We start from the raw sequence: 72,089 nt of genomic DNA, 5'->3' as shown, positions 1-72,089 counted from the left end.
CACCTCTAGTTTCTCTGTATGATAGTTTTTCCAAGTTTTGATTCATTTAGTTAAGACAGATTCATAACATTGGACTCACTGCCTTAATAAAAAAATAATATATTGCCAAACTATCACTTTTGGCAACAGATGAGAATATTGGTTTATTATTATTATTTTAGTATTTGTTTGAGAGAGACAAAAACAGACAGATGAAGATCTTCTATCTGCGATTCACTCCCCAAATGTCTGTAACAGCCCCCGCTGGGCCAGACTTCAGCTAGGAGGTGAGAGCTTAATCTGCATCTCCCTCATGGATGTCAGGGACCCAGTCACATGATGTCCCCTGTGGTCTATGTTTTTGGGAAATTGGAATCAAGAGTTGATGCCAGGAATTGAATCTAAACACTCCAACATGTGACATGGGTGTCTTGATTATTAGGCCATATGTCCATCCTTATATCATGTGGCATTTAATTAAACTACTTCCTAAATGTTTAGAAATATCTTCTAATATATCTATATATCTATATCTAAATATATAAATATATTTACATTTATTTTGTATTTTTAAATTATACAGCTTAATGATGTTTTAGTTTTTTTCTAAAGAATTATTTTATTTATTTGAAAGACAGAGTTACAGAGAGAGGTAGAGCCAGTGAGAGAGGGGTCTTCCATTCCACTGGTTCACTCCCCAGATGACCGCAAGGGCCAGAGCTGAGCAGATCTGAAGCCAGGAGCCAGGAGCTTCTTAGTGGTCTCCCACATGGGTGCAGGGGCCCAAAGAGTTGGGCCATCTTCCATTGTTTTCCCAGGCCATAGTAGAGAGCTGGACTGGAAAAAGAGCAGCCAGGACTCGAACCGGTGCATATATGATATGCCAGCACTGCAGGCTAGGGCTTTATCCCACTGTGCCACAGCTCCGGCCCCTAATTTTTTAGTTTATCATAGTATGATGATGTGAATTATCTCTATGACATTTGTCAGTTTATCTAATATTTTGTTACTCTTTACATGAAGTTTTTACATTAAAGATATTGGACATATTGTCTTATTAACATATTTCATTATCATCAGGCGAAGAAATAAGCTGTCTGTTATGCTCTTCTTTTTTTTTTTTTTTTTTTTTTTTTTTTTTTTTTGACAGGCAGAGTGGACAGTGAGAGAGAGAGACAGAGAGAAAGGTCTTCCTTTGCCGTTGGTTCCATAAACTGACCATAAACTGACACCATTCAGCAATTCAAAAGAAAAAAAATCATGTGTCCATGAATGGTACTGGGAGAATGGATGAATGTCACAAGCATTATACTAGGTGAAGCAGCCAGACTCAAAAGTCTAGTGTACAATTCCGTTTACATGTAGAATTATAGGAATAGGAAACTGTTCAGAGGTACTGGAGTGGGAAGAAGATTGGCTCCAAAAACACAAATTTTGGGAGAGATGAAAATACTCTGTCTTAATTTCAATGATATTTTCATGACTGTATAAACAGAATAAAGGTGCAACTGTGTATTAAAAAAGGGTGAACTTTACTGCATGTGAATTATACCTCAATAAATCTGACGAAGGTTTTACAGATTAAAATTATAATCTCTAATATTTTCTTCAAGAAAATCTGTTGGTTTTGAGAGAAGAAAATAGTTACATCAAATCAGAGTTGTAATTGTTGAGACTATTATTATACTGTATACTGAACTATTCTGTGTAGTTGACATTTCTTATAATGTTTTAAATGTACATAGTCACATATAATTGAAAATTAGTCAACAGAATTAAAATTTGATTTTACATATCCTTAAGGCAAAGAAGCAAATCTTGGTACATTTTGCAGGCAGCTGTTATGTTACCATCACTGGAAAAGGCTACTTTGGAAGGCTTGAGTTTGCAAGTTAATTCGAGATTTTATAAAATAGGTCTGTTCTATAGGAATTCCATATTAAAACAAAATTAAACAGTAATTACTTTGAGTAGTGATTTTCCCAAATTTGTTTCCAATGAGAAGCCTCTGTTCTCAAAGAATGTGCTGAAATAGTATTGCACAGAGCCTACGTAGAATTCCATACAATTTGTGAGACTGATAGTACACTTAGGGTAGCTTAGGTTGTCCCCCAAAGTCCCCATATTAGGGGTTTGGTGCCTTTTTTAAAAAAAAAGATTTTATTTGTTTATTTGAGAGGGAGAGAGAGAGGGGGAAAAAAAGAAAAGAAGAAATAGAGAGAAAGGTCTTCCATCCGTTGGTTGACCCCCTAAATGGGTGCAACAGCCGGAGCCAGGCTGATCTGAATATAGGAGCCAGAAGACAGAATATGGGTAAGGGGCTCAAGGACCTGGGGCATCTTCAATTGCTTTTGTGGGGAACCGCAGGCTGGCCACCTGTGAGAACCTCCTCATCTGCATAGCTTGCAGCAATCGGTCGACCACGAGACCCACGAAAACAGCCAGGTGAAACAGATGAAACAATGGACTCTGCATAAACAACTAGGAGGAACCAGGTGAAACAGATGAACTTTCAACCTGAGACTATACGCGTCCTTTCATCTGATTGGACGATACCAGCGTGATCTGTACGTGAAGAGAGCCGCTATTGGCTATGGAGCGGATGCTCCACGGGACTTGGGGTATAAAGGGACATTGAGAATTGGGCTTGGAGCTCCTCCTTCTCTTTTCTTCTCTCCCCCTCACTCTTTCCTTCTGCCCCCACAAGTAAAAGTTCCTTGAGAACCGAGAAACAGTGACCGTGTCGTGATTGCGTTGGACCCTTGCTGGTGAGGGTCCGACAGCTTTCCCAGGTCATAGGCAGAGAGCTGGATAGGAAGAGGAGCAGCCGAGAGACACCAATCAGCACCCCTGTGGGATGCTGGTGCTACAGGCGGAGGCATAGCCTGCTGTACCACAGCCCTGGGTTTGGTGCCTAAAAGTTTTGTTAATGGCTAATGGGTTAAAGGTGGATATCTGATTTAATCATGACATCTGTAAGGAGGGCACAGTGGGAGGTCTTTTGGTCATGAAGTATACCCTCAGAATGTAATTCCTTTGAGAGGATTGGTTATAAGAGCTAATTGGTTTATCATGCAATCCTCTCTCCACAGGTGTTCCACATCCATTCCCCTCATCAGATGGCAAACTAATGTACCATCAGATGTTGGACTGTGAACCTCCAAGAACGTGAGTGAAAATAAAACTTTTCCTTTATAAGTTACTTTCTTTCAGGTATTTTAGTTAAGGTAACAAAAAGCTGAACTAATCTTAAGTGGTAAGAGGCAATTTAACCCTAGGGTGGAGAACTTAGGCTTCCTATACTAGAGTAAACCTAACTGTTAGAACACATAATTCCCAGGAGTAAAATGGTTTAACACAATATGATTGATTTTTCTCTCACATACATGTCCAATGAAAGTATTTTAGGTGGGAGATGGCTTTCACTTATGCTAGTGTTTTAGGAATTGGAGCTTGCTATGGTTTGAATTTATTCATTCCAAAATTCAAGTGTGTCTAACGTGACAGTATTGAAAGGGGGTCCTTGAAGAAATGACTAGTTCCTGCAGACTTCTCTGCCTTGAATGTATTATGTCATTAGAAAATGTCTTGATCGAGGAACCTCATTGCTCTTGCCCTTTCGACATCTGCAGTGCAAGGACACAGTTTGACCCCTCTGGAGGATGGAGCAAGACATCTTTCAGCAGTTACTAAATGCCAATGCTTTGATCTTGGACTTCCCCTCCTCTAAGACTGCTTTTTATTAAATACACAGGCTGTTACAATAGCACAAATGAACTAAGAGAGAACTCTCAGCATCTTGTCCCTTGTCCTGAAAGGTTTAGATGTTCCTCATCTAGGCATCCTGGAGGAGGAGTGTGGGGAGAAGGAGCACTCTCGTCATCTTTGCATAAAGTGGCACGCATCATTCCTGCTCCCATTCCATTGATGATGATTAGTCACATGCGACAGGCTCTGATGAAAAGAGTTCTTATCTGGGCAGCTGTTTTGAATGAAATGTTTTGAATGAAAGAGAAGTGAGAATTTCTATGGGCAGTTAGTTTGCTCTGCTGTAGGCCACTGGAGTTTTGAATACTGCATAAACATATGTAGGGAATTGAATGAACTCATTGTTTCTGTCAGAGGTTATGATTACATGATGTGAAATAGGGCCCTGGAAGCAATATCTTAAAAGCTCACAGATAATTATATTGTTCAGTTTGAGAACCACTGATATAATGTAGAAGTTCTGTATTGCCTGTCATGAGCTATTTTTCTGTAGATTTGTTTTTCAGAGAGATTAAGCATCTTGCCTTATAGAAGATAGAGTTTCTTCAGGAAGCAGAATGTTAGATGGTTCTTAGTGTGCAGCATTTACTAAGGAGAATCAGCCTTGATGAAAGGAAATGGGGCAGTAGAAGCAGGATTGATTGAGCAGAGGGAGAGGCTGAGCCGCAGTGCAGGCCCTTCATCAGCCTTTAGAGCAAAAAGAGTTACTCAGAGCTTTCCTGCTTGAGAAAGAAATGGCTGGGCCTTTGCAGTGCTGCATATTCGGTCATCCAAGTGGATTTACCTGAGCAGGGCAAACCTTTGAGTGGAGTAGTTATTTTAGCCAGTGCAATTCCTGAAAGGCTGATATTGAGGGCTATTTGCCAATAGCATTCCCAGAAACAGAGTATCAGTTCTAGGACATTTTTCAAGGTGGAAATGAGTTGCACATTCCCATGCCTATCAAAAGTTTATTCACCAGTGGGTAAGAGAACTGACTGTAAATTAAAACAGGTGATCTGTTGACTCTATTCATTAGGTTGTGATTTTCAGAAAATTATTTAACTCCCACACACCTCATCTTCCCATCTAAAAAATGGAATATTATCTTTTAGGCAACATCACAATAACTAAAGGTAAGACATATGCAGTGTATACATTGATTATTCTTATTCCTTGGTCCAGGTTATTTTTTTGTTCATGGCATGAAGAGGAAGAACATGTTAGCAACCTCTGAAACAAGCACACTTTCCAATCACATTTGTTCTCTCCTGAGAATTTAAATCATATAAGATAGGTTTGAATAACTTTTCAGCATGCTAATAGTAACTTGCTCAGAGCTCCAAAATATTCTGCTCATTGGACTATTGTCCTGAAATTTTCACTATTTGAGACATTAATGGATCAGATGAAAAAATAAATACTGTTTCCAGGAAATCTGGATGAAATATTCATGTGAAAGCCTGGGACAGCTCTCCAATTCCCTCCCTCTGAACACGCAGTGTAGATCACTTTGTTACATTAATTAGCTAACATTGTAGGCTTAGAGCAGCTAAACTGCATGGTAGGAGATTTGCAATGATTGGTGGCAACATAGTAATTTAAAATTCTAAATGGATATGTGGCTGCCAGAGGTACTGAGAATAGGCTTATGTACTACAAGTGGAGAAGATCAGAAGCCAAAAGAGAAAGAGGACCACATGTAAGTGGAAACACTAAAGGCACAATAGATCTAATCATCATCTTTTAGTAAATGCTAAAACTTGTTGGTTGTATACATTTATGTAATGGAATGTGACTTTTTTTTTTTACTTTTATTTAGTAGATACAAATTTCCAAAGTACAGTTTATGGATTACAATGACTTTCCCCCCCCCAATAACTTCCCTCCCACCCACAACCCTCCCATCTCCCGCTCCCTCTCCCATTCCATTCACATCAAGATTCATTTTCGATTATCTTTATATACATAAGATCAATTTAGTATATATTAAGTAAAGATTTCATCAGTTTGCCCCCACACAGAACACAAAGTGCCAAATACTGTTTGAGCACTAGTCATATCATTAATTCATTCAACTACACCCTAAGGACGGAGATCCTACATGAGGAGTAAGTGCACAGTGACTCCTGCTGTTGACTTAACAAATTGACACTCATGTTTAAGGCGTCAGCAATCTCCCCAGGCTCTAGTCATGAGTTGCCAAGGCTATGGAAGCCTCTTGAGTTCGCCAACTCCAATCTTATTCAGACAAGGTCATAATCAAAGTGGAAGTTCTCTCCTCCCTTCAGAGAAAGGTACCTCCTCCTTTGATGGCCTGTTCTTTCCACTGGGATCTCACTCGCGGAGATCTTTCATTTAGGTCCTCTTTTTATTTTGCCAGAGTGTCTTGGCTTTCCATGCCTAAAATGCTCTCATGGGCTCTTCAGCCAGATCCAAATTCCTTAAGGGCTGATTCCGAGGCCAGAGTGCTGTTTAGGACAACTGCCATTCTATGAGTTTGCTGTGTACCCAGCTTCCCATGTTGGATCGTTCTCTCCCCCCCCCCTTTTTTTTTTTATTCTATCGGATAGTGTTTTCAGACACTAGTCTTGTTTATGTGATCCTTTGACTCTTAGACCTATCATTATAGTCTATTGTGACCTGAAATTGATCACTTGCACTAGTGAGGTGGCATTGGTACATGCAACTTGATGGGATTGTATTGGAATCCCCTGACACATTTCTAACTCCACCACTTGGGGCAAGTCAGCTTGAGCATGTCCCAAATTTATGGAAAGGCAGAATTACACACACACACACACACACTCAGAGAGAGAGAGAGAGAGAGAGAGAGAGAGAGAGACATAGAGAGAGAGACAGAAAGAACTCTACTGTCTACTAGTTTCCTCCCAAAATACCTACAACAGCTGAGGCTGGGCCACACAGAAACTGAGAGCTGGAATTCAGTCCAAGTTTCCAACACTGATATCAGAAACCCAACTACTTGAGTCTGCAGATCTGTAAGAAGATGGATTGGGAGCTAGTTCTAGGACTCAAACCGAGTACTCTGATATGAGACATAGGCTTGTTCACTGGTCTTAACCTCTAGACCAAATATTTGTGCCTGTAATACACTTTTGACAGTTTGACACTAAATGTAATGGTGAGAATCTTTTCTTGTTATGCCTGTTTGGGGTCTTCTATACCTGAATGTCCATATTTTTCCCAGACTAGGGAATTTTTAGCCTATTATTACATTGGACAGATTTTCTGTACTTTTCCCCTTTTCTGTGCCCTAGGGACCTACATTTTTCAAATATTTGTTCATTTAATGATGTACCAAAAATCTCAGAGTTTATCTTCAGTCTTTTGTCTTTTTTTCTGACTGAAATATTTCATAAGGTCTATCTTAAAGTTCAGCTATTCTTTGTTTTTTCTTAATCTAATCTGTCATTGAAGCTTTCAACATATTTTTTAATTTGACTTACTGAGTTCTTCATTTCCAAGCTTCTGTTGGGTTTTCTCTTAAGATTTGTATTTCTTTGATGAATTTGTCATCTGTATCATGAATTGTTTTCCTGATTTCCTTTAACTTTGTGTGTTCCCTTTTATCTTGTTGAGTTTCTCTGTAGTTATTCCTTTGAGTGCATTATCAGATATTTGATCAATCTATTTAAAGTCTGTTGCCATAGAGTTATTCAGTTCCATAGGAAACTTGTATCCCTACATTGAGATTTGCACATCTGGTGGATCAATTTCCTATAACACTTTTGTAAGGAAGCTCTCATAATGAATTGCTTTCCCTTGAAAATGTGTCTTAGGATATTGGTTTGGTGGCCAACACTGGCTTTAATTCCTGCTGAGTGCCTCAGTGTAGTTTCCTTACACCTTATTTTGATTTAATTAATGGTTTTGACACAATATGCATGATACCTGGGTCAAGAGTCCTTCTGATTCTTGAAGCCATGCTGAAAAGGGATACTCTAGCAGCCTAGGCAGGTGTGGTATGCACAGAAGTGGTGGTAGGAGGCTCCTATGTGACCACTCTGGAAATGGGAATGATGGCACCAGAAATGTGCAGTAAGGGTGTCAAATGTGGTCTGTGTATGCTCTCTCCGAGCAGTGGCATGAGCTGTGGGTGAACTGGAAGTTGTGAGGAGGAAGGTAGCATAGAATGCCTGTTCTTTGGCCCAGAAACACCTCAGAGTGACCATGGGTTGGCTGCAGTGGTGGTGTTTGTGTTGGGTGTGGAATGTGGAATGCTTGTCCCTGGTCCTGGCAGTGGGGCAGGCTGACTGCTGCTGTGACTCAGGGGCAGCTCATGACAACCATGAATTGTGAGTCAGTCACAGTAGTGGTAGCAGTGCCTGTGCAGTATAGAATGCTGCCTGTTGGCTTATCAGCAGCTGAAGTCAACTCTAGGCTGGTTGTGACTGTGCCTGTGGGAGTATGGAGTACAAACCCACAGTTTCCAACAGTGGCTTGGCTTGCCTCCAAGTTAGCACAATGGCCATTGTAAAGATGGAAAGCAGCTCAGAATGAATGCCCTCAGGTTCCACATACCTTAGGCCCTGTGACTCTGTCAACAGTGGTTGTAGTTTAATGTGGCCTGTAGCTTGAGACTTTTGCTCTCCGGCTCAGTAGCAGCATAGGTAGTTATTGGCAGGCTGACAACACGGATCTGAACCCAACATGTCAGCATGCTGCAGCAGTCTAAGCTCTGGAGCCTGACTGTAGACAATGCATAAAACTTCTGTGAACCAAAACTACTTTGCAGACTCCAATTAATATCCCTAGTTGGGTTCCAGATCTGTATCACCTGTGGAACTCTCCTGTCAATAGTGTTGCTGGCATCCATGCATCCCACTGGGACTTTCCCATTTATTCTTTTCCCTTCAATGGGAAGTCTTCCCACCCAGAAAACAAGGGTTATGATCATTGGTTGTGCTTTATTACACTCTCTACATCTTACAGGGCTCCTGTCTCTCCTATGCTGTGTTCCAGTGCCACTCATGTCAAAATGAAATTACATATGTGTTCTTTTTTTTTTTTTTTAATTTATTTGACAGGTAGAGTTAGACAGTGAGAGAGAGACAGACAGAGAGAAAGATCTTCCTTCCATTGGTTCACTCCCCAAATGGCCGCCACGGCCGGCGCTGCACCAATCTGAAGCCAGGAGCCAGGTGTTTCTTCCTGGTCTCCCATGCGGGTGCAGGGACCCAGACACTTGGGCCATCCTCCACTGCCCTCCCGGTCCATAGCAGAGAGGTGGACTGAAAGAGGAGCAACTGGGACTAGAACCCAGTGCCCATATGGGATGCCGGCACCACAGGTGGAGGGTTAACCAAATGAGCCAAGGCGCCAGCCCCCTTATGTGTTCTTTTGATTCTTTATTGTGGAGGAGGTGGTGAGCGCTGGGCACTTCTACGCAGCCATCTTGTCAAATTCATTTAACCTAATTTAAAATGGAAAGCCTCACCCCCAAATCTGTGAGCATTTTCATTGGATATTTGCAACATATGACAAACTACAATGCTCTCTATATAAAGATGATAGAATGAGCTAGTTAAAACTTGAGAAATTGCCTGACCAAGGTCTGTCCCCCTCACTCCCCACATGCCTTACTTGGATTTTGAAAAGAAAGAAGATAATGACATGATGGAATATTTTTCTTCATAGTTTTTTCCACCTTAACTATTTTTTTGTAAAGGATGACTACATTATTTCAATAATGTATACTTACATTCTTTAAAGATAAAATAATTATGAGTTGGCTCTAAAAGGATTAATTGCGAAAAAATATACTTGACTGGATTGTTTCTGACTCCGTAGACAGTCACAGAAGTGTTCGGAGTCAGGAGGAACAGGGGATTTATCCTTTCCTGATCTGGAAAGGAGGCCCAGGCACACCTGACGAACTTCAGCCAATGACACCTGGATGACCTTGGGCAGCTATCCCAGAATAATAGGTTTTCTTTTCTTCCCGCCAAAAAATAGAAAATGCATTTTCATCCTGAATACTCCTGTAATATAAATCATCCAGATATCTGTAACTCACTTTTTGATGACATGACAAATCACTGGGTATTAGATCCTTGAAGAGGTGCTATTTTTCAGAAGTTGCCTTAAAACATCACTCTCTCTGTCATAACAGATCCACATTTTATAGCCCTACAGCTAGTTTTCTAAACTGACGAAGTCAACATTGAGTAAGATGTACACCAAAAATGATTGAAATACTTTCTTTTTCTAAAAGTAGATTTGAAGTCATTTATTTCATGTATTTTAATGAATTGTATTAGACAGATTTTAATATGTCACACAAATGTTTACAATTAGTATTTTTCTGCCATGTATCCATGAATTTTCTTTTCTGTTCTTTATGAAGGGATTCATTTTGTTTTAGCCAGACAGGTCAAGAGCATCCTTCTCCATTTGTATTTGTGAGTCAGTGTGTTTATGTTGCTTTCAATATAGAACATTTTGTTCCCCCAGAACTGAGTCAAGCATAGAAAAGAAATGGATTTTATCTTATAATTTTATTCTTGCTTCTCAACATAATCAACTGATTTCTATGCTTGTCAATTTGGTTTTGTTAGTCACCATATTGGTCAATTACTAAATAAAAATTGATCACCAAGTGGCCTAATACTGTTACCGAAGTAACCCTGCATATTGTCTAGTTATTTTAATCAATTAAATGACTATATTAGATTAGCCAGTTGCCATTTGGTCAGTAACACAGTCACCAGTATGACTACCTAATCTTATTATGCACTGAGGTAAATTCTCAGGGAGAAATATTATTTAACTATCTATCTAGCAAAAATCTAAATATTTACAAATCTAAAGTTTTATATTATAGCTTTTTAAATTTTTCTCATAAGGTGAGAAAAATTCTGGTGTTAAAGTCACTGAAAGTGATACCATATGATTTTTTTCATTCAACACACTTTCGAGAATAAAATAAGTTCTATGTATTGGATGCTGGAGATATAATGATATATAATTTATAGTCCCTGCCCACAAATAAATCATTAGCTCCTGACAGAGGTATATTGGTAAGGAGAATGAAAGGAAAAGTGAATTATTTCTTTGTTATGGTTTGGATATCAGTTTGGGTATCTTCCAGTTACCTATATGTTGGAGGCTCCCAAAGTCTTGTATCAATGATTAATAGATTAATATTAATGACTTAAGGGGAAAGGCTTGACTCAGTTATGCTATTTAAGGAGTGGGCCCAGTGAGAAGTCATTGATGCATACCCTGGGAAGGTCATTCTCATTAGAGGGTTGGTTATATAAGTCAAGTTCAGCCTCGTTTCTCTCTCGTCTTCTGGGCTTGCTATATGATCCTTCTTCTGCATATTTACTATAATATATAATTATATAATATATAATGTTTTATCTGTTCCATTATAGAAATGCCATAGAAAAATTCTGATTTGTCCATTTGTGGGCAAATGTCCAATCTCTGAACTAAGCTGATGAGCTAGAAATGATAGTTTGCCCAGCCTGTGTCATGTGTGAATCTGACAAAGAGTGTGAGATTTGTCTCCAAAAGAAAAGCGATAAGGATGTAAGCCGGATTGGAACAGTAGCTAGCAGTCTGCTTCGGCATGGTGAGTGAACTCTGAGAGCTTTACTGTAGTGGGAACACAAATGAGCTCAACGCAAGCTTGTATGAATAATTAGGGCAAACTATTAGGTTATTACTCTGTGTACTTTGATTTACTACCCGAGTTCCAACTTTCCAAAATATATATTTATGAGATTTCTGTCAAAAGACGGATGTCATGACAGATGAGTTCTGTTTGCATTGATTTCACTATCTTGTTCTCAGTTTAGGAAATTCAGGAACTGGTCAGTTGTGAGGAAAATGAGTGTAGGGAGGCCACAGCCATGAAACTGAATACCACCAAGAAGTGGCTGTGCTTGATTGAGACTCAACTGCAGGTAACAGCCAAGTCTACTCAGGAATCCTCAGCCTATCAAAGTGGTGTGAATTTTGGCCATAAAATATGGATACAAGCCTAAGCTACACTATTTTTAAAGTTTAGTTATTTTATCCTGTTCACTTATCACTGTAGGTTGATTTTTCATCATTTGAAATCTATATATTAATTATACAACCCATTCCAGGTAAAAACTGCCATTTTTTAGAGTTTATATGTAAGAAATATCTCATTAGGCCAGCGCTGTGGCTCAACAGGCTAACCCTCCACCTAGCGGCACTGGCACACCGGGTTCTAGTCCCGGTCGGGGCGCCGGATTCTGTCCCAGTTGCCCCTCTTCCAGGCCAGCTCTCTGCTATGGTCCGGGAAGGCAGTGGAGGATGGCCCAAGTCCTTGGGCCCTGCACCCCATGGGAGACCAGGAGAAGCACCTGGCTCCTGCCTTCGGATCAGCACGGTGCGCCGGCCACGGCGGCCATTGGAGGGTGAACCAACGGCAAAGGAAGACATTTCTCTCTGTCTCTCTCTCTCACTGTCCACTCTGCCTGTCAAAAATAAAAAAAAAAAAATAAAGTAAAATAAAAAAAAATAAAAGAAATACCTCATTAGCTTCCAGGAAACCAGTTATGGAGTGGAAGTCACTGCCTTTGGGATACAAAGTGAAAGTATAAAATAAGGGAAGTATTAGCAGTTCTGGTGATGTAACACAGACACAAGATCAAGATGAAACGTGCAGCAAGGTGAACTCAATGAAGCAGCATTTAAGTTAGTTAAGGCTCTGGATGTTTTCTTCTGCCAGCAGATGTGATAGGTTGCTGAACCTGTGGGAGCTAGGGAGTCTGGGTATATAGATAGTCTTCAGGTGGAGGAAGTCAGTGAGAGAGAGAGAGAGAGAGAGAGAGAGGGAGGGAGGAAGAAAGGGAGGGAGAAGGGAGAGAGGAAGGAGAAGGGAAGGGAAGGGAGGGGAGGGGAGGGGACAAAGACTGAAATGTCCTTACAAGTATATTCCCAGTTCTGTAATTCACTATCTCAAATTTCCAATAAATGAGCCAGTGGTAATCTTATTTATTCAGCAGTTCCTTAAAGAAATGGGTTCAAACGAGCTTAGGAATGAAATGCCCAATTAAGATTATCCTTATAATAGCCTCAATTGGCATCTGTTTCCAAAATCTTAGGCTTAGGTCATTGCTGAGCCATAGACCTACACCCATTCCGCAGTGTCTCATCCAATGATGTACCATGTTATTGCCAAGAGTCTTTCCAGCCAATCAGTGCTGATTTCCCAGGGCTGCTATAACCACATGTCTTAGACTGGATGTCTTTGAAAAACAAATTTATTGCCTCATATTTCTGGAGACTACAAGTTTGAGATAAGATGTTGGCAGGACTGCTCACTCTGAAATCTGAAAGGGAATTCTTTCTTGTCAATTTCTATCCTTGGATGTTGCCAGATGGCTTGCATTTGTGTGACTCTAGTCTCTGCTCTCATCCTCAAATGGCATTCTGCCTTAGTGTCTATGTCTTCAGATGCCTACTTTTTTTTTTTTTTTTTTTAATTTGAGAGGTAGATTTACAGAGAGGGAGAGACAGAGAGAAAGGTTTTCTATCTGCTGGTACACTCCAAGATGGCTGAAACAGCCAGAGCTGGGCCAATCAAAGCCAGAGGCCAGGAGCTTTTTCTGGGTCTCCCATGTGGGTACACCGGCCCAAGCACTTGGGCCGTCTTCAACTGCTTTCCTAGACCATAGCAGAGAGCTGGATTGGAAGAGGAGAAGCCAGGATATGAACCAGTGCCCATATGGTCTGGACAGCAGTAGAAAATTTAACATCTAGAGAGTCCCTTCTGGCAGGCAAAGAACCTGTGTTGCCATATGAATTTCAGCATCATTTTTTTCTACATCTGAGAAGAATGTCCTTGGTATTTTTATTGGTATCACATTGAATCAGTAAGTTGGTTTTGGTAGTATGGACATTCTGATGATATTAATTCTTTCAATCCATGAACATGAAAGATCTTTCCATGTTTTTGTATCATCTTTTATTTCTTTATTTAATGTTTTATAACATTTTGTTGACCTCCTTGGTTAAATTTATTCCAAGATATTTGAGTTGGTCATTTGCAAAACACAATATATGAATCTGGAAAATATCATACTTAGTGAAATAATCCAATCCCAAGGGATAAATATTATATGTTCTTCTTGACCTATGATGACTAATGGAGCAACTAAAAGTCAATCTGTATAAGTGAAATTGATACTTTGATAAGCAATGACTTGAACAGCCCTTGTCTTGACTGTTGAGGAACAATTATTTTTAATATACTATTTGTTGAATAGTCTTTACTTAACATAGAGTTAAGCATATGTATATAAAGTTAACTGAAAATAGATCTCAGGAAAAAAATAGAGTGGGAATAAGAGAGGGAGGAGGAAGAGGTGTGGGAGTGTGGGTAGGAGGGTGAGCACAGTGAGAAGAATCACCATGTTCCTAAAGTTGTAATTATGAAGTGTGTGAAATTTGTAACTGTAAAGCTATATAGTTCTGCATGTATTCCTATGGACTTACTTCTATGGGTTCAGTCTAAAAACTTGCCATGGGACTCCAAATTCCCTTAAGGTGGGTGGTAAAAATACCATCTTAAGTGTTAAAATGATCATATGGATAGGGTTAAGTGTCTGGTAATAAGAATAGATAAAATTAATAAGGAGTGAATTCTTCAACACTGGAAGCAGTCCACACAATAGACTCATAGAATGACAATTGCTTTAAGTAACATTTTGACCTAAGAAGCAGCCCTTAAGGCATTCTGGTCTGGCTGAAAGGCCCAAGAGAGCGTTTCAGGCATGGAAAGCCAAGACACTGTGGCAAAAAGTGTCCTACATGAAGGATCTCGGTGAGTGAGACGCCGGTGGAAAAAAGTGGTCATGAAAGAAGGAGGTAGTTTTCTGTGAAGAGAAAAGAGAACTTCCACTCTGCATATGGCTTTGTCTAAATACTGACAGAGTTTGTGGATTCAAAAGGCTTCTCTAGCCTAGGCAGCTCATGGCAAGAAACTTGGGTGATCACTGACATCATACATAAGAGTGTTAATTGTTAAATTTACAACAGGAGTCACTCTGCACTAACTTCTCATGCAGGACCTCTGTCCTCAAAGAGCTGTATTATAATTAGGGCTAAGTGCTTGCAAACGATGTATCATTCTTGGGTGCATCTTTACAATTAATTAAGCATCTAAGAAAAATAATTGAAATTAACTTCAAGACCAATGACTTTGAACAGCCCTCATCTTGATTGTTGAGGAACTTATCTTTTTTTGTGCAAATTTTTGAGCTCTTTACTTAGTATAGAGTTGGTCTTCTGTGTATAAAATTAATTGAAAATGGATCTTAGTGGAGAATGAAACTGGGACTGGGAGAGGGATGTGGAGGAGGAGTGGGAGTGTGGGTGGGAAGGTAGGTATGGAATCACTATATTCCTAAAGTTCTACTGAAATGCATGCAGTTTGTATTTCTTAAATAAAAGATTTCTTTAGGGGAAAAATATTCATTCTACCCTGTCAGAGCAGGTGGTCAGAAATCTTGATGGTCCTACACCACCAAGAGCATAACTTATTTTGGTTTTCCAGGTCACAGCTCTTAGTGCTTGAGTCCTTCCGTCCCAGCAAAACTGTTCCACTGAGGTGCTAGCCACACAATGAGTGCTGTATTGGAAGTGGCTCAGGCACCTGTCCCTGGTGGCCTGAAAGCCCACTTCAGTTTTCCTCTTCAGGGAACCAGCTGACAAGGATGGGGCATCTCATCTTGTTTAGACCCTCAAATACCAACAATTCTTAGCACATGATCTGGACAACAGGAGAACCTTTCCTGTTTAGAGAGTTCTAAAATTCCAGTCCATTTTGGCAGGCAAAGAATCCTTGTGTCCCAATGAGAAAAATCATTCCCCAGGATGATAATGCAGAGATATTCTAAGCCCTCTCTCAATAAAGCAGAGAAGAAAGAAAATATATTAAAATTATGTTAAGTGCCCAGTAAGGTCATGCTGCAACATGCATCTGACATAGTGACATAAAGTTGCTTTGTTTTCGAGAAAGCTGCTCACTTGGAATTGTTTAATTTACATCAGAATTTCAGTTCTGCCATGTGTTTTTTTTTTTTAAAGACTTATTTATGTATTTTACAGGTAGAATCACAGTCAGTGAGAGAGAAAGGTCTTCCTTCCATTGGTTCACTCCCCAAATGGCTGCCACGGCCAGCACTGCGCCGATCCAAAGCCAGGAGCCAGGTGCTTCTTCCTGGTCTCCCATGTGGGTGCAGGGCCCAAGCACTTGGGTCATCCTCCAGCGCCCTCCTGGGCCACAGCAGAGAGCTGGATTGGAAGAGGAGCAACCAGAAGTAGAACCCAGTGCCCATATGGGAATCCTCCACCACAAGTCAGCCACGGTGCTGGCCTCATCCATGTATTTTATTTTGATAACTCAGAAAATCAATACAGTTTTCCAATCTTATATACTACTCCATGTTTTTTAATGTTAGCTACTTTTGTCGAAGTCTAATTTCATCAACACATCATTATCTTTAGATGGAAATAACAATCTATCCTTATGTTCTCAAACCTATCATTTAAAAAAAAAAAACAAAACTCCCCAGAGAAAATCATATTATTGTTGTAAGGTAATATCTCTTTAGCTCCTAGTGTTGTTTCCTTCAACAAAATAATTATTCTTATAATGTAATTTTAATAAGCATTATACTATCTAGGTAACATCAATCAACAATAATGACTTAAAGCAAAACAGGTAGTATTGATACATATTTCAAATTCCAATCAGAACTTTATTCTACTACCTCCTTTTCCTCTTTATCTCTTACTACCCTGCTCAAGTACACTTTTCAGTATCAAATCATTGCCTTCTGCACAGATGCTTTGAGAGCATTTTGGGTAGTTCTCTCTTTTTTTTACCTGCTACTTTAGTCCATTACACAGTGACTGAGGTCTCTTCTACAAGGGATTGTGCTGGTACTGTGAAAAGAATATTCTAGCATTCAAGTGAGACTTTCTCACTTAAATGAGCTTTTTAATGTGTTACTAGAGAGTGAGTCTGAGACTAGGTTGTTTTTTTTTTCTTTGAGTACATAAAGAAGTTGTGATTCCCTGGGGCATCAGTTTGTAGGGGTGGCTTGGTGAAGGACCAAGGAGGAATGATGCGTAAATGGGTAAAAGATAAAGAGGTGAAAACTCACTTCTTTTGTAGTTTTGTTTCGGCTCTCCTAGACTTCGTCTGCTTACAACGTCACTTAGAATCTTTTATGTAGAAAAAGTCAATTATCTAGGTTTCTTTGAAATTAACTTAAGCTAAATAATGTCTACTCTATTTCTAACTCCTGACCTATATTCTCCTGTTGTTATTATTATTAAAGACTATTCTTTTAAGACCTTTTATTTATTTGAAAGTCTAAAGTATATAAATATATATAAAGTGTGTATATATATATATATATATATATATATATATATATCTGCCATGCTCTGCCTTTATCCCTTGTTATCCCATTCTGGCTGCTTCAAAGCACTTTGAGCTAATTTAGATGTGTGGTACATATATATACTGTCTCTGCTGACACTGATCTCATCACTTGGAATGTTTATATATATATATATAAGAGGTCTTCCCACCACTGTTTCACTTCCTAGATGGCTGCAGTGGTGGGGATGGGACAGGCAGAAGCCAGAAGCCAGGAGTTTCTTCAGGGTCTCCCACATAGGTGGCAGGGGCCCAAGCACTTGGGCCACCTTCTGCTGCTTTTTCAGGCTGTTAGCAGGGAGCTGGATTGGAAGTGGAACAGTTGGGGCAAGACCTGGCTTTACCCACTATGCTACAACACCATCCCCAAGACTTTGTTCTTCGAAGTGTCTTAGTCTCATATAAAAATAGAGAGAAAGGGACAGAAATGTCCCATATACTTCTTGCCCAAACCCACACATAGCCTCTTCTATGATGACCACCCCAGCAGGATGGCATGTTTGTTACTACTGATGAACCTAAAGGGACGTCACGCTGGAGTCACCTTGCTCCAGACTACATTTGGGTTCTCTCTGAGTGATGTGCACTCTGTGGGTGTGGACAAACATACATCCATCATTATAGTACACATTAGGTTCATGGCCCTAAAGATCCTGCATGCTCTGCCTTTATCCCTTGTTATCCTGTTCTGACTGCTTCAAGGCACTTTGAGCTAGTTTAGATGTGTGGTACATATACATACTGTCTCTGCTGACACTGATCTCATCATGTGGAATGTTATTTTTCAGCCCTGGTAAAATCCAATTGTGGTGCTAGGAAAACACCTTGTTCTGATGCTTTCAATTCTGTTTCTGTTCATGGATAGCATTTATTTGCTGCTTCCCTTTTCAATCAGACACATTACAAAGAAAAGCTAATTGGATAAGCACAACACTACTTTGGTGCTCTTCACTGAGTCCAGCGATAATTGAATGCCTATTCTCGGACAAAGACTGTTTGACAGAAATCATGACCATGAATCCCAAGTACTAGATGTTTCTTAAACTAAGCTACATGCATGCATATTTTTCCAAGTAGCAGAACGTTCAGCCATTCCCTTTTGCTGCTATAGCATGTTCTGATAATTAAAAATTTCTGTACCTGGAGAATCCTTCCTATAAAACAATCCTTATTTAACTTGTATTATTAAAGAATCGAAATTAAACTATCTCTTCATTAAACACCAGCACTAATGAATTTTCATCTCAAGGCAAGATATTCAAAGAACAGAATAATAGAAATATTTCCTTTCTTTTTTGACATTTTATGTTACTTGCAGTTTTATGACTTCATTGGCATTTCAGTGCTTGACAAGTACAATATTCTAATATATCTTTGGAATAATGCATTCAGGGACATCGATACTTCATGCAGTAGAGACATGATTAGAAGAGTTACTGGACTTGTTGTCAGGAGGGTTAATAAATTCAAAAATAATTTGCTTCATATCTATGTTGTGTATTGGTGTGGGAGCTTGTGGAAGAAGTTTGAAACAGTTTTAGGAAATACTTTAGGTTATTCCTTTTTATTTGACTATAACAAAGAATCCACAAACATTTCAGTAAAATACTAGTAAGCTTTTTATAATGCTCTCAGAATTGTGGGCATCGCAGTCTCATGATTTTGGGGAACATCCATGCTTTCTTTCACTCCTAGAAAATAACAATGAACAAAGTGTGTTATGGGCTCTAGGAACCTCATAGATGCAAGGTTTCTAAGGGGTAATAGTTGTATTGTAGTCTGAATATGTCTCTCAAAATACATTTGTTGGGGGACTTTCCTTGACATGTTTATATCATAAGGGCTCCCCTTTATGAATGGATTGTGCTGTTATCAAAAGTGTCTGTGGCAGTGAGTGCACAGGCCCTTGTCCTTCTGCATGCTGTCACATGAGGTTGCAGCAAGAGGACCCTCAACAGTTACCAAACCTTGATCTTGAACTTCCCAGCTTCTATTCTTTATAAATGACTCAGTCTTTGCATAATCTCTTAGCAGCGCAGTATGAACTAAGACACACTTTAGTAAGTGAAGCACCTTACAACACATTTTGACCAATTATGCGCTGCTTTGACCAACAAAGTGTGAAATCCTGGCCTATTCCTCACAGCAAGGTGAACCTAGCTCATGTAAAGCTACTCCAGTCTGCATAACCTTGCTTCAGCCCTCAGGTCCAAGAGGTTCAATGTCTCCCCCAGAGCAAATGTTTTGTTATAAAATAACTAGAACTCAGTGTTATAGTCAACAGATTGTAACAGCAGAGCAAATTCTAATCTGATGACACAGAAGAAATTGTTACAGTGTCATTCTATTGCTTCTCGTTTCATTATTTTCCTCTGATTTGTTAAGTTGATTATTGCTTGATCAAAACAATGTACTTTTTTGAGAAGGATTTGTTAACAGTGAATTCTCCCTTCATACTCATAAGAATATTTATAAACAAATGCTTCCCATTTGACATTCCTGGCTAAGTACAATTTTAAATCTTCATGGTAGACTTTCCTTCACTATGATTTGCAGAAATTCTGCTAAATATTGTGCAATGTTTTTGTAACATATTGAAAAATTCTTTGGGAATGTTTGCATATCTCTCTAGTACCACTTACAGCAGAAAGTGGAAGTTACTATGACGACTAACTTTAAAATTAAAAACAGAAATTCAAAGTTTTGCATGACTGGGAGGACAGTCTGACACAACGTTGTAAATGGTAGGATTTTAACATAAGCTATGTTTACCTGGAGTATGTTCTTATCAGGACATGAATTTAGAGATTACTAGAAGTATTATTCCATTGAGTTTTCTTTCAATGTCAGCAATGCTAAATCAATGCCAGAAAACTTTAACAAGTTTCTCCAGTCTGCACATTTTATACAGTTTGCTTGGTTCACAAATTTATTCTCTGAGCACTAACAACAACATGAGTGATCATTAAGTGCTATGCACTCCACCAGGTAGTTTATAGATGTGTATTGCATATAGGTAGGATTTTAGGACTACAGTGAGATGGAAACATAATTGGCTAATTGTGTATATAAAATTGTGTAATTTTGTGTTCACAGTTAAATTTCCTTCTCACAGCAATCCTACAAATTTCTGTTTTATACAGGAAGAAATGAAGGCTTAGAGAGATTAGATCACTTCTTTCAGGTCCTGAAGCTGGTGGTGGCAGAGCCAGCATTAAAATCCAAGTTTATTTACTCCAAAATTTGTGTTCCTGGTAATTACATGGCTTTTTCAAAGTTTTATGGAGTTTATTTTTAAATTTCCCATTCCCTGAAGCTCAGTTGCAAGGGTTGAGATGGTGATAGGGCAGGAGTGATCAGCGGGGACGTGTCATAAGTGAAAGACTTTTCACATCTCTGGTTTGACCCAGACCCATGCTCCTTTAATGACTTTCTTAGTATGACCAACAATATCTATTTTGGGAGAAGGTAAACAGGGCCCAGGTCTTCTTGGCTTGCAGATGAGTTTTGGCAAGATGAAACATGGAGGACAACAAAAGAATAAAGTTTTTCTTTTCTCTGCAACTTAACTCGAATTGCACTGTCTAATATGGTAGCTTCTAACCACGCAGGGTGTTGGAGTATTCGAATGTGGTTGATTCAAATTAAGATAAATTAAAAGGATAAACCTCATACCACCATATTTCATTAAGAATTAACACGGAAACAAAAAAGGAGTTCAAATATCTCATTAATGTTTTCAATGACTACATGTTGAAATATTTTATATAGTAGATTAAATAAAATGTATTTACAAAATTAATTGCTCCTGCTTTTAATTTTTTAATGTAGGTACTAGAACATGTTAAATTATGTATGAATTCTGCATTTTTTTTCATTAGATTTCTATTGGATTGCCTTTTCCTTTAGGGCAAAGGGAAAAAGGAAAAAGAGAAACCATTGATCATAATTTCCCCAATCTCGGGTCCTAAACTTTGAAGACAAATAGTATTAAGCTCCTTCTACTTTCCTGGAATAGACTAAACATATCTAACTATTTGTAATTTCTGGCATCTTAAAAAAATGGCTCACTGACAATTTATTGTGTTTTCAAAACAGCTCTTCCATCCATGCTGTATGCAGCCCTGAAGAGAGTTCATGTGGTTTGTAGACTATATTTTTGATTACTGGCACGGCTGTGTCTAACTTTATGTTAGGTCCATTCTGTTATATTGTGGAAATTAAAGAGAAGAACTGAGTCTTCACCTGCCTTTGTAATTTCCTAGACATTGTTCAACTCTTAGTGTGTTTTCAGAGAACACATCTACCTGAACAGTCATTCAGTCTACACCCACCATGAAGGCTTCACACATCTTTACCTTCTACTTATTTGTGTCTTCATATTTATAACCATCTCCTTATATACAGTACATGATTGGGTCTTGACATTTTCTCATTTCATTGATAATTACCACCTTTAAATTGGTGGTAATTATTAATTTCATTCATTAAAATGTAATGAATTATTAGTATGATACAATGTATGCCTTCTTTTTTTCTGAAAATATCTTTCTTTACCTTCAGTCTTGAGGGTGGTTTGGATGGATATTGAATTGTATGTTCATAGTACTTTCTGCATTTTAAAGTTAATGCCTCATTAGCTTCTGACCTTTGTGATTTCTGATGAGAAAGCCATAGTAATTCTAATAGTTGTTCCCCTATATGTAATGTCTTTTTTATTTGGCTGCTCTCAACATTTTATCTTTGCTTTTTAGCAGTTTCACAATAATGAGCCCAGAAGTGGTTTTCTCCATATTTGCTCTGCTATCCCAGTAATTACTTTATTGCTTCTCAGTTACAAATCCTTCTTTGTCTTATTATGTGATATTAAAGCCAGACTCTCCAGACAGCTCTCCTTTGCCAGCTAGCATGGTTAAACTTTGCCAGGGAAGGTTCTAAGGGATTCTACAAGGGCCAGAACATAAGTAAGGAGCTCTCCTTCCAACACGGGTTGTGCTGTTTTCCATGTAGCAACAAGCAGGTCAGCATATGGGGTCTGGTAGAATTAAGAGAAATGGCCCCTGCAGGCCAGCACAGGCCCAGCTCTTCCCAGAAGTTGCTCTGGCAGCTTAGCAGCAACTTCCAGTTCTTGGTGGCTTTGTCCTGCTGACAGCTTCTCCACCTCCCGCTGTGTTCTACTGTAACCTCTGGAAAGTTCCTCCATCATCGCCATGGTGGCCTTCATCATTTAACTGAGCCCTGCTTCCTCTACCAATTTTCTTACTACACCATTCTGATGCAGCTCAAGTTCCCTAGCAAGCATCTTTGCTCCTGGCAAGCTGTGTATTTTTGCAAGAGGCACACCCTCCTCTCAGAGGACTGAATGGCAGCCTTTGGGTTGCCCCTACATATTTCCTTTATTCTTTAATAGCTGCTTCCTATATTTGCCCCTTCTATATCTTACAATCCCTTTGCATTGATTTTAGTATTTAACCCACTTCTTTCAACTCAATAATTCTTCATATTGAGTTTTCTCTGTTAAAATTACTGGTGTTATTTCTATCTCTTGACTAGATCCTAACTGATAAATTTGCATTTGTTGACCTTCCTATATCTGGAACTTTTTATTTTTCTCCAAATTTGGGAAACTATTTGTCATTACTAAATTCTTCCAATATACTTTGCCTGACCCATTCTCTCTTTCCTTCTGTTTCTGAAATACCAGTTTCTTGCAAAGTAGATCTTTGGTACTGTCTCCTTGGTCCCTTTGGCTTTGTTTATTGTATTTTGTTGCTTTCTGTTCTTTGTATTAGGTAACTTGTGTGGTAAATCCTCAAATTTACTGACTTCATTTTCAGACAACTCTTTTTTGCTGTTATGCCCTCCCAGTGAAATTTTTATTTTTGATGTCAAAATTTCAGCTCTAAAATTCCCATTTGGCTATGTTTTAAATAGTTTACACATCCTTGGTAATATTTCTGATCTTTCCATTCATTATAATTTTAATTTCCTTTATGATTGTGCTTAATTTTAAAAGCTACTTCAAAATTTATTTTCATTTTATTTTTGTTTGAAATAGAAAGGGAGACAGGAGAGGGAGAGAACACCCCCATCTGCTGGCTCGTTCCCCAGATGCCTGCATTATCCTGGGCTGGTCCAGACCAAAGCCAAGCCAAGAACTCAACCCAGGTCTTCCACATGGATAGCAGTGACCCAGTCACTTGAGCCTTCGCTCTGTCTCCCCAGGATCTGCATCAGCAAGAAGCTGGAGTCAGGAGCTGGAACCAGACGTTGAGCCAGGCCTTCCAGTGTGTGGTACAGGAGCTCCAACTGGCATCATAGCTACTAAGCGAAATATTGCCACTTAAATTCTTACCTGTTTTTTTTTTTTTTTTTGACAGGCAGAGTTAGTGAGAGAGAGAGACAGAGAGAAAGGTCTTCCTTTGCCGTTGGTTCATCCTCCAATGGCCGCCGTGGCTGGCGCGCTGCAGCCGGCGCTGCACTGATCAGAAGCCAGGAGGCAGGTGCTTCCTCCTGGTCTCCCATGTGGGTGCAGGGGCCCAAGCACTTGGGCCATCCTCCACTGCACTCACAGGCCACAGCAGAGAGCTGGCCTGGAAGAGGAGCAACCAGGACAGAACCCGGAACCCCATCTGGGACTAGAACCTGGAGTGCCAGCGCTGTAGGCAGAGGATTAGCCTAGTGAGCCGTGGCGCTGGCCAAATTCTTACCTGTTAATTCCATCCTTCCTGTTATATAAGGAATGCAATGTCAGAGCTCCCTCATCCCACAGGCCTTTTGTGCTGAACTGGGAGCTTACACCATCCACTCTCTTGTTTCTAATGACTTTGGGTTCTGACTGAATTATATCACTGGTTTTGCTAGTTCTTCATCTTACCAAGGACATACAGAATATTATGGGACTTCTTGGCCACCATAACTTTGTGAGCCAATTCCCATACTCAGTCAATCTATCTGTGTATCAAATGTCTATTCTATCTGAAGAATCCTAATGAGAAACTAACTATCTCTAGTATATTAGCTCAAATTTCAGTTAAGATATTTGAAATTAAATCAGGCTTCTTAAAATCTCTCTAGGTGTGTGCAACAGAGATCAAATAAAGATATTGATAGAGGTTATACAAAATTTGGGTGTCCTATAGAAGAGAAATGACTGAAGCTGCCATGCCATTAAGCTCTGATTCATTCTGATGGGTACCAACTGTGCTATATGTAACTTTTTTTTTTTTTTGACAGGCGGAGTGGACAGTGAGAGAGAGAAACAGAGAGAAAGGTCTTCCTTTGCCATTGGTTCACCCTCCAATGGCCACCATGCTGCGGCTGGCACACCGCGCTGATCCCAAGGCAGGAGCCAGGTGCTTCTCCTGGTCTCCCATGGGGTGCAGGGCCCAAGCACTTGGGCCATCCTCCACTGCACTCCCGGGCCATAGCAGAGAACTGGCCAGGAAGAGGGGCAACCGGGACTAGAACCCAGTGCGCTGGTGCCACAAGGCGGAGGATTAGCCTATTGAGCCACAGTGCCAGCCCTATATGTAACTCTTGTAAGCCTGAGTGTTTAGTTGAACTTAAGAGAACCCTTTGATAGGTGTTATACGTTGTTCATCTCTCTTTATTCTTCTCAAAGTTTAGATATTACTAACATAAAGGGCATTTGGGAAGTTTAGTCTTTCTAAATTTCCAAATATCGAATTATTTCAGAGGCAAAATGGCATGAGCCTATATTTCACAAAGTGCATTTTGCTTTTTAATAGGCTTTGGCCGCACACTTAGGAATAACGGATCTTGGAGGTGTGCTGAGTGTTGGTGGACTTCATAATGTCCTGTGTGTGGCTGGTTGCTTCATACACAAAACAACAAAACCTAAAATGCACATGTACTACATTTTTATAGTTCCACCTCCCTGTTTTTTAGATAATGACACCAATTGGCTTACTATCATTCAATATATTTTTGAAGGAAGAGGAAAAACGGTGATGAAAATTCTTAAAACTGGAAAATAAGGCTAGAACTATAGAAAGATGAATTCTTTGGTTAATACTTCTGTGTTGGAATTGGAATTGTGGGCATTCCAAGTAGCAGGTGAATCTACTGAACGATATCTGCCCCTCATTCTGGATGATTTTTAATTATATGCTACCTTGATTCACCAAGCACGAATTTGACCACATAACTTTGGTCTTAACAAATCATTGAGGTCTATCCTCCTAGCCACAGAGATTGGTTCATATGTCAGTATATGACTCAAGCCACACCAATCTAAGTTATTCACTGATAGGAAGAGGAAGAGAGAACCTTTCATTTCCTTTTGGGTTATTAATGTAAATTGATATAAATTTGGATTGTCTGTTGTCATGTCCCAGTCATATGACTCAGACCTCAATGACAGAGTCCTAAGCCATTTGAGACTCTGATCCAATTGCAATTAGCAATCTTAAGTGGTGGAAGCCAATAAATATCTTTCTCTGTCTTTGTTTTAGCTAGTCAAATTACATAAAATTAATAATATTCAATAACTTGGGTCTATAAATACAAGAATTTCATTTGGTTAAATCTAATAGCTTAATTGGGTTTCTATTGTTACAGTAAAATTTTTCCAAATGTAATCAAAACTGTGTGGTATTGGAACAAAGATATACATAAACCCTAATGGAATTAATTTAAGAGATCAGAAATAAACCTAACTATCTATGACCAATTAATTAAACAAGGGTGAAGTTCACTCAGTGGAAGAAAAGTTAGTCCCTTTAGCAGGTAGTCCCTAATAGATTATAATCAGTTATAGTCTCTTGACTCCTATTGCACCATTAGTTCTGTATTACCTGGTAGGAAAAAAAAAAACCAGAAAGATAGAAATTCCATTGTGTAAATAATTATATATCTCTTCATTAAGAACTGGCACTAGGTTATATAAAGGCCAAAGTTGTCTCTAAGACTTTTGAAATTGCATAGTATGTGTTGCATTAGGCCAATTCATAACTTAGGTGGTTGATCCTGTACCAGACTATGAAAAAATTGGGAAATCTGAGATAGCTTAACATGACTTAGGTGACCCAGCATACACCATAAGTTTTCTGGAGAGGTGGTGGGACTGGTTTTTCTATTCTGGGTTGAGGCAGAGTTGGGGAAAGGTATTAGAGTACCTCTTATCCTGACTGTTGAGTGCATAAGGTCAGAGGTTCTAGTTTCACACCCTGTGATAAGATGAGGAGAGAAAGGTGGAGTCAGGGTAATAAATGCAATGCAAATATTCAAGGCACCAGGCTATGAAATAGAAACTGAGAGTTAAAGTCTGATGAAAGAAATAGGTGAACATGAAAATCAGGCTTAGCCAGCAGGAACTGTGTAAACTAATTTCAGAGGCAGAGTTTTTGCCTATGCATATGCTAAGCAGGTCTCTGTAAGGAGGTTGGTGTAAGACATGCTGTGGTGCAGCTGTCTTCCTGCCTTGGTTTTACTTGTTTGGCTCTGTCATACGAAAAGAACTGGATTCCCTTTACCACAGCTCTGTGTGTTTCAGCCTGGCACATGGTTATAAGTGTGATGTCTTGGGAACTTTAGAGGGAGGTTGTAAATATCACAGTGATGCTCAGATACAACCATGGCTCTGAAGAAGAAACCAAAGATACATTTATGAGTCACCCTCTCCATCTGCTAGCGGAATTTGATTTGAATTATAGACGATCCCCAACTGATGATGGTTCAACTTAGAAATTTTGACTTTACAATGGTGTGAAAGCCACACATATTCATTAAAAACCTTACTTTGAATTTTGATCCTTTCCCAGGCTAGTGATGTGTGATATGATATCCATCCTGGCGGTTGGGGGGAGGTGGGCGGGGAATGGGCAGAGGCAGTGAGCTGCAGTTTCCAGTCAGCCAGGCAGTCAGGAGGGTAAGTCCACAACACTCTGCTATGTATTTACACGGACTATGCTGCCAGAACTATTGGCTTATAAATTACATGTAATATGCAACATTTTACTGCAACATAGGCTTTGTGTTCAACAGATTTCTCCAACTGCAGGCTAATGACATGTTGTGAGCATAATTAAAGTAGTCTAGACCAAGGGATGTTTGATCAGGTATATGTGCTAAATGCATTTTCAACTTAAGATATTTTAACTTAGTAAGGGTTTACTAGAACACAGCCTATTGTCAGTCAAGTAGCACCTGTACTTTTGTTCTTTCTCTCTCTCTCAATGAGCCATCTAGTTTGTCATGGGCCAGGTATTTCAGAAGCATAACCAAAGTTCCTCTAATTCACAGAACTATGTAATTAGAAACATATTATCCTGAAAACCTTTAACCAGATCAAAGCCGCTTATCAATTTATACATGAGCACCTTGGAATGTCATTGAAAGAGTTATGCTTTAAAATTGACAAATGTTTGAAAGTTTAAACTGAAGCTACACATGCTGCTTGCAATTTCATGTTCTTTGCAAATTTTCATCATGTATGTTTTAGAAATCTGGGGGATTTCAGTTTAGAAGCTCATTTTTCTTTCTCTCATTTTGCTTTTTTATTCCAAACTTACTCTAGAATAGGCTCTATCTTCTAAAGAAAAGATGTAAAGAGATCACACAGATTCAATTTTTTTCCTTTTGGCTACTTCAGAGTGTAAGATTGCATTGCCTTTTAAGTAAGGGTACTGCTCTTTCTAAATTATCTAGAGTTTTGGGAGTAAAAAACAAACAAACAAAAATCCTCTGATCAAATAATTTGAAAACTGGTTCTTTTCTGTCACTTCAGCTTGGGCAAGTTATTACCTGTCTGAATTTCAGTTGTTATTGATAAAATGGGAATAATATCCTTGCTTGACTCAGATTTCTGGCTTGTTGAAATCATTAAATGAGGTTATTGCATTTTAGTAAGGCTAAGTAAAGAACAAAGCACAACTCTGAGAGTGAATAATACAAATAGCAGCAAGGAGTCCTAGAAACTTAGTTGTCTGGTAAACTGCATTTTCAAACCAAGACCAAGTTGGACTCCTTCTGGGGTGGTGTTTATCCTAACCACTAACTCTCTTATTGAGCAAGCAGGATGTGAGTCATGTGCCTGGGAAGGATGCTGTCTTTGAAGATTAGCAGCTCTGAAAGAAGCCTGAAAGAGGTTGTAGTAACACTCCATCTCAAAACAGAAGAAAAACATATCTACAGCAAGGAAGGATGGGGTAGCCTTGTCCAAAGGAGAAGTACTTTATTCTAGAATTCATTCCAAGAAAATTAAAGGGATCCCAAACATTTCTGTGTGGTCAGCACTTGCTTTCCTATGAACAAAGCCAGACTTTCTGTCAATTTACACAAATCCCTTCCCATACAATCCTTTTCTTATTTTTTTTTTAATTTGGTTTAAAGTATACAAATTTCATGTATTTCCTATATACAGATTCAGGAACACAGTGATGCTTTCCACTCTGCCCTTTCTCCCACCCATTTCCCCTCCTCCTCCTCCTCCCTCTCCTATCCCCACTCTTAATTTTTACAAAGATCTATTTTCAGTTTACTTTATACTCAAAAGGTTCACCCTACACTAAGAAAAGAGTTCAAAAAATAGTAGGAAGAAAAACAGCACTGTTCCTCAACAGTTGAGACAAGGGCTATAAACAATCATCAAACCATTCAATCCTCATAGGGATGGACAACTACTGGGGAAAAGGATCTACTCAAAAACTGAGGAAATCTAAATAGTCTTCTATTCTACTAATTGCTAAAAGAACTAATGTGCATAAACTAGAAGACTCAGTCACCAGATATTTGAAAGGGGGAAAACAGGATAAAAGGGAGAGGATTTTGTTTAATTAATGGAACTGATACCAGCAGAAATACAGATAATTTAGAAATAGAAAGGAATTTAAAAATAATTGTGCTATTTTTCACAGTGAAAATATGTTGTGGCCCTAGTATAAAACTGTAATGTCATGCACAATAAGCTATTGAAGACCTAAGTAGCAGTTTCAGAAATTAGAAATGGAGAATTCCTGAAGTAGGGATATAAAAGAATTGCATGGGTAGAAGGCTGTGGTCAAAAACTCCATTCCTACAAGTGAGTAAATTAGGAGATTTTAATGGGGTGTTGACAGGTCTTGTATTGTTAACATTAGTGTGGCTGCTTGTGCAGATGCCAATGAATGGAATGATCCCATGTTAGATTCTGCATTGACAACTCAGTTACCCAGTATGGTGCCTCAACAGGAGGTAGAACTAAATTCTAAACCAGATGACAGGAACCTCAAAAATTGGAACATGTAACCAGGAAAGAAACAGATAAAAAGAACAAGGTTCTGTTGTTGCATGATCCTTTTTTTTTTTTTTTGACAGGCAGAGTGGACAGTGAGAGAGAGAGACAGAGAGGGAAAGGTCTTCCTTTGCCGTTGGTTCACCCTCCAATGGCCGCCGCGGCCAGCGCACCACGCTGATCCGAAGGCAGGAGCCAGGTGCTTCTCCTGGTCTCCCATGTGGGTGCAGGGCCCAAGCACTTGGGCCATCCTCCACTGCACTCCTGGACCATAGCAGAGAGCTGGCCTGGAAGAGGGGCAACCGGGACAGAATCCGGCGCCTCGACCGGGACTAGAACCCGGTGTGCCGGCGCCGCTAGGCGGAGGATTAGCCTGTTGAGCCACAGTGCCAACCTTTTGCATGATCTTAGAATATGGATATCATAGGCTAATGGCCACTCCCCTAAACATATCTACATCTTAATCCCTGAAACCTACAAATAGGTGACCTCCCATGATGAAAGGAACTCTGTTGACATGATAATAATTAAATAATTAAGTTAATTATTTTGAGATAGAGAAATTTGGATCATCCTCTTGGGCCCTGGGTATAATTTGAAGGGTCTGAGGAAGAGGTGGGTGAAAGTCATAGAGACAAAGGGTTGTGACAGAAGTGGAGGTCAAAGTGATAGGGCATCGCAAGCCAAGGTAAGTGGGTGGCCTCTAAAAGATGGAAAAGGCAAAGAAACAGATTCTCTGCTACAATCACCAGAGAAAACCATCTTGCTGACACCTGATTTAGGACTTCTGACCTCTAAAATTTCAAGATAATAAATCTGTGGGGTGTTTCAAAAAATAATTTTTTTTATTGATTTGAAAGTCATAGACAGAAAGAGGGAGCGACAGAGAGATCTTCTATCTGCTGGTTTAGTCCCCAGATGTCCACACCACAAATGCCAGGGCTGGGCTATGCCGAAGCCAGGAGCCAGGAATTTGTCCAGGCCTCCCATGTGGCTTGCAGGGGGCCTATGTCCTTGGATGATCTTTCACTGCTTTTCACAGGCCATTAACAAGGAGCTAGACCAGAAGTGGAGCAGCCAGGACACAAACCTGCACCCATATGGGATGGCTGGTGTCATGTCATAGGTGGTGACTTTACCCACTACCCTACAGTGCTGGCTCCATTGTGTTTTAAATCACTGATTTTTTTTTTGTGGTAGCAGTCATAGAAAACTAACAGTATTGACGTTGTTCAAACTCGCACAGGGGATCATGAAAAAAACCTATGCAGGAACCATTGTCATATCCACAGGGTCTAAGATGCACGTCAAGATGCTGAAGGGGACACTTCATGGGTGAAGAAGCCTATGGGAAGGAGAATTGACTTTGGTCCCCAGCTGAGTATGACGCATGAGGCTTCCTTGAGTCTAAGATGATCATCTTATGTTACTACTTCAGCTCCAACTTTTGTCTCAATGCTCAAACAATCCCTCTCATGGTGGCTTCTTACAGTCAGCTCTTTATTCAGTTTTCATGGTCTGTTTAGGTCTGATTTTTCTCTGAAGATCTCCCCTCACTCCAGAAATGTTTATAATTCTGTACTGAAATGTCCTCTTGGAGACATCTGAATGAATTAGGGTTTTTAGATACCAAAACCAGGAAGACATCTTTTTCTTTTTCTTCCAGACTACTTTTAGCACCAAATGCATTGATTATAAAGCTTAGAAGATTAGAATTTGGTTGAATGGGAAATAAGCACAAAAATGTGGTAAGAACCTTGCAATAATAGGTTCAAGAAATGATTCTGGGCAGAAAGGTGATAGAAGCTCAAGACAGGGCATCTGGTTATCGACAGAAAGGTTCATGTAACAGCTATAGGGTATCAGGGGCAGAAGGGGAGAAGGCAGCTTGCTATTTATTTCATTCTGAATTGGTTTAGTCCATATTCCCTGTGTAGGGCATGCACACTGGTCCCATTATGTGAAGTCTGAGTTCAAAGTTTGTGGCAATTGGGTAAATGTGATTGTAGTAGGTGGGAGAAAAAGGAACCAAGGAAAAAGACAGTTTTTGACAAGATGATACTTCTCTACATTCCAGCTGATTGAGGCCTAGAGTCATACAAAATTAAGGCTAAAAAAAGTCCTTAGAAACATGAAATACTAATAGTGATTCAGCATGATGTGTTAAGTGCTAAGGTTCTGTGTTGAGTGCTTCATATTTGTGTAATCCTAGTAACTAAGCCATAAGGAAGGATGACATGAATATGCTCATATGGAAGATAGGAAATCTGAAGCTTAGAGGATTTAAGTGACCTGTCCACAGGCATTCTGATCAAAGATATTCAGTAAATATTTGAGACACAATTTGAACCCCCACATGAAATCCAAAATCCAAAATGCATGCCCTTTTGATTTCTGCTGTATTACTTCCCAATAGTTGCAGTATGGGTTTCCTATTACTATATAGTACCCGCAACCACAAAAAGGTTCTCATGTATTTTTGTTGTTAGGCTAAGGTGAGAAGCTCATGCAGTCACACAGTTTTAACATCCATTACATTTCTGGGTGATACACATTGATATTTTCTCTTAGAACAATGGGTAAATCTTTTGCCACCTGGAAAAATGTGTCTATAATTTCTGAATTCTGATTATTTCTCCAGCAAGGCACAGCCCAAATCATGCTGCTTCAGTTTCTAATTTAATGGAACATTAAGCATCCATTTCTGGTACCTAAGTTACACAGTCTCTTATTTATAGAGCTTACATGCACACTGTTTAACTGGAAAAATGGAAATAAAAATAGGAAATGGAAGGGTACCTGGTATTGAACCTTCTGAGTGATCCCTTAATATTATTAAGTCCAGTGTGTAATGAGTGTAAAACCATTGTAGAAATTTTAAAATAAAGACCTAATTATTTCCTTCATCTAATAAGCTTCCAGTTTTTCTTTTGTACTCTAAGCATGTGCTTTTGGAAGTAGTTGGCTCAGTCACACTCTGCATAACAATATTCAGACATCTCTTTTTCTTGATGGTATGATGATAAGACTCCTCCCCCTCTCCCTCTTTTCCCCACCTCTCAATGAATCAATTCTGCAATGAACCACCAGAAGGGAATTCTAACAGTGGAAATGCTTGGTAGGGCAGATTGTTGGGAGCCTGTTGAATACATTTTCAATAATAAAGGGAAATAACACATAATCTGAATGTTTCCTTTACCGTGGACATTCTAAATAGATACTTGCTTCATCTTATCAATTTATAAACATGTAGAAAGCAAAATCTGTCCACCTGACAGATTCAGAAAACAAACGGGCATTGGGAGGCTTTTGGGTACCTAGGATGTGAAATCTCAAGGTAGGGGAAATAGTCCAACATTTCACTTCACTAATTATGAAGAAGCATTTGGGAGTGACAGACTCTCTGTCTCCCTTTCCACACTTCATATTGGTACAGGTGACATCCCATGAGTTCCCAATTCTCCTTTTCCTTGCAACAGCAGCGCTGTGTGTATCCCATGCAGGCAGGCTCTTTTCTCTATCAGGCTATCCCACTGGATTCCACACACATTCTGTAAATTTACAAAATACCACATGACTTTCTGGAAGTTTGCGGGCATTGAATGATTTATATAACAGGATGCAAATGGTTGGAAGGAATTTTAAGCACTTGGAGTTCTTTTATTCTTCTTCCCACTGCAGATTTGTTAGCTTGGGCTCCTACTCCTAGGGGTAGGCTCATGGCTCACTGCCATTTTCGTTGGCTTCTCTCTTTTCCTAATCTTCTCTCCCCATATAATCTCCTCATACACTCAGGATATCCAAGCTTAAAAACCTTCATTGTTTATTATATGAAGAAATTGTTTCTTTTTCACTCTCTGCCCATCCCTACCATGCCATGAACATTTTCCTCCCATAATCAAAAATTATTTCACTAAAAAAAAATCCTCTCAAATTCTGCAACCAGAATTATCTGTATATTAGAATAAACATTTTCTTCCTTCAAGACACATGTTTCTGATAGCATTTCACCACATATATTCCCTATAAGTTATACAGCATTTAATAACATCTCCATAGTATGGACAAAAATACCCAAATCAATGTGAGAAACTTGTGGCTGCAGAATGACAGATCTAGAGCTAAAATGCAGACTTTCTTATTCCAGATTGACTGCGTGTATCCTGCACCATGTATTGTCACATTTTTAGCAGATATATGGGCCAGCTGGATGCAGGTAGAGCAACATATTGAGATGAGCACAACACAACCACTACTAAGTTTGTGTCTAAGCGACACAATGCATTGCCTAAGCTGTCTCATAATAGGACAAAATGTGGTCACTTGGTAGGAAAAGAAAAAAGCCAAAAGGATGAAGAAAGTCACACCTTACTAACACACACAGGTCTGGGAATCAGACAGGTTTGAATATCAGCCTAGCTGTGCCACTAACCACTTACAGTCCAGACTGGTCTACCTGTCATATTCTAGCAGGGGGCAGGTGGAAAGAGAGCATTCCAGGAATAGATTATTTACAAAGCTACAGTAGAGTAAAAGAAAACTAACAAGGGATATAAATATCCTAGTAACCCAAGGAAGCTGCTACTACCTGTAGAGCAATGGGAGAGACTACAACCCCATGAGCTCTGATAAGAAGTCGGAGGAGCAAATAGTCTAGTTTCTCTTTCCTATGTCTCCGGTCCTTTTCAGGGTTTCTCTTGAACTAAACTAAAAGGCGAGTGAGAAGTTCCAGGAGCCAGTTGAGGCAGTGCCTGGATAAAAGCTTCCCAAGGCATGGAACAGTGTGGAGGGGGGTGCAGAGTAGGTCTGGAGGGACAAACAGGAAAATCTGTCACAACTGTTAATAATTGCAATCTCCTGGTAAGACAGAAGAAAATGCCTAACTCTCTTTTTTAATATAACTGAATGAGAGATTATGACTGAAGGGCTTAACTAACCTTTATATTTTATTTGTAAAGCAGTGCCCTAAGAATAGTATTGACACTACTATGAAGATTGCTTTTATCCATATGGCAGCATTATTTATTGTATTATTTATTATTTATGAATGCAGTAATGTACCCATTACTGCATAAGCTTTGTGAGTTAAGGTTAGGGAGCAGTGGGCTCAGCCACCCACAGGTACCTACAATGGCTGCAGGGGAGGGGAAGGGAAAACCCTTCATTACATGACAGTTATTAGCCCTAGAGGATGGTGAAATGTTCACTTAGTGCCAATGACTATGGCTTATAGGAAAGTTTAAGACTTTATCAGGGCCTCTAAAGTCAACTAAATGATTTTGTAATCCAAGCAAGAACGAGACACTTATACCATATAATAGTGATTGAGAAGCCATGGTCCTGTTCCTTGCCTTACCAGGCCGTGAGAACCAGTAAGTATCAAAGGGACTCACACGTGATTTTATACTGGAATGGGGATACTTTTCATTTTCATGCAGACAGAACCGTATTTTTACTGTAAAGGAAAGAATTCTCTAAGGCTTGAATTTCATTCCTTTGGATTTGTGGTGATAAAAATTCTGTGACAGGCTTTTAACCAAAGGTCTGAGGAACATTTAAAATAACTCTCATCTAACTCCATGAGTTGCATATTAAAGCTTCTAGTTCACATGATTGATATGGTCACTGTCTCCATTTAAGGGTGCAGGGGAACTGGAAGGGACAGAAGAAAGAGTGCTGGATAGTGTGGAAATATGACAAGAACACTTTTGATAGAAATCTAGAATTGATGCTTCCACATTTAAATGTTCACATGGGAAGAAGGAGCAGAGTGATTGAGGCCAGTCCAAGAAACTATCTAACAAAAATACTAACTTTTGGGCAACACTGTTTGTTAATCTGCTTTGGTTTGAAAGTCTGTGCCACTTTCAAAATTCATGTGGAAACTTAATTCCCAATGCAACAGTATAAAGAAGAAGGTCTTTTAGGAAATGACCCTGTGGATGTTTTATAACTGGGCTGGTGAGAACTAACTCGGCTTCTTTTGCCCCTCTACCTCTTGCGTGAGGATACAGTATTCACTATCTTCCAGAACTATGAGAAATAAATTTCTATTGTCCATGAAGTATAACCTGGTATATTTTATAGCAGCACAAATGATCTAAGACACTATTCATCCACTAACTCATTCATTCAACATTTACTGTGCAACTACTATGTGTTCAGGCACTGCTCTAGGTTCTAGTTGCCATGAAGACTTGGGTAAGACATTCATATTTTAATCTGTATTTTAATTCATATTTTAATATACATATCAGATCACATTAATCTATAAATTGTAGAGTACCCTAACTCAATGTATTTTAAAAAAAGGAAGATATATTTTTCTCACATAATAAATTCCAAAAGTAGGGTAGCTCAAGAAATGGTTATTTCTGGACCTCAATTATGTTCTCAAAGACCTACGTATTGAACATACCCATTTTGTCACCATTAGTGTGTTTTTATTTGCGTGGTTCCAACATGCCTACTTAAATTACATTCTGCAAACTTCAGACTTAAAAATTTCAGAAAATTTTGGAGACAGAATTTGTTGAAAGTAGACATAATGACAGCAACTGAAATAATCCAAATATAAATGGCTTAAAGAGATAGAATTTTTTTTCTGTAGAAAGAGGAGTAGAATTAAGCTGTCTATGGTTGTTATGATGTTTCCTTGAGGTTCCTTTCAACTCTACCCTGTCATTCCTAGGATGAGAAGCTCATCCTCAAAGAGGGGTATGACTGCCCAATATTCTGGTGCTTTATGCACACTTTAAGAAAAAAATAGGCTCAACCCTGTCCTGCAAGGAAAGTTCCAAGAAATACTGAAAACTTCTACTTATGTGTCCTGGGGCAGAGCTACTTGCAGTGCCACATATGAAACTAATGGAGTCTGTGCTGTGTGGTCTACGGCAGCACATCAATATGTCCAGTGAACAGGGAGGGCTCCCTTAGCAGGGAATAAGGAGAAAATGACTGTTGGAAAGAAACAGGAATCCTTTGCTTTTCCTTAGGCAAGATGCTTTACCTCTCTGGGGTTCAGTTTGCTAGTCTACAAAAAAAGAGATTCAAAGTTCATAAGGTTTTGGGGAGTATTAAATAAAATTATGTATTACAACAAATGATGATAGTATGCATTAAAAGGAGGGGGCTGAATTTCACTATTTCTATGATCCTCGTGATTAGCATAGTCTAGTCTTTTACTTGCTGATCCTGGTTAGACTTAGTTCGCAGAGGGATGTTTGACACACCAGATCCTCTCTAGGCTATGTATGCTGGTATTCAAAGTTGCTGTATAAGACTTGGATCCCCTTTTCTGTGCCAGTCATTGGTTTTATCATTGTCACTTTCCATCAAGAACTCTAGGACATTTTAGAATTGTCTTAAATTGAGAACTCACCTGCAAAATGCAAACTTCAAAATATACGGTTTGGAATACAATTAATGCTACAGTCCTAAAAAGAAGATGAAAATCCTAAAGAACTAAAAATGCTTTTTTAAAGCAACTTTTTTCAATACAGCTGCTTCTTTGTTAAACCAGCTGTTACTAACCCCCGGAGAGGATTTCTCACATGGGGCTGCATTTGTTTCTTTGTGATTTAATTCTTAAAGCCCAAACTGACTTGTGTTTGTAATGGTTTTACTATTTTTTTTTTTTTTTGACAGGCAGAGTGGATAGTGAGAGAGAGACAGAGAGAAAGGTCTTCCTTTTTGCCGTTGGTTCACTCTCCAATGGCCACTGCGGCCGGCGCATCTCGCTGATCCGAAGCCAGGAGTCAGGTGTTTCTCCTGGTCTCCCATGCGGGTGCAGGGCCCAAGGACTTGGGCCATCCTCCACTGCCTTCCTGGGCCATAGCAGAGAGCTGGCCTGGAAGAGGGGCAACCGGGACAGAATCCAGCGCCCCAACCGGGACTAGAAGCCCGTGTGCCGGCACCGCAAGGCGGAGGATTAGCCTGTTAAGCCATGGCGCCGGCCATGTTTTACTATTTTTTTAAACTTTTATTTAATACATGTGAATTTCCAAAGTACAGCTTATGGATTACAATGGCTCCCCCCCCCATAACTTCCCTCCCACCCCCAACCCTCCCATCTCCCACTCCCTCTCCCATTTCATTCACATCAAGATTCATTTTCAATTATCTTTATACACAGAAGATCAATTTAGTATATATTAAGTAAAGATTTCAACAGTTTGCACCCACACCAAAACACAAAGTGTAAAATACTGTTTGAGTACTAGTTATAACATTACTTCACATTGAACAACACATTAAGGACAGAGATCCTACATGAGGAGTAAGAGCACAGTGACTCCTGTTGTTGACTTAACAAATTGACACTCTTGTTTATGGCATCAGTAATCACCGTAGGCTCTTGTCATGAGTTGCTAAGGCCTATGGAGGCCTTTTGAGTTCACCGACATTGATCTTATTCAGAAAAGGTCATAGTCAAAGTGGAAGTTCTCTCCTCCCTTCAGAGAAAGGTACCTTCTTTGATGGCCTGTTCTTTCCACTGGGATCTCACTGGCAGAGATCTTTCATATTTAGGGTTTTGTTTTTGTTTTTGTTTTTGTTTTGCCAGAGTGTCTTGGCTTTCAATGCCTACAATACTCTCATGCGCTCTTCAGATCCAAATGCCTTAAGGGCTAATTCTAAGGCCAGAGTGCTATTTAGGACATCTGCCATTCTATGAGTCTGCTGTGTATCCCGCTTCCCATGTTGGATTGTTCTCTCCCTTTTTAATTCTGTCAGTATTAGCAGATACTAGTCTTGTTTGTGTGATCCCTTTGACTCTTAGAACTACCATTGTGATCAATTGTGAACTGAAATGGATCACTTGGACTAGTGAGATGGCATTGGTACATGCCACCTTGATGGGATTGTATTGGAATTCCCTGGCACATTTCTAACTCTATTGTTTGGGGCAAGTCCTACTGAGCATGTCCCAAATTGTACATCTCCTCTCTCTCTTATTCCCGCTCATATTTAACAGAGATCGCTTTTCAGTTAAATTTAAACACGTGTAATGGTTTTACATTTCATCCACTGGTAGAAAGAGAAAAGAGGGATGGAAAAAAAAATAAAAGGCTGAAGGAAGACTGATGAAGAGTTGTTTGTATCCAAGCCAACATTTGGATGGGGAAGGGTCGAAGTAGATAACCGAGAAATGAGGATGTGAAAAGTATATTTCTGATAGAGAACAGCTGCAAATCTGGCAAATTAGGATATACTCAAACTGCAGAGTATTAAGTAATTTATGTACCATGTTGACCAAAATATGGGAAGTAGTTGAGTATAGTAATTAAGATTGGGAGCTCTGGCTGGTGCTGCAGCTCACTTGGCTTATCCTCCACCTGCGGCGCCGGCACACGGGGTTCTAGTCCCAGTCGGGGCGCCGGTTCTGTCCCGGTTGCTCCTCTTCCAGCCAGCTCTCTGCTGTGGCCTGAGAAGGCAGTGGAGGATGGCCCAAGTGCTGGGCCCTGCACCCGCATGGGAGACCAGGAGGAAGCACCTGGCTCCTGGCTTCAGATTGGCGCAGCACGCCAGCTGTAGCAGCCATTTCGGGGATGAACCAATGGAAGGAAGACCTTTCTCTCTGTCTCTCTCTCTCTCACTGTCTAACTCTGATTGTCAAAAAAAAAAAAAAAAAAAAAAAAAAAAAAAAGATTGGGAGCTCTGGAGCATAGTAGATTGCAAGACTTTCAGACTCCCCACTTATTAACTGTGGAATCTTGGCTTCAGGAAAATTATTTAGTATGTTGGAACCCCAGTATTCTCAGTTCTAAAACTGAACTGATAGTAATGCCTATCACATTGTGTGATTCTGAGATTTAATTGGGAGCAATGTGCATTAAGCATTTGGGGCATTTCCTGCACATGTTGAACCTATGATCAATTTAAAATTTACCATTTGTCATGAGAAGTTCAGAAGAAAACCACACAAGCACACACGTGTGCATGCACACATATAAGACAAAAACAGAAAAAAATTTTCTCCTTTCCGCATGGGTATGGTAAAAAAATTAATTTTGTAGTAGTAAGCCTGTCCTCAAATGGGTTAGCATTCTTTTTGTTACTCCAAACTAGTACTATTCAGCCTTTAAAATATAGGAAACCCTGTCATATTCTAAAACATAGACGAAAGTGAAGGATGCCAGGCAATGTGAAATAAGCAATAGTCAATACAAACACAAAATTAATGCATGATTCCATTTCTATGAGGCACCCTAAGTAAATAAAGTCTTAGAACAATAGAATGGTGGTGATTAGGGGTTCAGGAGAAGGGGAAACAAAGTGTTCAACGTGTTCTTCACACATGATGAAAAACTTCTAGAGGTATGTTGTACATTAATGTGGATTAATTTCAGTATGTAGTATAGGTAACATGCTATAAGGGTCACTTAAAATAATTAAGAAGGTAAATTCATGTTTTATATTTTTTGCCATAAGGAAAAAGAAGGAAATTCTCATGCCCATGACAAAATGAGTGAATTTGAAGACATATGCTAAGTTAAACATGCTAGTTATGAAACTGGTTTCACTTACACAAGGTACCCAGCTTAGAAAAGTTTATAAAGACAGAAAGTTGAATGGTGGTTCCTGAAGCTTGGTATCAAAGAATGCAGCATTATAGTTTGATGAGTATGCAGTTTCAGGTTGAAAATGAAACAGTTCTGCAGAAGAATGGTGATGATAATTGCAAAGTAATGTGAAGGTACTTGATGTCATTGGACTGTATACTTAGAATAGTTGTAAATTTCTTGTCATTTAAACTGCTACATAGTAATTAAAAATGACCTTTCCGGTGATGGCATATACTAGTATATCTTCATAATGGAACCAGACTGATAGCAGTATAACCAAGTGCTTAATGGGTACTGTATTCAAGTGTTCATGGAAGAAAAGACCAGGCTCCATGCTCATGCAATGTGTGCAACACTTACTGTGAGAGAAACATGCTTTGTTGAGACAAAATCTTTGAAAGAGCGTGCCTTGCCTGATACAAAAGCAAAAGAATTAAGGATATCTAATGGGGATTCTGAAACTTGAAGCAAGTAGCACAATGATTTCTTAAACATTTTCTTGGACTATAACCAGTTTGTAACTTCACAACAAGGATAAATTCTCATACATGCATTATTAAATGATTTTGTCAGTTTGCAAACATCCAAAACGAACCTAGATGATACAGCTTACTACACATTTAGGATTTATGGCATATATGTGGTATAGTCTATCGTATCCATAGTCAAGATGAGCAGAACACCTGTGATTAAGTCAAACATAAGAGAAAATGATGCAACTAAGTGATGTGGTAAACATTAGTGAACATAGGACACATTCACATATGTGTAACAGAACACGTATGGATTTTTATATATATAGTTAGGAGTGCACTCTAAAATAAGAATAAAATCATATGTAGTAAATGCTAAACCAGTAACATGGTTGTTAAGTATGACTACCAATTTTATGTTCTATACGTAATAGTATTCCTGTACTTTTATATGACTGGCAGGGCGGCAGGTTTGTTTACACCAGCATCACCACAAACACATGAGTACTGTATTGTACTATGATTTTATAATGGCTCTGACATCACTGGATGATAGGATTGGTTTCAGCTCCTCTATAATCCTGTAGGACCCTCATTGTGTCTGAGGCCCATATTGACTGAAAAATGATGACGCAGTACATGGCTATAGACAGGGTATATTTTAAAGAATGTATTTGTGGTGCTAACGCTAATTCATAATTCTGCCCCAGTAAAGAACTCGGGTCAGTCCTTCAGCAGAGGGGCAAAGAAAATGCTTCTAATCTTGACTTCATTTATCCTCTCCATACTCTGTGCCATTGTGCTCTGTCCTAGGAAATCTCTTTAGAGGCATTGCTTCTTGCTTCAGGGCTATAATCTGTGACTTCTTGGACTTATATAGGCACTTGATTAGGATCACTTTTTTCTGAGCCTTTATGAACTAAAGTGTATAGAAGGCTTTGCTTCCTTCAAATACCATGCTGCCTGTACAAATTCTTTGTACCTAGACTTTCATTTCTGTGATCACCAACTTTTTCACCATATAAATGGGAAGTGGGTTTAAACCAATTTTATCAGAAAGGGTCACTTCCTGCTCATATCAAAAGCTTCAAAGAAGTACTCAATGCCACCAACATCCCATCACGCATGATAGCAATAATTCAGAGCACTATGGTTTAATAATTTTATGTGTAACGTCAATGTCATTATTATAAATTTATAATGTGAACATCTTTTGAAATGGAAGTTCCTGAAAAGGGTATTTTTTTTTTAAAGTACTTGTTTTACACTTAAATGGAAAGAATGTTCAGGGATCTTTTTTCTCATGCTCTCTCAATTGGCATTTTGATTTATTGAAATTTTATTTGAACATATATTAAGGGTATATATTTATTTATTTATTTATTTTTATTTGGAAGTCAGAGTTACGCAGAGAGAGAGAGAGAGAGAGAGAGAGAAAGAGAGTGGTCTTCCATCCGCTGGTTCACTCCCCAATTGTCTACAATGCCCGAGCTGTGCTGATCCAAAGCCAGGACCCAGGAGCCTCCTCCGGGTCTTCCCATGCAGGTGCAGGAAGAGTATATAATTTAAAGTATTTTCAGAATAGCCACAGGAAATAAGATAAAGTGATGGAGATGTTGTATTTGGTATACTGCTGTTTAGTATGTGGATGTGGATGTTCTAGTGTATCCTAATTTTTCATTTCAGTCAAAGAAAATGCAAATCTGATTTTCCCCATTCTAGGTCGGTTTTAAACTTTAAAGACTTTAATAACATTTTACAGAGGGCTAAAAGTGTGATTAAGCTATAGATTGATATTATTTTAATTGTAAATAAAAAAATAACGTAAATAATGTACACGGATCTGATTTGAATAAAGATTTTAAAATAGTAAAAATAAATAAAAGTACTTGTATATGAGACAATTAAAATGAACAGCTTAAAAAACTGAATAACACCAATAAATGCTAAGAATCATAAACATATCTTGAATTCATAAGTGAGCTCTCTCAAGAGAGGAAGGGAAATGCCCAGGAGCTGCAAAGTGAGACAAAGATGCACAGTAGAATGTCCACCTAATGTTCATGCTTTGCCTGCCTTTTAGTTAGCTGGTATTTGTAATCTCTACAATTAGTCTTGGGTTTTAGCACCACACATTGGTAGGAGATTAGGTGTTGGGGCTGCGGTAAAGTAGAAGAATTGTTATTGAGTCACTGGAATAAAACTGAGACCCTGGAAGCACTTAAACATTTGTGAAAATGAGGGGGGAAACCTATACATTAAAAGGGAAAGAACATAAAGCTTTTCTATTTCAGCACAGGACTTGCTAGAATTATTTTTTTTGTACAACCACAGGAAATGGGGATTAAAATTTATGTTTTCTCTGTGATCAAAAATACTTTAACTGAAAGTGTCCAGGGTTGATAGCAACCCAAGGACCTTAGAAAAATAAAATGTAAACCATATCGGGTGAGATTCATCTTCTCAACACAAGTCACACACAGTTCCTGCCAAAAAGACTGAGTATGAGGATAAAATTTGTAAATAAAAATAGTACAATGTAGGACAAACAGCCATGAATGAGTGACAACAAAAACAAACAACATGGTTAATCTTGGAAGCATATCACATAGACTAAGTTCTGCTTAAAATACAAAAGTGAAATCAGGGTGGGCATTGTGGCACATCAGGCTAAGCTACCGCTTGCTACATTTCCCATATCACAGCATATCCCATACCACATATCACAGTATATATCCCATATCACAATGCTTGCTTGAGTCCCAGCTACTCTGCTTTCAATATCATTTCCTGCTAATGTACCTGGGAAGGTGGCAGACAATGGCTCAGGTAGTTGGGTTCCTGTCACTCACGTGGGAGACCTAGATGGAGTTCCTGGCTCCTGGCTTCAGCCTGGTCCAGCCCTGGCTGTTGCAGTCATTTGCAAAGTAAACCAGCAAATTAAAGATCTCTCTCTGTCTGTCTTTCCTTTCCTGTCACTCTGTCCTCTAAATAAGTAAGTAAATCTTCTTAAAAATGAATTAAAGGGATTTCATGTCCAATAATGGCACACTTGTTAGGGTCAGATCAATCCTCCTACAGATAATAGCTATTAAACTGGACAGAATACCAAAACAAAACAAAACAAAACAAAACACCTGCAGGTACTGAATAATTTCAAGAAACAGGCATAAATTAGAAAGGATTAAACCCTTGGAAGATGGGAACAAAATGGTTGGAAGTTTTTATGACACCAAAACTCAAGGTAAATAACAGGAGTCCCTCTTCCCTTTCAAACTTATACTCATCTTTGAAACCATTTCCCTTAGAAATGGATATCAAAAGCTCAAAGCGGATTGAAGTCTTTTGGGTGGAGCATATTCCCAATCACAGGATTCCGTCGTATTTAAAAGCTCAGTCTGCATTTTAGACATCTTTGTTCTAATCATATTGGTGACCTATCGATACACACATAGAAATGCACGTGGATTTCGAATATTTAACTGTGCACAAGAGAAGCCTTTTATCGTAGGGTGAGCACATTTTCTAGTTTCAGAGGACCTATGTTTGATCATGGCTTTTCTGATAATTTCCTGTGCAAATGTGGAAATTTTATCTTAACTCCCTTTGAAACTCAGTTTCCAATTTCATACAAGCAGGGGCTGAATGTTCTCATTTCTAAGGCCCCCTCCAGTTCTAACATTTACAGAGGGTGATTGAAAGGTGCAGTCCTTGAAGGCTCTGAGTGAGTTCACAGCGTGAAGTGCAGCTTAAGGAGGTAAGTCTTTGCAAATGAAAATGGGAGAAGGAGCAGGTGGAAGCTCTTTGCTGGGTACACTTTGTGACCCAGATGTCCTTTCTCAGGTGCAGATGGTGTTGTGGGTTGCTTGTATTTTAATACCAAAGAGTCTTTAGCAAGATTTATTTAAAAGCAACTGTGTTCTGAAAGCTAGCTAAAATGTGGCTGAGTGTCCAAATCAATATTTTCTAAATAATCCCACCATCTAAAAATTTGATTTGATTTTTAAGGTAAAATTAAAAGAACAGGAGTAATAGTTTGTATCACAAAAGAATATGCTCTTATTGCATAATTCCTTTTTAGCAATTCCAATAACAACCAAAAATGATTTGCCCCTTGGAAATTCCATATATAATTGTATATAATTTATAAACGATGAATAAAATTTAACCTCATGTCTGTGGTGAGTACTAAAGTGTGGCTGTGTCTCTAAGGCACATTGTTTTTATGACATGCAAAGTTTATTTTAGAATGGTTGAATGCAATCTGGGGTGATGCTGGGATTCCAGGCTGGGAGGTAGACTCTCCACAGGGAGAAAATCATTTGTGTTAGAAGAAACCTGACCATATATTTTTTGGGGAGGGGGGGGTTATGGTGAATTTATATCTTTCTGTGGGGCACTGGAGCTTCAGGAAAGCTCATATATATCTGTGTAGGCATCTTGGAGGTCAGAAGATTTGATTTGCAATGGAGGATTTGCTAACTGTCCCACAAAAATTTCAAATTCAGTGCTGTAGTTCTGATGCACCAATCAACCTTAAATGTTAGAATTTAAAAAGCTTAACAGCTTGATTTTCCAATCTATCCTAGATTGGCTGCTGAGAGGAAGAATTTGGGGACTGTTAGATGTAAATTTCTATCAGTTTCCAAATGGTTATAATGGTAGAATATTTTCTTTTCCCTGGTGCCTGAATTAAAGACATGGTCTAGCTGAGTGTCTCAATCAGCTCAAAATACACAGAAATGGGGTTAAAGCCTGAGTTTCCTCCCTCACCACTTCCTTCGAGAATGGTTGCTGTCTTCTCAAGGGTGTATGATGGACAGGTCATAGGGGCTTTCAGGTGGCAAGAGGTAAAAGACTCCTTTCCAGACTAAAGGGTTAGCCCATTATTGGACATGGGGAAATAGTCACTCTTGTTGGAGGCCAGTGAGGAGCACAAGGAAGACTAGAGCACCTTTAAGTAATGAGTGTTTCCCCTAAATCTTACCTCAGATACAACATATTTTAAAGTTACGTATTCGTGTTTGTCTACCTTTTAACAAAGAATGCAATTTACTTTAGCCTTTTCCTGTGCCTTCAGGCTGGGCATACATATGAAAATGCCTTCTGTACAAATTGTTTCTGCCTGTTATCCTTTCTCTTTATCCTTCTTTCATTTCATGTTGATAGATGTCATTTACTCTGCTATCAGTTTTTCTCTCTTTAAATTGTTTCCTCCACTGATTTTCTGCCAGTTTGTTCTTTCTAGTATAACATTAAAAAATAAACCAACTCAGGAATTATCATTGCATTGTGGAAAGATTAAAGGGCGAACTTTAAAAAAATATATATTCTTATTAATGTTTGTAACTGGATGGAAATACATGTAAATGTAGACAGTAAAAATCTATGGATTGTGAGAGTAATTTTCATTTATTCATTTTTTAGCTTTTAATATGTTCCATGCAGTTCATAGATACGGTTTTGAAAATATAATGAGAGTAATATTCATTTTATTTATTTGACAGAGAGGTGGGGGGAGGAGATTGAGAGAGAGAGAGAGAGAGCATTCTCATCTGCTGATTCCACCAAATGCCCGCAACTGTCAGGGCTGGGCCAGGCTGAAGTTAGGAACCTGGAACTCAACCCGAGTCTCCCATGTAGGTGGCGGGAACTCATGTACTTGGGCCATCATCTGCTGCCTGCCAGGGCATGCGTTAGTAGGAGGCTGGATCAAAAGCGGATCACATAGTCCTACCCAGGCATTCCAGTATGGAATGTGGTTGTTCCAGTCAGTGCCTTGTGCCATATGTCCACCCCAGGGCTATGAGACTCATTTTATTTTCTTCTGTTCAGTATTTTCCCAAAATTTTCTGCAATGATTATGTGCTTGTTTTATAATAAAAATCAAACATTTTGACTTAATATTGCATTCATTATTTTTGAATCTGAGCTACACCAGTATAAGCTAGATGTTACCTTGGTTAAATTCCTGCAAATGACCAGTTTTCTCACTTGTAAGATATTTCCTTCCTAGAACTAGGAGAATTAACTAAGCAGAATGTTAGACATATAAAGGAAGATTGAAAAATATCAGTTCCCCTTGTGGGAATTTTAAGACACTAAAATGCCAAGATTTTAAAAAGAAATCTTGTAAAACTGACAGTTATTTTGGTATTTGTTACTAGCCTCTCGGGGTTTATGTTTCATATTGAGTATTACAAAGCTTAACTTAGGAATATATGGAGTCCCATTGAGTTGTTATTTTTTTAGAGTTGGGATGGGATTTCAGAGACCACTGAGCCTGAAACATTTATTTTGTACTGAAAATAGCTGGAGGAAGATTCATTGTTTCATAGTTTGTTTCCAACATGCTCTCTAAGAATGGATCATCACTTAACTTTTAGCAATTGATTGGAGATTATTTTCTATCACTTTAATAGGATTCCTGGACCCCTTGCTGCAGGCTAGTGGTGGAAATGGAGAGGAAACAGCTGGGGAGAAGAGAGAGTGCTAGGGGAAGCCTATGTGAAGGCATCAACCCAGCAGCAAGTCCGCCACCATAACATTTATCTTCGGTGATGGCTAAAAATATACTTAGAGAAGGAAAGGCTCTGCCATGCAATTTTATAAACTGCGGAACGAAGCACACACAGTTAGCTCCTCACTGGCAGGCTTCAGGTTCCTTAATTCAGAATAATTTTGCATACCTTGTGTCAGGTCACTGATGATTATAACTTAGCAGAACTCTCGGGGTAGACTTGGAAAAGAAGCTGTGTTAGAAGAAGAGCAGCTGTTTAGCAGGAACCTTTGGGTTGTACCCTTAGGTTACGGTGCTACAGGTAGAGAAGCATGGTAGTTAGAAAAATGGAGTATTCCTATGCAGTCTTTGTTCTTCAACACAAACAGCTTTCTTGCTTTTATTTGAGTACTAGAGCTCATAGACATATTTGTATTTCTTAGACAAATATCAGACTTTTTCCCCATGGCTAACCACTCTCACAAGTAAGCTAATTTTGGGGAGGGGAGCGTGTGCAAGCTCTTTTCCAGCTTAAAAAGCAGTGTTAATTATTCTTTTGACAAGGCTCTAACTCTTGGGAGACAGCTCTCCCTTTGATGGAACTGCTGCTGTTATCTGAAAGCAGCCACCTGCTTGTCCCCTGGTTGGAAGGGGAAGAGTTTAATTAAGTTTCCTTAATACTAATTTAATTTTGAAAGCCTTCAAAAAATACAAACAATATAATTGAGCCTATGATCTACCTGTCTCACTCTCCCACATCCCATATCATTCCCCTCCGCTTCCATATTTTTTGCTAGGTTTCTATGTTTTGGGATTTACCTTGACATTTTTCTACACTTAAAATTGCCCTATAACAGGTACATACAAATTATGGGGAACTATATGATTCTAAAAGTCCTGACACCAGAGGCTCAGTGTGGACAAGTAAACCAGTAATAAGAAAATTATACATTAAAAGAGACAACATTTTTGAAGACAAACAGGTAGAAGGAGGAATGGTTCATTTATTCACTTGGGCATTCATTTGTGCCCTCTTTAATATTTGCAAGTCTCCTATAGCCAAGAATCATGCTAACAAGCATTGATAGAATGGCCAGATACATTCTACTCTTGCTTTTCCAGATTATCATCAAGCACAGAGAACATTAGAGAGATTTTTTTTTTTTTTTGACAGAGTGACAGTGAGAGAGAGAGAGAGACAGAGAGAAAGGTCTTCCTTTACTATTGGTTCACCCTCCAATGGCCGCTGCGGCCGGCGCGCTGCAGCCGGCGTACCACGCTGATCCGAAGCCAGGAGCCAGGTGCTTCTCCTGGTCTCCCATGTGGGTGCAGGGCCCAAGCACTTGGGCCATCCTCCACTGCACTCCCGGGCCATAGCAGAGAGCTGGCCTGGAAGAGGGGCAACTGGGACAGAATCTGGCGCCCCGACTGGGACTAGAACCCTGTGTGCCGGCACCGCAGGTGGAGGATTAGCCTATTGAGCCGTGGCACTGGCCTAAAGAGAATTTTTAGGTTTGAATCCTAGGCTTGAGTAATGGCTACTCTTCTCCATAGTGGTGTAACCTTGGAATGGTTACTTGGTCTCTGTGTGCCACAGTGTTTTCATCCCTGAAACAAAGGGACTGGGTGTGACCTTGAAGAATCTTACTCAAGTGTGGTTCAATGTCTAGGCACAGAGAGTTCAGTTCTGGTAAGCTTTATGTATGTATAGAATAAGCATAGTGTCTACAGGGTTCTGTGATATCTATATTTTATGGCACCCATTGGGGATCTAGGAATGTGTCCGCTGTTATTAAATGTGGGTTACTTAATTAAAAGGTCAGTAAACAAACATTTCACACTTACCAATTTCCAGACATGATGTAACATGGACCTTTCTTTTCCCTCAGTGCTTATCAACATGCATCCCCTGTGTCTGTGCACTGCAGCCAGGCTGGCCCTCGTGTGGGCGCCCTCCTCACCCTTCTCGGGCTGTAGTTCTGCAGACCAGCACCTCTGCCTACACAGACACCCTCTGCATCCTATTACCTGGGCACCGGTATCCTTTTCTGGGTCCCCAGAATCCCAAGAGCAGAGCACAGACCTCATTAATGGCTTCAGGAAACAATAGTAGTTAAGAGGCTGAGGAAAGTGGATTTTTGTTTTTGTCATCAGTAGAGACTTTCTACAATAGTAATTTCCTTTTCTATGTAGACAGTGGTTGATTTCTTTCCTATATGAATGAGGTTATTACACTTTTGGGTTATTGAATGTCTGCTACGTGTTAGCCATTGCTTACTATTACTCCTTCTCAGCACCAGTCTGTGAAATAGATATTACAACTGCTTTATAGGTGAGGAGAGTGTTGAAATGCTTTTCTAAAAATGAGTAACTAAAGGTATGGAATTTGAATTCAAGTCTACCAGTTTCTTTTGACCACACTTGTCATCCCTACACCTCAAACCATTAACATGGCTAAATCTCTGTGAGTTCATGATCAAAAATCTTTTAAAGAGTTAATAGGACTCTTTAGACCCACACTAAAACACTTCAGAAAACACAGTCCATAAACTTTGAAGTTTTATCTCTAGAAATTTGATTGAGCTTTTTTATATCTTGGCATTGTATTCACTTTTTTTATTGCTGCAACGTGAGACATGTTCTATAATCATACTTATAAAACAAAAACACCCACAGGCCAAGCATTCATAATTCCACGCAGCAGCGTACAGACACAATCCATAACTAAGATAAGGAGAAGAATATCTTCCTTGATGTTTCCTGGAAGCTGTTCCGTGGATATTATGAAAAAGCCACTCATATTTGCATTAACGTTGTTAGTCTATTGATATGGTCAGTGAGGCGTATTTCTCTTCTGCAGTTGGAAATGCCTACAATGACTAGATACTAACAGAGGGCCTTTTAAAGAAGAGAGGCCATTTCTGCCACAGGAGTGAAATACGTGTCTACAGAGCAGACACTGGGCACCCATCCCCTGCTGTCCAGGCAGTGCCAATTACCAGCTCCAAGGCATTTAGGCCTCCTAGTGGAAGAAAAATAAATGGGAATTCTTCATACATCCTTGGAGGTCTGCTTAAGTTTTAACTTTTCACCCCTCAAAATGTGAGTCCCTCCTCCCCTAAAATGTTATGCACTTTTGGCAGGTAGTATTTGGTTTTTCTTCCAGTGGAAGTGAAGCTGAAAATCAAGCTATCACTTGATTGCTTTCAATAAATTGACCCCCTTTGCTTGCTTTTTCGAAGTTTCTGAAGCTAAAACACTCTTAGGTGTGATTTCTCTAAGGAATGGAACCCTGCATGACTTCATCTCCTCATTTATACTGTTTCTGTGTTTTCAAGATTTTCTGCAATGAACATTTACTGTTATTTTAATTAGAAAAATGGTTTGCATGTGTGTCATAAATACACTAAAAATCTCAGACTTGATAGGTAATTCAAAAATGAGAGGAAACACCTTCCTAAAGGCTCAAGTACACAAGCTATGGATATTGAAAACACTTATTAAATCAGACCTGACATCTGGATTCCTTTTTAAGCTTTTTAAAAAGGATGCATTTATTTATTTGAAAGTTACACAGAGAGAAGAAGAGACATAGAAAGAGAGCCTGTATCTTCTGGTTCATTCCCCAAGTGGCTGTGATGGTCAGCAGGGAACCAGGTTTGAAGCCAGGACACAGGAGCTTTTTCCTGCTCTCCCACATGGTTTGTAGGAGCCCAAGCACTTGCCCATGTTCCACTGCTTTCCCGGGTACTTTAGCGGGGAGCTGGATTGGAAGGGGAGCAGTCGGTACCTGAACTGGCGCCCATTGGGATGCTGGCATTGCAGGTGGTGGTTTTGCTCATGATGCCATGGTGCTGGCCCCTGAATTACTTTTTGAAATTTCTCCTTCAAAGGCAAGTGGTGGAAGCCTTTGTAGTGGCCTGACCATGCTGACATACCATATTTAAATAAACAAAGCAGGATGGTTAATTAAGATTCAGTATGGAGACATTTCCACGTGGAGGAAGCACCACTTCCAGCAGTGATCCCACTTTACCATGGGCAGCCCCATTGCCTTGGTTTGCCATCTTTCTTAAATTGCAGTTTAGCCCACACAGAAGTGGAAATGGGCCGATATTTAATGACCTTGCCCAATGTGGAAATCCAGAGCCAATCAATCCGTGCAAATGAGCTACCCTAGGATGAGACTGTGTGGTTCATCGGATCTCTCTCACTAGAACCTAGATCAGGGCTGTCCAAGGCATAAAGCATGCATGTGAAGGACCACGCAGCCTGCCCGGGTAGTCTGGCACTCACTGAATTAACACACCTTTCATACTGAGGCAGGTGGCTTCTCTCCTGAAATGCTAGTTTTTAACCACGTTCAAGTGACCACAAGCAAGGAAGAGCTGCTTTCCTGTCCTAGTCAGGCCCTTACCTTTGAGGACTCCTAGTCCATCATTGTCTTTGCCACTGTATGACACTAAACTGGGAAATGAGTCCTTTCTTTTGCTACTAGATTCTCAAGAACTGTATCTGAGAAAGTGCAACTAATAATACCCTGACATTCTGCTCTCTACAAATAGCAAAATAAATCACAAAACTGCCTTTGAATGCTACCTGATAATGGGCAAAGGACTTTGAGGGATTTTAATAGAAGCAGTGACTTCATCCATATGTGAGCTATTCCAAGGAAATGTATTTGAAGCAGGCAACAGCCCATATGCCCTGAGAGGGCTGCTTTATTTAGACACCACATGCCACTTTTCCAGATGGGAAGGCACTTACCTCTGGAAAGTCTTCTTGGATAAATACAAAAACTAAATATTATTTGAGTCTTTCTCTTGTGTATACACACTTTTTTGTTATACTACATTGATTAATTGATTGTTTCGCATTGCTTCTCTCCTACACTATCAACTCCTTGAGGGCTAGAACACTTAGTCATCTTCATTTGTGGAATAACATTGTTCAGAAAGAAGTAGGTGCTCAAACACGCCTTCAAAAGTACAATACTAGCCATGATTTACTGTGATCTTGTACCATTTAGTATGTCCTAAGGAAAATCTCCTCTAACCTCTATTGGATAGACAATATTGCTGCAGAATTTGTACTAGTGGAGACAGAAGGTTTAGAATGGTTACATGTGCCATGTCATGTGCTAAGATATAGCAAGACACACGGCCCACACACAAGTGGGTTACCACTGAGACCATCTTCATCACTATGACCTCTTGTACTTACGTGAAAAACAAAGAAAAATCTTGTCTGCAACCTAGATGTTGTGGGGGAGAGTGGTACATTTGCTGCAATGAAATTTCAGCAGCAGATATTCCTTACAGATATTTCATTTGAGAAGTCACATAAACAGGCCAGGGAATCAACTGAGCCTAAGGCTGAATTCCAGAATGGTCATTCACAAGCTACAAAGTTTAGCTCCTCCAAGCCTCCGCCTTGTTAGTGTTCGAAGGGATAATAAATATTTTGCAAGATTATTAAGACTGTTAGAATTGATTTATGATATTCTTAGCACAAAATACATGTTCAATAAATGTACCTTTTACTTTTTTCTTTTTTTGGAAAGTCAGACTGTAATGAGAAAACTTTCATATTTCAGTTTTTCTAGAAGTGGAAACATTTCTAAAATGATACTCATGTGTTTTTGTCTTTCTGACTAGACCACGATGCAGATACTATACATTTTTCTTGATGGACTCAGAATCAATACTTAGGATTTCATTAATGCAATAATGCCTTCAGGCCCTAATTAAATTCTCAGTTGTTTATCTCTTATACTAAATAATCCCAAATTGCTCTATTTTGAAGACTCATGTATTTGCTTTTTTCAATTTTTTTTAAAAAATGTAACTCTTATTTTCATTCTCTGCTCATTCTTTGTGCAGGATACTTGCTTAAGGAAGTCCATTTACACTATTCAAATTTGGTATATGTTTTAGGCCAGGACAGCAACAGCTTTACAAATTGTATGCAGGGGCCAGCACTGTGGCATAGCTGGTAAAGCTGTTGCCTGCAGTGCCGGCATCCCATATTGGTGCCCATTCGAGTCCCAGTAGCTCTACGTCCAATCCAGCTCTCTGCTGTGGCCTGGGAATGCAGTATATGGCCCAAGTCATTGGGCCCCTTCACCTGCATGGGAGACCCAGAAGAAGCTCCTGGCTTCAGATCAGTGCAGCTCTGTCCATTGAAGCCATCGGGGGAGTAAACCAGCGAACGGAAAACTCTATCTGCCTCTGATTCTCTGTAACTCTGCCTTTAAAATAAATAAATAAATCTTCTTAAAAAAAGTTGCATGTAAAAAATGAGATGATAGACCCAAAGCTCTTATGAGCAAAATAACTGTCTTAATAAATTTTAAAAATGCTTATTTATTTTTATGTATTTGAAAGGCAGAGAGACAGAATGGCGCACCAAATGCCTGCAACAGCCAGGACTGGGCTAGGTTGAAGCCAGGAGCCAGGGATGCAATCTGGGTCTCCCACAAGGGGGTAGTGCCCTCCCCTGCTGCCTCTCAGGGCGCATAGCAGCAGGCAGCTAGAATCAGAAGCAGTGCAGGGATTTGGACCCAGACACTCTGATGTGGGGTGTGGGCATTTCACTGCCACCCCACTGGCCCCTTAACAAGTGAGCTTTCTCAGCTTCCTGGACTTTCAGGGGCTCTCCTCTGCACCGTGCTGCACTGAGTTCTGGCTGCATTCTCACTTCCTGCTTTGGTCAGCTGCCTGGCAGCCCAGCCCCTTCTCGGCTGACTCACAGTCGGTAAGGCCTCCACGTTTCCCATTTCCAGGGTGTTACCTCCCCTAGTTCTGTTTTTCATAATCTAAATCCAACATTCCAAGTTAGCGCTGAATGAACCTTTTATTTTTCACTGCTTTCTTATCAGCTGTTGAAAAAGTAAATGGGAAACGATCGGTCAGTTGCCAAAAACAGCATTAGGCCTGGAAATGCGAGAAGTGACTAGGCCATCTCTCTGAACTAGCCAGTCTGAGAAATCATTCTGGAGACAGAAGCTCACTGCATTCAGCATAGGGCCTATGAAAACCATCTGTCGATCTTAATTTCTGTTCCCTCCCACATGAATCATGGGAGAGTTAACACGGTTCCATTCATCAGAGAGATAAGAAGACAGCTTCATCATGCAGTGGTACAGGAAACTCTTCAAAGGTCTGATTAAGGAACAGGCCACAGTTCTACGTCATTCAGAGTGCAGAGTTGCTCCTCTGGAGGCTTCGCTGTGGAGGCAGGGTGAGTAATTCATGCTCCACTGCCGCCTTCCACTCTTAAGATTACAGTGAGGCCACCAAGCAATCAGCTAGAAACACCCTGTGTTCTGTGTCTGAGCCTCCGTCATGGTCCACAGTCATCAGTCAGGCTCAACATTCCACATCCGGGCAGCCAGGATGAAATACAAAATGAGCCCTTTCTCGAAAGTTCATCATATTACATTTTATCTCTGAAAATTAAATATCTCAATTATAAGTGTACTTCATGCATCTGTGCATTTGTATCCGAATTTTACAGAAAGTATCTAATAAAGGCTCAATTTTCTCCCGCAGCAGTACCTCTAGCTCTCTTGGAAGTAACATCTGTTAGCAGTTTCTTGTGTCTGCTTCCAAAAATATTCTCTACCCACACAAGCATATATATTTTTAATTGTACAAATAATACACTACTTCTCCAGGGGTACTGGTGTCAAACACGAGTTGGGAAGTATCCATTTTTCTATTTTCTGCAAGATTTGGTGCATGATTGCTCTATTTCTTCACAAGGATGCTTTCTTTCGTAAGAGATTCAGTTTCTTTAATAGCTATGGGGACTATTCAATTATTCTGTTTCTTTGTCTTCATTTTATCAACATTTTCAAATTATGAGAAGCTGCCTGAGTACTTATCTTTGCAATGATTTTACAACTGGTTGTGATGGTCTCTTAATCTAAATATTTACATCTTCCCTTTTTTGTTCTTGCTCAACTTTGCCTTGAGTTGATTAATTTTGTGAGTCTAAATTTAAAGATGCACCTTCAGCTTTACTCATCTTTTACATTGTATATTTATTTTCTATTTCTTTAATTCCTTTTCTTAATCTTCATTTTGTACTTGCTCTTTCTCTGATTTTGGAATTTTTTTCTACTATCTTTTGCTAGCTATTTTAGAGTTCACTTTTCTATAGTCAGAGCATATCTGACCAAAAACCTGCGTAATTTCAGTATGTGTGACTTTACACATTTGAATCCTTTGAAATTTATTGAGACTTGCTTTATGCCCTAACAAGTGTGCAGTCTTGGTATTAGTCTAATTTGTGTGACCTGAGGTTATATGTCAATCAAATCAACTTTTCAGTAATCTACTAAATATCTTTACAGTGTTTCTTAATCTGATTATGTTACCATTTACTGGGAACAGTTTTAAAAGCTATCTCATATTTCCCATTTGTCTATTTTTTCTTTCCTGTCAGTTTTTGTTTCAGAGATATTAAGGTCAAATTATTTGGTACAAAAATGTTGATATTGTTTCATTTTCCAGCTTTTTGTCCTTTCATTACTAAACACAACATTCACCTCTAATACTGCAAAAGGCCTTCAAAAAGTTCATTTCATTTTCCATGAACTTTTTTGAAGTTGTGCTTTAAATAAATTTATCATATCAGAATAGCTACAGCAACTTCTATTTGATTAACTTTTGCACACTTTTTCCTTTGTCTTGAGCCTTAGTGTACTTTTAAACATTATTTATTTCAATTATAGAGAGAGAGGGAGAGATATAGCAAGATCCTCCATCCACTGGTTCACTCCCTAAATGACTGCAGTGGCCAGAGCTGAACCAAGCCAAAGCCAGGATCCAGAAGCTTCATCATGGTCTCCCACATGAGTGTAGGAGCCCAAGGGCCTGAGCCATTCCCCACTGCCTTCCCAGGTGTATTAGCAGGGAGATTGGTTAGCAGTGAAGCATCTGGAACATGAACCAGTCCTCTTATGGGATGCCGGCATTGCAGGTTGTGGCTTAACCTGTCATGACACAAAGCTACCTGCCTTAGTGTATTTTTACAATTCAAATATTATTTTTATGAGAGCTACTAGGCTCCAAACCCAAAAAAATAAAGACACACAAAGACTGTTGCCCGGTATGGCTGATTGAAGCAATGCAACATTGCATTGTATCCCTTAATATTGTGCATGGGGCCGGCACCGTGGCTCACTTGGTTAATCCTGTGCCTGCAGTGCCGGCATCCAATATGGGCGCCTGGTTCTAGTCCTGGTTGCTCCTCTTCCAGTCCAGCTCTCTGTTGTGGTCCGGGAGAGCAGTGGAGGATGGCCCAAATGCTTGGGCACCTGCACCCGCATGGGAGACCAGGCAGAAGTACCTGGCTCCTGGCTTCGGATTGGCATAGCTCTGGCCATCGCAGCCATTTGGGGGGTGAACCAACGAAGGAAGGCCTTTCTCTCTCTTTCTTTCTCACTGTCTAATTCTGTCAAAAGATAAAAATAAAATAAAAAATGTTGTGCAAGTAGTACATGTTAATATAAAATTTAATAATAAAGCATATGTTTGCTTCCTTTGATCCAACTTGAAAGTCATTTTTCAGGAGTATTTATTCCATTTTTGTTGTGATTGGGCTTAAATCTATTACCTTAATATTACTTTGCTGTCTTATATTTTTTCTTTTAATTTTTTTGTATTTTTGTTTCCCTAGTGCTCCATTTCTTATAAAATATTTTTCTATTATTTTAGTGATAACCATTGAAACTCTGATGTATGTCCTTGATTAAATAAGATTGAATAAAAAATAGCAATTTTATCATCTTCCAGCTGATTTCCATCAGGATAATGCTACTATTACTCTCATTTTATATAGTCAATATTCATTTTATCTTGCTTACCTGTTTACCATTTATTTGTTCTCTACCCCTTCTTGCATAACTGCTTAAATTGGAGATAATTTTTCTTACATTTGAAGAACATTTGAATATTTTCTTCAGTGTGGTATTGTTTATTTAAAAAATCTGAGTTTCCATTAGTCTGGAAATTTATTCACATAATTCACTTTCCAAGGATATATTTGCCAATATAGAATTCTAGGTTGGCAGGTGTCGTCATTGTCAGTTTTGAAGACATTCTTTGTCGTCTGGATCCCATTATTTCTGTTGATGTTATTGCTCAACTTATTGTTGCTCTTTTGTAGACAATGCATTCCTGACTGCCTTTAAGCAATATTGTATGTCTTTACTCTTCAGCAGGTTCCCTATAATATAAGCAGATATGCACTTTCACACTATGTTATTACTGGAAAATCTTCTTTGGGTTCACAGCACTTACTAAACCTGCTGATTGCCACTCCTGGCAGTTTTAAAAAGTCATTAGTCAACCCTACTTCAAACAGCTGTTCTTCCTTACAGGCTACTACATGCCTAGGCTCTCTAGTGTATATTTATGGCAGAGTCTGTTGATCTTAAAGCCATGGTGAGCACAACAACATGAGATGAAATCAACCACAAGAGAAAATGATGCAATAAAGAGATGGCAAACAGGAGCAAGATGTATGATGCTGATTCTGGCAAAATATGGCATTCTGCTTCAGAGTTATTTCTTTAAAGTAAGAGAAGTACACTAAAAATGATACAAGTGCAGTGTAGTTAATACATAAACCAGTAACACATTTATTATCATTATCAAATATTGGCACATAATTGTACTTTCTGTACTTTTATGCAATTGGCAGTGCAGTTATTTGTTTAAAACAGTCTTATCTCAAACACATGATTAATCACATGACTACAATGTCACTAGGTGATGGGGATTTTTCAGTTCCAATATAATCCTTAAAGAGCACAACAGTATATATGTGGACCAGGATTGACTGAAAGGTTGCTATGCGGCAAAGGGCTGTACTTTCTATCATCATCTGAGACTTATCTTTTTGCTCATGATGTCATGGTACTAGGATACATCTGTTATTGTGCCAGCCATAATTTAATTAAACGTTTTATTTGTCTATATGCTATTATCGATTTTCCTTTCCATAGACATTTGTGGGGGTTATCAATTCTTTTTAATATACACAGATTGTTGTGGATATTTCTGTACTGATATTATATTTTTAATAGTCAAGAGACTAATATATAAGGTTAGGAGTAGGATGTTTCTGTAATAGAATATATACTTTTAAAAACTTTTCTTGATAACATATGGTGGTTTTTCTTAGTTTACATATTAATTTGAGCACACACAAACAATTGCTCATGAATTCCCTTTTATTTATGTGTTCACTGATATTCAAAATTAACAAACATAAATTTCTACCAATATATTGTATACAAATTGTAATTTTTTGGTCTTAACTTACATTCCTTGATTACTAATGAGTTCTTTACCTGTACATTGACTAACCATTCTTCCTTCCTTCTTTGTAAATTAAATGCTCTTATTTTTTTCCCATTTTACTCTAAATAATTGGTTTCTTCTAAATATCATGTATACACATATATACATACATATGTAAATATATATGGATATATATATATATATATATATATATATGGATAACCAAATAATTGCTAAGGAAGAATTCTCTTTATTGAAGAAATAAAGCAATACATGAAGGTAGAGGACGAAATTTCCAAAAATTACCTTTGTGACCCATATTGAAGTAAAGGATTTAGGTAGTAATCATCAGTGCCTACCAAAATATTTAAGCAAAATGTTAGTTGGGAACTACATAAGGAATGGATCAATAGAAACCACCTGAACCCACAAAGTAATTACCCTGTCACTTAATGTTGAACAACTAGACTCTAGATACCCCTGATATAATGCAATATACATATGGTGAGCACAGCACATCACCTGCAAAGTGAAGTTATTTTTGTCAAGATAAAATTGTACCTGAATACAATTAAGTCTCTAGATCGAGCTAACAATCTAATGGAAAAAAATACTGTGGAGAGGAAAATATGTTTAAAAAATTATGAAGGTGCAGTCAGACAATGCAAAACATATGTGACATTACAGAACAAATGAACTGGCGCTATTCAACAAAAATATGGCATAGAATAAAGGGGGGTGTTATAGATTAAAGGTTAACTAAGAGACATACGCATTGTGTGAACCTTGTCTGGATATCTACTTAAATGAAATAGGTGTAAAAAGATGTTTTTGACAAAATGTAGGAAATTTAAAAGTAGGTTGAATATTGAATGATGTAAGAGAAGCGCTGCTATTTTTATTAGGTGTATAGTGGCATTATAAATTATTAAAAATGTATGTCATCTCTGCTACTAATACTTGTTAAATATTTATAGTAAACCAAGATGATGTGTGCATGTTTTCTTCTCTCTCTCTCTCTTTTTTTTTTTTTTTTTTTGACAGGCAGAGTTAGACAGTGAGAGAGAAAGACAGAGAGAAAGGTCTTCCTTTTTCCATTGCTTCACCCCCCAAGTGGCTGCTACGGCTGGCGCATTGCGGCCGGTGCTGCACCGATCTGAAGCCAGGAGCCAGGTGCTGCCTCCTGGTCTCGCATGTGGGTGCAGGGCCCAAGCACCTGGGCCATCCTCCACTGCCCTCCCAGGCCACAGCAGAGAGCTGGACTGGAAGAGGAGCAACCAGGACAGAATCCGGCACCCAAACCGGGACTAGAACCCAGGGTGCCGGCACTGTAGGTGGAGGATTAGCCTAATGAGCCACGGCGCCGGCCATGTGTATGTTTTCTTTTAAAATACTTCATGATTGAAGTAGGGGAGAGAGCAAGTGGGAGATGAACTAAGAATGATAGCGTTGACAATTACTGAAAGTAGATGAAGGGTTCATTGGAATTAATTATAATATTCTACTTAGTTTTGAGTATGTCTAAAAATGTCTCTGGTAATAAATTAAAACACAAGAAATAGCCAATAATGCAGTGAGTTGAGAAAGTTAATGTAAAACTTTAGACAGGGGTTGATATTAGATTGGACTTTGGCAGAAGTATCTGAGATAGAAATAGGGGATAGATTCTGAGTATATGTAAGAGATAAATGAAGGATTTTGCTGTTGGGTTAAATTGGAATGGAAAAAAAATTAAGGATAGCATATGTAATTTTAAATTTTATTTTCACCTTTACTTGAAAGGAAGGCAGGGATGGAGAAAGTGAGGGAGACAGACAGAGAAAGAGAGAGAGAGAGAGAGAAGAGGGATCTTCCATCCATTGGTTCAATCTTGAAATGCCTATAACAGCCAGGGCTGAGACAGGCCAAACTTAGGAGCTGGGAACTTCATCTGGGTCTTCCACAATGGCAGAAATCCAAGTACTTGAACCATCATCTGATACCTCTCAGTTTGTTCATTAGCAGGAAGCTGGGTTAGAAGCACAGTAGCTAGAACTTAAACCAGGCACTCTGATATGGTATATAGGCAGCAATTTAACTGCTATGGTAACAACCTGCCCCAGCACGTGAATTTTTTTTAAGTAAAATCAAACCAAAATGGTGATGGTGATAGTGATATTGTTCCGAATTGGGGAAAATGATAAGAGAAGCAGGTCCGTGTCCAGAGTTCTGATCATGTTGTATTTGAGGTGCCTATAGACATCCAGCAAAACTGTAAGGAGAAATTGGCTATTCCAATCTGATTGCAGTATTATAGTAAGACCAGAGGTAAGAATTTTTGAAAGTTTGGGCATAATTGGTATCTTAACATTATGGATATGCTTAAGACTGTTCAAGGAGATAGATCTAAAAGACAGGGATTCCAGAAGTGGTTTTGGAAAATGCTAACATTCAAGATTCAAGTAGATGTGCTGAGTTACCCAAGGAGTCTAACCAAAAAGGTCCTGGAGAGAGTGCATCAGTGACCCCAAGAGAAGACATTTCAGAAAGCAGACAGTGACAGGGGACATCAGCTGCTCTTTATGTTGGGAAATATGGCAGTCATTATTAGACGATGTCAATTGTTCCTTAGATTGGGCAATATTGTTGTCATTCTTAGGAGTAATAAGACAGACACTGGAGGTGATAGGGCAGCCCAAGTGTATATGGGAGAGATGCAGGCCACACACCCAAGATTCATTGAGCATTAGGTCATAGTCATTAGCTTTGCTTTAAGGGAAATAAGAGCTGTCAAATCTTTAATCAGAGCTTTTAGCTCAGATACTGAATTTTAGAAAGCACAAAAATGGAGAAGATGAGTTGAAAACCAGAGAGTCTAAAAGTATAAGTTTCCATTTTTGTATGAAGGGACTTTTCCCTAATTTCCTTATTATATGCCCATTACATTTATATATCTACTACCTTTATTGCTTGGAAGGTGAGGTTTGTAATGGCTATTTGCAAAATTGCTTGTTTGGCTCTACGACCAAATTGGTTTTGATAGAGTCTTCTACTATCACATTGTCTTGGTGCAGTTCAATTATGTGACTTACAGAGGCAGTGCTTGACCGCAGGATGCCCAGATCAAACATACTGTAGCTGTTATATTCCTCCAAGAACTGGAAACATAAACTTCCAACAAGAAATCAATACCTTTCATAAATGTGTTCGTTACAAACACTAGTAATATAGTTCCATAAACATTTTTCCTGTTAGCCTAAAAAATTGAGGTAAGACATTCAACCATAAGAAAATAGCTGTCATGGCCTTATTAAGAGTTGTAGAAAACTTAAATCTATGACCCAAGGGATGTAAACTAAACATATCATTTAATGAAGTCAATACTTCGGAAATGTGTGAAGCAAGTTATTCAGTACATTTATTTGAACAATTCAAAGTAGTGGCTGGTGCTGTGGCGCAGCGTGTAAAGCCACCTCTTGCAGCACTCGAATTCAACATGGGCAATGGTTCAAATTCTCACTGCTCCACTTCTGATCCAGTTCCCTGCTAATGTGCCTGGGAAGGCAGTAGAAGATGGCCCAAGTGCTTAGGCCCCACACCTACTTGGGAGACCTGGATGGATGTCCTGGCTCCTGGCTTTCACCTGGCCCAACCTTGGCCATTGCAGCCATTTGGGGAGTGAACCAGAGGATGAAATATCTCATTTATATTCTCTCTCTCTCTCTCTCTTTCTCTCTCTCTCTCTCTCCTTGCTTCTCCTCTTTCCATGGCTCTGACTTTCAAATAAATGAATTTTTTTAAAATTGATAACAGCTTTAAAAAAATTCAAAATAACAATTTTATAAGAGATACAAGGAATTTCTATTGACTACAGTTTTTCCCAAGAGTGCCACTGGAGACCAATGGCTAGAGTAACTAGATCACATGTCATTCTTGAAATATCCTAAAACTCATAAAGTCTACGTTCAGTTTTTCCAAAATGAAATAATCAACAAACTAACATCTCAGTTCTCATAAAAAGCTTAAAATTGGAGCATGAATTCCCCTCCATGTTATTTTCTATAAATAAAAAGAAAATATTAATGGGCTAAGGATTGGGAAAAACAAAGCAAGTATCTCAAATAAGAAATTATTGAAAACATTTCGTGCTAGGGTTAAGTCTTTGTAGCAAATTAAAAGCTGACTCTTCATCAGTTCCCATCAAAAGGTGGAGCTATTTCCCTATCCCTCAGTTCTGGCTTACTTCGTAACTTCTTTTGCCAATAAAAATGTGATGGAGGTTTTGTGATTTGTTTCAAATTTGATCTTGAAGTCTTTCTCTTGAAAGAAGCCGTAAGCCTAGGTAGTCACTCTTGAGGAGAGCTCCTTCTAAGGAAAGTTTTATTTGGGTGTATGTGTCAGGTGAGTGACAGTGACAAAATGAAATCAAAATGCATGAAATGAAAGAAATTTATTAATCACAGCTCCCAGAGAGCTCAAGAGTGCCCATGGGAGGCTGACAGAGGATCTGGAGGCAGCAGGGACAACAATCAGGCAGGAGATGGGGGTGTGTGTTGAGCAGGGGATAGATAGGAGACAGAGATGGGGAAGGGGTAATTGGGAGAGAGAGATACTGTGGGATGATGCCCTTATTCAGATCCATGGCTGCTGAGCCTAGCTTTCCTGAGGTGGGTGTGGATAGACTGCAGCAATCACATATGATGGGGATAGATTGTTTACATAACTGATGTGCACCATTAGGTTTTGTTGTGGTCAGAGGCTGTGTGGTGTACTGGGTTTGGGGTCAGTGGGATGAAGAACCACTAGGCTACATCATAAACAGCCACACAAGGAATGGATGTTTCAAGGAGGCCAAAGGTGACAGGATACTACTGGTTCACACAATTTATGTTAGGCCTAAAAATGAATGCCAAGGGAGCAATTTCATTTACCAAATGTATAAAGAAGTGATAAATTCACGCTGTGGATATTTAGAGCCTTGGACAATACTTGGACAAAGTGTGTGTTGGAAGCCTTGAAGCTTCCATTTTCATTCTCTTGGAATACTGCTGTTACATGAACTGTTCCAAGCTAAGCTGATAGAGAAGCCGTGTAAGGAAGCACTGAGATGTCCTATAGAGTCTAAATACTACAAGACTTGTTGAGTGAGACCATCTTAGATGCTGAGACAATACTAAATGTGCCCTATGGGTGAGCCCAGGCAAAACAAAGGTGATCCAGATACTATGAAACAACATAATTATTGGTTGACATCACTATATATTGGAGTGATTTGCTACTCAGCAAAATTTAGCCAATACAGCTGTTTTAATGTTGCCCTGTGCTATTAATCTCTTATTGACAGATGCTACAACTCTCCAATCAGGAAAAAAAATCTAGTTCTCATTTTAATATGTTTCATTGAAATGCTAGAGTTATCATTATTTTTAAACCATCATCAGGCATCAATGGTGGGCAGGCCTAAAAATAACCCATTTCTTTTCAAAGGTAGTTACAGACAGAAAGGAAGAGATAGAGAAAGATCTTCCATCTGCTGCTTCAGTCTCTAAATGGCTGAAATGGTCAGGGTTAGGCCTGGTTGAAGCCAGGAGCTTCTTCTGAGTCTCTCACATGGGTGGCAGGAGCTCAAGCACTTGGACCATCTTCCACTGCTTTCCCAGGTGCATTAGCAGGAAGCTGGATCAGAAGTGGAGTAGCTGGGGCTCGAATCAGTGCCCACAAGGGATGCTGGTGTCTATCACAGGTGGCGGCTTAACCCTTTACTGCACAACACCAGCTCCAAAACCCATTTCTATTCTTATTTTCTCTCTCTCTCTCTCTCTCTCTCTCTCTCTCTCTCTCTCTCTCACACACACACACACACATACACACACACACACTTTTTTCATTCTTATTTGGAGTGTTGCATGAGAAACTTTGTTAGCAACTTTTTTAGGTTGAGAACTTTTGTGAAACCAGAGTAAAACCATCCTTGAGAGTCAGGTGACCCAACACAACTGAGTTTGATTTGTCCTGCTCTTCTCCATAGCTTCCTTCCTGTCAAGAACTGATTTTATTCCTCTTCTCTTTAGTAAGTTGCCTAAAAATTTCACTGATAGATGTCTTTGAATTAACAAGTTTTCTCTTCCAAAAATGCAAATTTATGAAAGTGTGTAAAAGATCAACCATTCAAATCTTTCTGTGAACTGGTTAATCAGCTGCTTTCCATGGAACGGTTGAATGAACTCAGGTGTACAGAAGACACATGAGTGGGGGTGGGAGTGGGGGTGGGGAGTTAGCACTTTGTGGATGTCTGAGAATTCAGGCAGACTGGGTTGAGTTATGATGTTGCAGTATCTTAGGGCACCAGGAGGGCACAGATTGCTGGAAGATTCAAGGAAAAGGGCTGTTACAAGGTAGGAAAAATATATGAGAGAAAAGTAAGAGGGCATATAAAGCAGATTTCCTTACTAAAATTATGTCCTAGGGACAGCCCTTCCCCCTGGAATCAAGAAAAGACTCTTTACTTGATCATTTCTCTTTTTATCTTTTGGAAGTTTGATTCTGGGGTTCTGAATTTTAATTAATACTATTTGTGTCATTTTTTCCACCAGCCATATTAAGATTGTACAAACTTTTGTGGCTTAAAAACAAGGAATGTGTATGGTTTTCCTGACACCCTAACTGCTACAGGGCCAAGAAAAAAAGATGCACGGGAGGCAGCCTCCAGGTCACGGCACAGTCCCCATTAACTCAGAGCTTTATGTGGAACCCCTAGATGTAGGTAGCCTTAACTCCAGACTCTCAGATTGAAGCCCTTGACCTGGTGACTTGATTTTTCCTGTCAAAGCCTAGGACACAAGCAGGTCTGGTGGACTCCTGTGCCCTTTGTTGACACGCTGATCTGGGCCCCTAATGTCTAACTGTAGTTCTGTATGAAGAAATGTCCAGTTCCCTATAAATACTAGAGAAGAACTAACATGGATCCGACATACAGTAAAGTTGGTCTGGAGAACACACTGCTGATGTGTTCACCACTGGTTGCAGCAGAGGAAAATATGCAGGGAAAGACCAAGAATATAAGACCACAGATCATGGAGAAGCAGCCAAAAGCAACGTCCCAAATAGGATGCTTTGCAAAGACAGTCACATTTAGCCATTCGTAGTGCTATGCAGTTTGCCTGGAACACGCCTACTTTGCATTGGATGTACTGGCATCTCATCTGATTTAGCACTGATTCTGGATTTTTCGTTCTTTTGTTTCTTTGTTTTATGACCTTGGCACATCAAATTAATAACCACCCCTTACAGCTGCACGGCATTCTTTAAGTAGGGTAGGTATTATTGTTAGCTTCTGATGAAAGAAACAAGACTCAGAGACCTAAATGTCACCTGACACCCAACCCCTTCTGCCTTGTATCATGCTGCAATACAAAACTACCATTCTCTCTATTCTTGGAGGGTCAACAAGACCTGTTTTCAAGTTTTGTGCAATCATTCCCTAATACATTATTAAAAATAAACTAAACAAAAACCTGCTTCTCATTTGTGAGTCATTTGCCTTCGGTACAATGCTATTCTCAGACTTAGCAAACCCAAGCTTAAGATAGCAGTCACTTGTGTTTTCAGTTTTGAGGGTCTTTGGAGAAATTAAAATTATGACTTAACTATTATGTCCATTTGTTCCAGTAAATTCTATAAAAGTTAAAACTAAAATTTACTTGAACATAATTGGTCTGCTTATATTTTTAAAGCTTTATAATCTTTCCCAAAAGATGTTTACATGTGGTTCCTTCGCAAGCGTTTGGCAGCAGCCATATTTCTAAGTATAGACCGTGCAACTGCAAGTCTCATCAGAACAATTTGGTTTTGCTTTTGGCCTTGTGGAAGAGGAATAACCATGAAGGTTATCAATAAGAGAGCTTAAGCATAAATGATCAAAGTACATATGTATAGGTTAGAAAGTAAGAAAATATGTCTCACATCAAATTTGCATAGAGACAAGGGCATAAGTTCTACGGAGATAAAAGTAAATGTAAAAATCAAAAGTAGCTGGTAACAGAAGAAAAAGAATAATTAAAAAAAAAACTTCTACATACATATAAACAAAAAAAGCATATGCGGAAAATTAGGCAGATAGCATGTTTTGTTTTTTGAATACATAGAACTTAGTGCTATATTGGACAGATAATTAGAGGTCAGATACACTTAGCTGTACTCTTTTTTCAAAGTTGACAATCTTTTTTTTTTTTTTTTTGACAGGCAGAGTGGATAGTGAGAGAGAGAGAGAGACAGAGAGAAAGGCCTTCCTTTTTGCCGTTGGTTCACCCTCCAATGGCTGCTGCGGCCGGCGCATCGTTCTGATCCGAAGCCAGGAGCCAGGTGTTTCTCCTGGTCTCCCATGTGGGTGCAGGGCCCAAGCACTTGGGCCACCCTCCACTGCCCTCCAGGGCCACTGCAGAGAGCTGGACTGGAAGAGGAACAACCGGGACAGAATCCAGCACCCCAAATGGGACTAGAACCCCGGGTACTGGCACCACAGGTGGAGGATTAGCCCAGTGAGCCACTGAGCCAGCCAAAATATTTAGTTGAATGACAGAGTTAGAGAAAGAGAGAGAGAGAGAAATTGATCGATTGACTGATTGATTTTCTATCCTCTGGTTCACTCACTGCAACCAACAAGGCTGGGCCATTTCTGAGCCAGGAGCCAGGAACTCTATCCTGGTCTCCCACACGGGTGGCAAGGGCCCATGTACTGCTTTCCCAGGCACGTTAGCGGGAAGCTGGATTAGAAGACAATAAGCTGGTACTTAAGGGGTGCCAGAGACACAGGCAGCAACTTAAAACACTGCATTAAAATGCCACCCCCCAAATTTTGTATTTTTAAATTTAATGCAGAAGACATCACATATTCCCTTAGGAAGTGAGTATCCTGGAAACACAAACAGGCAATGTTAAACACTCAAAAGAGATTGAGGAGTGGGTACTTCGTGGGTAAGACACCTGCATCCCATGTGAGTGTCTGGATTCAGTTCCTGGCTCTGCTCCCAATTCCAGTTTCCTGGTAATGCAGACCCTGGGAGGCAGTGGTGATAGCTCAAGTAATTGGATTCCTGCCACCCATGCGGAAGACCTGACCTGTGATCCTCTTCCTGGCTCTAGGCTTGCTCCAGTCCTAGCCATTGGGAACACAAGGGAGTTAACCAGTGAAGGGAGCTCTGTCTCTGCCTCTCAGATAAACAAATGACAAGTTTTAAAAAGAGATTTGGAGTCTCTATAAATAAGACAGTCCAATAAAATATTCCTAAATTGAGAGATGGGTTAAAAAATGTGATGATAAAATGACTGCTTACTTGGCAAAATAAGAGACTGTTTAAATGATGTTTAAATTGTACTGTTAAATATTAGTCATGACCAATGAAACTATTCTTATTTTTACTCTTAAATCCAGTAATTTAAACTGGTGAGAGTGTTGCTGTTATAAATACATTTTTATTTTTATTAACATGCAATACTTGTACATTTAAGTGAGGTATTTACATTGTTAACAATGCACCCTGTGAGTATCCACAGGTTTCCATCCAGTACACTGGGCTCAGTACCAGCTCTTTTCTCTCCCATTACTAGAGGTATTGCAGGTAGGACATGCTCAGATACCTCTAGCTGGGATAGCTGACTCCTTCCAGTACTGTGAGCTGGTGAGAGAAATGAGGGCTGCAGGCTTCCTTACAGGCCAGTTGTGATGTCGACATGTGCCAAAGTTGAGAAATGCAAAGGTAGCAGGCCACAGTTGACAAGGTCAATAGGGCACAGAGGAAACTCCCTGAGAAGTATCCGTAGAGAGCAGTCTAACCTTGCTGTCACCGTTGGTCACTTGTTGGATGGTATAAATCTATACCTAGTTAGTTTTTGGCTCACTTATTTTACAATAAACTCATTTTGCAACTAAGTGCCAAGTGAAAATGAGATATCTACATATGTATATGTAGACATATATTTGATAAAAAATTAAGAACTCAGCCTTGTTTTTTTTCTCCAGAAAGAAGGAAATGGTAATATATAACAATTTGTTGATATTCACCCAACGCCATGGGGCCATGTAAATCACTAAGCTAATAAAGATCAAGTTTGTGTGCAGAAGAAGCTTTAATTTACTTTAATTGTTGGTAGGCATTTTAAGGAGACTGTTCCTAAGGATGGAGATTTCTCACTAGTAGATGTCTGCTATGAAACATGATTTTTCACTGAGATTAACTTTTAAGCTAATTTTTCATATGTGATATTTCTTAAGCATTCAAAAAAATTAAAGGAGTAGAAGATATTACATTGCCTATTTTAGGGGAAAATTATTTTCTGAAGAATAAAATGGTATCAGTGTTAAATCAGTAGCATCCCATACTCCAAGTAAAAAATTTACTTTCTATAAATTTTATACTGGTTTGAATTTTATACTAGTTCTTCAAAATATTTAATTTATTTGAAAGGCAGAAATGTAGAGATAGGGAGAGAAAGAGAGATCTCTCATCTGCTGAGGCATTTCTCAAATGTCAGCAACAGCCAGGAAAACATGGCAATTTGTATTCCCCAAAGAAAAAGAAGAACCAAACTTTCTAAAAATGAGAACCAAGTGATGCATAAGACTTAATTTCCAGGCATTTTACTTTTGATATCTCACTTTGTAGCTTTGCGGCAAGATTATTTTAATGGAGTTTTTATGAAAAAAGATAAATTTGTGAATTTTTTTTTATTTTGAACTGAAATGTAATTGAGAAAGCATCTAAGTTGGGGAATATCCTCAAGAATCATAAATGAAGATGACTTAGGAGTTGAGAATATTCTTTTAAAAAGTACCCTGTTAAATATAAGAGTGGGAATAAGAGAGGAGGAGATATACAATTTGGGACATGCTCAATCGGACTTGCCCCAAATGGTGGAGTTAGAAATGTGCCAGGGAATTCCAATACAATCCTATCAAGATTGCATGTACCAACGCCATCTCACTAGTCCAAGTGATCCATTTCAGTTCACAATTGATCACACTGATAGGTCTAAGAGTCAAAGGGATCACACAAACAAAACTAGTGTCTGTGAATATTAACTGATAGAATCAAAAAGGGGGAGAACGATTCAACATGGGAAGTGGGATACACAGCAGACTCATAGAATGGCAGATGTCCTAAACAGCACTCTGGCCTCAGAATCAGCCCTTAAGGAATTTGGATCTGGCTGAAGAGCCCATCAGAGTATTTTAGGCATGGAAAGCCAAGACACTCTGGCAAAATAAAAAGAGGACCTAAATGAAAGATCTCTGCAAGTGAGATTGCAGTAGAAAGAATGGGCCATCAAAGGAGGAAGTACCTTTCTCTGAAGGGAGGAGAGAACTTCCACTTTGACTATGACCATGTCTGAATAAGATTGGAGTTGGCAAACTCAAGAGGCTCCATAGCCTTGGCAACTCATGACTAGAGCCTAGGGAGAATACTGATGCCATAAACAAGAGTGTCAAATTGTTAAGTCAACAACAGGAGTCACTGGGTACTTATTCCTCATGTGGGATCTCTGTCCTTAATGTGTTGTCCAACGTGAATTAATGCTAAAACTAGTACTCAAACAATATTTTACACTTTATGTTCTGTGTGGGTGCAAACTGATGAAATCTTTACTTAATATATACTAAATCAATCTTCTGTATATAAAGATAATTGAAAATGAATCTTGATGTGAATAGAATGGGAGAGGGAACAGGAGGTGGAAGGAGTGCGGCTGGGAGGAAGTTTTTTGGGGGGAGAGCCATTGTAATCCATAAACTGTACTTTGGAAAATTATATTTACTAAATAAAAGTTAAAAAAAATGCATGCAGCTGTAAGTTTAGCTCCCACACTGCAAACTGCTGACAGGTCTCCTATTTTGGCTTTTAAAATTTTTGAATATATATATTTTCATAATCAACAATACCACCACCTTAATCCAAGCTATCATTATACCTTGTCTAAACCGCTGAAATAACTTCTTCATTGGTCTTTCCACATCTTGTCTTATTACCTTCTAAGTCTTTACTCACAAGGAAACTGGTACAATATTTTTGCATTTCAGATCTGATTGTAATATCTGCCACTCTAAACTTGTCAGAGGCTGTCATTTAACGTAATGTCAAAATTCTCCATGAAGGGCTAACAGGCCCTGATTATTTTGATTCTTGATCTCTCTCCACTCTCATCTCACATAACCTCATTTCCCTGTTACCAACCCTGTTTCAAAGCTCATTAAAGTAGCGTTTCCCTCAGAGATGCCTTCTCTGATTCCCCAATCTAGGTCAGATTCCTGTTATTCACTTTCAGAGAATTATGTATTCCTTCATGGTAATTGTTGTTTCATAATTTTTGTGTTTATTGTTATAGTTAATTGATTACTATCTGTCTCTCCATTATACTACAAGCTATGTGATAGGAAGGACTATTATGTTTAAATAAATTAAATCCAGGTGCAGAAAAAAAGAAAAGTACCCTGGGAAGAGCTAGAAAGTACTGTTACAGCTACAATATTGGGGAGAAAATATTTTCATTCTTCAATAATAAAATACAGAATTAATAGTATTCCTAATTTAGGAGAATGTAGTCTGGGCGTAACAGGTATTATAACCTGCAGAAAGAATATTTTCCCAATTATAAATGTTACAGTTTATTGAGAAAAGTACATTGGCTGTGTGAATAGTTTTAATTTATCAACCATAAAATGTGACTTTAAAGAAAATTACTAGCAATTGACAAAAATGTAAAATAAGAAGATCATGTTAAAAATATTCCTCAGAAAAGCAACCAATGAAAAGGAATTAGAGAGATAGAGCTAAGAAATTGATTAAAAATTATGAGTAGGTATCAAGGACAGTTATTGTGTTTGTGTTAATTTTTTCATGTTAATTAATCAACATGATAAAAGGGCTTTTGTTGACTTTGATACTGATCTTTAGGAAATTTTTTTATTTTTGAAAATACATTTTAATAGAACTGCTTTTAAAGTTTACCAATCCTATAAGATCAATTAGTCAATAAATATTTCAAAATTTACATGATTTACATTATTTTTGCACCTTCTTTCACTCCTAGAAATGGGTCTATAGGGATGACAAAGTATATGGTTGCTCCAGCTCTTGATCGTGGGGCAAGTCTTTCAACTATGGCTCAACTTGACTGAGTCCCAGTAATTTTGAAGACTGGAGTAAAAGTCTGCAATGTTGCGCTCCGCTTAGAGGTGTGCATTACTGACATTTCCCTCCTTGTTTTTATGTCGATATGGAACTGGACACTCCAGGGACTTGTTCCGGGAGTGTGAACAGAAGACAACTCTGCAGAGATGGCATTAGATTAAGTTCTGATGTAATTAAATCATAGCTCCTTCTACTTGTATCCGCTACGTACTAGGCACCCACATGGTGATTTGCATGATTTATTTCAATCCTGAAACTTAGATATTCTTGTTTTTGTAACTGACAGGAGTGAGGACCCTCAAAGAGGTTATTTCATTGTCTAAGATTTTAAACTGGAAGGTGAATGAGCTAGGCCTAAGAGAAGATATTTACTCTCCTGTTTCTCTCTTCTCTCATAGACTTCTTCTCTACTATGAAGGACTTTGAGAGAGCAGTTAGAAATGTCTATATGGAATATGGGTCCCACTATCTATTTTTTTTAAGACTTATTTATTTATTTGAAAGGCAGAGTCATAGAGAAGCAGAGACAGAGAAGGAGAGAGGTCTTCCATCCACTGGCTTACTCCCCAAATGGCCACAATGGCCAGAGCTGTGCTGATCCAAAGGCAGTATCCTGGTGTTTTCTCCAGGTCTCCCACACGAGTGTAGAGGCCC

This window comes from Lepus europaeus, chromosome 17 (genome assembly GCF_033115175.1).
Source record: "Lepus europaeus isolate LE1 chromosome 17, mLepTim1.pri, whole genome shotgun sequence".
NCBI classification, from domain to species: domain Eukaryota; kingdom Metazoa; phylum Chordata; class Mammalia; order Lagomorpha; family Leporidae; genus Lepus; species Lepus europaeus.
The sequence above is the reverse complement of the archived record's forward strand: the minus strand, read 5'-3'. Positions refer to the sequence as shown.